The sequence below is a fragment of the Xyrauchen texanus genome, chromosome 15 (genome assembly GCF_025860055.1).
Source record: "Xyrauchen texanus isolate HMW12.3.18 chromosome 15, RBS_HiC_50CHRs, whole genome shotgun sequence".
NCBI lineage: Eukaryota > Metazoa > Chordata > Actinopteri > Cypriniformes > Catostomidae > Xyrauchen > Xyrauchen texanus.
The window spans coordinates 21839083-21900804 of NC_068290.1; the positions used below are offsets into that span (position 1 = coordinate 21839083).

Here is a 61722-nt window from a genome sequence, read left to right on the forward strand (position 1 = left end):
ACCATGGTGATTCAGGATACTGACTCCAGTACTCACCGATATGGTTTCGGAATCGGAACAACTCTAGGTAAAAGGAAAGAAGTGTGAGACACAGCTTTGGAGCAACTTAGTTGATTCACAACACTACTGTGGCAGCGGGGGCGTGGTCAAGCGCCCGTCCGGGAGAGGAAAGCGGTAAGGGCGCTTACACCTGAGCTAGATTATGTCTAACACCTGTCTCTAATTTCAGTGAGCACGGGGAGAGCGGCATAAAAGGCAGCCAGAGGGCCTCCATGGGAGAGAGAGTGGCATACTAATTACTGTGTTTGTGTGTGGTCAAAACTGACTGTTTAAAAGTGCTGTGTGCACGTTGTAATTAAAAGAGAATAAAGAACCTCACCTCTGAGCCGCTGTGTCAAGTGTCGTCCCTTGGAGGAAGTCCTTACACTGGTGCCGAAACCCGGGAAAATTACGTTCCAAGCATGGAGCAAAGTCGCCCCATAGAGTCCTCCCAGCTGGCAGAAGTCCTCCAGTCCCTCGCGACGCTGCATCAAGGCCACCAGCAATCCCTGCTTGAGCTCCGGCAGGACCAAGATCGGCGGTTTTTCGAGATCATGCGGGCTCAGGCAGAGGACCGGCTCGCCATCCGGAGCCTCCTCAGCCAGGAGACGGAGTCGGCCACAGCCGCGACCCCGGACACCCGCGCTACGCTTCCCCCGCCCACGTTACAGAAGATGGGGGCAGCAGATGATCCTGAGGCCTTCCTCGACTTGTTTGAGCAGACGGCAGAAATCTGGGGCTGGCCGCCCGAACAGTGGGCAGCCCGCCTAATTCCTCTCCTGTCCGGGGAAGCTCAACTCGCGGCACAACAACTACCGGCGACAAATCTCCTGGTTTACTCTGACCTGAAGAGGGCCATTCTGCAACGGGTCGGTCGGAGCCGGAAGAGAATCGCCAGCTCTTCCGAGGCATGAAGTTAGAGAAGTCCGATCGCCCGTTCGCGTTTGCTCAACGGCTCGGGACGCCTGTCGGCGTGGCTGCTCATGGGGGACCGCGACGTCGAGGAGTCATCGATCAGGTGGTGCTGGAACAATTCGCGCAGTGGCTGCCCAGGAGAACGGCGGAGTGGGTCCAGTGCCACCGCCCGGCGTCGCTGGAGGAAGCTGTTCAGCTGGCGGAGGACCATTTGGCGGCGATCCGGAGGGCAGACGAGCCTTCTTCTTCTCTCTCTCTCTCCCCAGGGCCCGTTCCTGCCCCGCGCAGGCGTGGAGGGTTCCAGAGACCAGCTTCCCGGCCTTGGGAGAATGTACCCTCCCATTCCCCGTCTTTCAGCCGCTCTCCTCCTCAGGTGGGGGCGCCCGCCAGCACAAGTGCAGCCACAACGCCTGGGCCGGCCTGTTGGAGGTGCGGGGACCCGGACCACTTCCGGGGTCAGTCTCCGCTGATGGAGGTGGGGACGGTGGTGCGGGTCTCCGACGTCCCGTAGGCTGCCCCCTATCGGGCTGGAGCATACCGGATTCCGGTAAGGATCAGGGGGGGGGTATTTACCAAGCTTTGCTGGATACCGGCTGCAATCAGACCACCATCCACCAATGCTTGGTTCAACCCGGGGCTTTGAGTTTAGCTAAACTGGTGAGGGTGAGGTGTGTGCATGGGGATGTTCACAAGTATCCCATGGTGACTTTGGTGATTAAATTCAGGGAAAAAAACCATAGTGTGGAGGCAGTGGTTAGTTCCTGCCTCACCCATCCGCTAATCTTGGGTACCGATTGGCCGAATTTTAAAGATGTTTTAGAGGGTATTTGTGCGGATGGGTCCTGCATAAAGAGGTGTGCGGTGTGCGATGCTTTGGCAGGGGAGGCGGAGCCGGGCCGCCCTCGGCTGCTCGGAATGACGAGGGAAGGGGCGAGGTGGCCGCCCCTCCTCTCAGGGAATTCTCTGATGGGGACTTCCCTCTAGAGCAGTCGCGGGACGAAACCCTTAAACATGCTCTTGACCAAGTGAGAGTAATTGATGGTCAACAGCTCCGGCAGGGCATCGCCAATGCATACCCATATTTTGCCATGATTAGAGATCGGTTATATAGAGTGACGCAGGACGCTCAAACAAAGGAGGAAGTAACACAATTATTGATTCCACGGAGCTGCCGGGAAATGGTTTTCCAGGCGGCTCACTATAATCCTATGGCCGGTCACCTAGGGGAACGGAAAACACTTCTCCGTCTAATAGCCCGTTTCTATTGGCCGGGCATTGGCGGTGACGTCCGCAGGTGGTGTGCGGCGTGCCGTGAATGTCAGTTGGTAAACCCACCAGCCACCCCAAAAGCGCCATTGCGCCCTCTACCATTAATCGAGGTCCCCTTCGAAAGAATTGGGATGGACCTCGTCGGGCCATTAGAACGGTCAGCACGCGGACATCGCTTCGTGTTAGTCCTAATGGATTACGCGACGCGATATCCGGAAGCAGTGCCTCTGAGCAACATCTCCGCGCGTAGTGTTGCAGGGCACTCTTCAAGATAATCTCCCGGTGGGGATTCGAAAGAAATCCTCACCGATCAAGGCATCGACTTTTATGTCACGAACACTTCGCGAACTTTACGAGCTCTTGGGCATTAAATCAATTCGCACTAGCATTTACCATCCGCAGACTGATGACCTAGTGGAACGATTTAATAAAACGCTCAAGAACATGATTCAGTAAGTTCGCATACCGATGACGCTAGAAATTGGGATAAGTGGCTAGACCCCTGTTGTTTGCAGTACGAGAGGTCCCACAAGCCTCCACAGGGTTCTCCCGTTTGAGCTGCTGTACGGGCGACGCCCAGCGGTGTCCTGGATGTCATCCGCGAAGCGTGGGAGGAGGGACCTTCTAATAGCAAAAATGAAATTCAGTTTGTTCTCGATCTTAGAGTAAAACTCCACACACTGGGGCGACTAACACAGGAGAATGTGTTCCAAGCTCAAGAACGCCAACGCCGGCTGTATGACAGGGGTGCTCGGCTATGGGAATTTGCACCGGGAGATAAGGTACTCGTATTACTCCCAACATCGAGCTCTAAATTACTCGCCAAGTGGCAAGGACCCTTTGAGGTCACACGACGAGTAGGGGATCTCGATTATGAAGTTAAACGTACCGATAGAGGGGGCACATGTCAAATTTATCACCTCAACCTCCTGAAATTATGGAGGAAGGAGGCGGCCTCTGTGACGTTGGCCACGGTAGTTCCGGAGAGGGCGGAGCTCGGACCGGAGGTAAACAAAAACTACAATCTTAACACTCCGGTTACTTGTGGAGACCAACTCTCACCGCGGCAACTCACAGAGGTTTCCGAATTACAAAAGGAATTTGCGGATGTGTTTTCCCCTCTGCCGGGCCATACAGACATCATACAGCACCACATCGAGACCGAGCCGGGCGCGGTGGTGCGTTGCCGGCCCTATCGCTTACCCGAACATAAAAAGAAAATAGTTCGGGAGGAATTAGATGCGATGCTTGATATGGGCATAATAGAGGAATCCCACAGTGATTAGTCCAGCCCGGTTGTTCTTGTTCCCAAGGGTGATGGGTCTGTTCGATTCTGTGTGGATTACAGAAAAGTTAACGCGGTGTCTAAATTTGACGCGTACCCAATGCCCCGTGTTGATGAACTGCTCGATCGATTAGGTACTGCTCGATTTTATTCGACATTGGATTTAACAAAGGGTTATTGGCAGATCCCCTTGACACCAATGTCCCGTGAGAAAACAGCCTTCACTACGCCGTTTGGATTACACCAATTTGTGATGCTTCCTTTCGGTTTGTTTGGAGCACCAGCCACGTTTCAGCGACTCATGGATCGGATCCTCAGTCCGCACGCCGCATACGCCGCTGCCTATTTGGATGATATTATCATTTACAGCAATGATTGGCAGCGGCACATGCAACATCTGAGGGCCGTCCTGAGATCGCTGGCGGCGGCGGGCTCACGGCAAACCCTAAAAGTGCGCGATTGAGCGTGTGGAGGTACGGTATCTGGGGTTCCACTTGGGTCATGGCCAGGTGCGTCCCCAAATTGACAAAACCGCGGCGATTGCGACTTGCCCTAGACCCAAGACCAAAAAGGGGGTGAGGCAGTTCCTGGGGCTGGCTGGCTATTATAGGAGATTTGTGCCTAATTATTCGGACGTCACCAGCCCGCTGACTGACCTCACTAAAAAGGGGGCTCCAGATCCGGTCCAATGGTCGGAGCAGTGCCAACATGCGTTTATGCAGATTAAAGCCGCACTTTGTGGGAGGCCGCTTCTTCATGCACCTGACTTCTCTCTCCCTTTTATTTTGCAGATGGACGCTTCAGACAGAGGGCTGGGGGCCGTACTCTCGCAGGTGGTGGAGGGGGAGGAGCGCCAGGTGCTGTACATTAGCCGTAAGCTCTCCTTAAGGGAGACTAAGTACAGCACCGTGGAAAAGGAGTGTTTGGCCATCAAGTGGGCGGTCCTCACCCTCCGTTACTACCTGCTGGGGCGGGCCTTCACCCTCTGCTCGGATCACGCCCCACTGCAGTGGCTCCATCGCATGAAAGATACTAACGCCCGGATCACCCGTTGGTATCTGGCCCTCCAGCCCTTTAAATTCAAGGTGGTCCACAGACCGGGGGTGCAGATGGCTGTCGCTGACTTCCTCTCCAGAAATGGGGGGGGAGTGGTAGACAGGCCGGATGGTGCCCCAGCCTGAGTCGGGCGGTGGGGGTATGTGGCAGCGGGGGCGTGGTCAAGCGCCCGTACGGGAGAGGAAAGCGGTAAGGGCGCTTACACCTGAGCTATATTATGTCTAACACCTGTCTCTAATTTCAGTGAGCACGGGGAGAGCGGCATAAAAGGCAGCCAGAGGGCCTCCATGGGAGAGAGAGTGGCATACCAATTACTGTGTTTGTGTGTGGTCAAAACTGACTGTTTAAAAGTGCTGTGTGCACGTTGTAATTAAAAGAGAATAAAGAACCTCACCTCTGAGCCGCTGTGTCAAGTGTCGTCCCTTGGAGGAAGTCCTTACAACTACATAACGGGTTCTCCCTCTGCGTGTGTTTCTCGCTGGATGACGGTTGTGCTGAGCGCTGCAGGTACAGAGGAGAAGTAGAAGAGAAGAGGATGACACCATTTGCTAAGCGGGGGTGTTTTCATTTTCATCCTTAACACATACATTTTAAACCACAAACTACGGAGTATGTTTTGGACATTATTTAACCTTGTCAAAGACGAACAAAAATTTTAGAATAACAACATTTCTTACTCCATGCTGAAGCACCCCTAAAAAGGGGCTAGACTCGCCTTTAGAGACAGGTGTTAGACATAATTTAGCTCAGGTGTAAGCACCCTTACCGCTTTTCTCTCCCGGACGGGCACTTGACCACGCCCCCGCTGCCACACACGCATTACACACTGCACCATTACAGCTACACTTGGGGGTGTGGTTTGTCTTCAGTTTCTGTTTCCAGCACACTATTTTGTAGCAAATAACCACACTGTATGGCAGGTGCCATTTTCACTTAGTGCAAATAGTCAATCCATTTCAGTAAACAGATCCAAAATATTTTGTGCAATTGTTTGTCAAACTTAATGCTAAATTTGACTGCTTTTATGATTTGTTTGAAACTGACTGAACTAACAAGTAATATGGTGACCTTAACCATACATCACCATAATCTAGTTTGTCAATCCAGCTTCACAAGAAACATTCTTACCTTCATTAGCATTGACCATGACTTACAACACATGAAAATAAGAAAAGAAAGAAAGGTAGGGGAAGTATAAAAGTTTATAAATAGTCATGTAAAAATGTAGGGTGCATTTTTTTTAAATCAGCTGTCATCACAATAGTACTTTAAAGGTTGGAATGCTCATCAATATTATGCATTAATATAAAAACAACAGAGACCATCTGCATTCTCAAAACAGAGTTTAGTGCACAATTGCATATTCACTCATGTAAACCAGAAAGATGAGGAAAACATCTCGGTTACGTATGTAACCTTGATTCCTTGAGATGAAGGGAACGAGACATTGCGTGATAATGCATATGGGGAGTGTCCTTCCACACGACCTAGTTGAAACCTCTCTACAATAACGCCAATATTCTAATATTGGCTATGATATTTGAGCCTGCCTTTTTAGGTGTGAAGCTGTCTGCTATAAAATCAGGTGCGCAAACACCATTACTCAGAACTTTCTGACTGAGGGATAAGGAGTGCATCGCTCGCACCTCAGAAGAAATCTGAATCTTGTAGTGCGGCCAGAGTTTGTAATGTCTCATTCCCTTCATCTCAGGGAACCAAGGTTACATATGTAACCTATGGCGTTCCCTTACGACTCAGTACACTTGACATGTGTGCTATCGCATATGGGGAACAGAATCCCATCACGCCACACTACACAACATATCCTTTCAGAGAGGAAACATGATGCCACAGTCCAACCAACATGAGTATGTCGCAAGTGAGTGACCCTCGTGTTGGGCCAGGAGGGGAGCACTCAGAATGAATATATGAACTATAGCCATATAATATGAATTAACCCCTTCACTAACCCAGTCGGGAAGGAAGTTTATTTATAATGAAAGTGCTTGTGACTAAACAGAGAGGAAGCGTGAAGGGAGACTTTACTTTAAGTGACACTCTAAACTGAGAGGACTTGTGAAGGGAGAGACTTTACGCAGACCTGCCAAACTTAGGAAAATATTTTGAGTAACACAATAGTGCAATGCTTAGTTCATATGCTTTTGCAGCACTTCTCTTTGCACACGGTCATTCCCCACTCACAGCCATATCAAGTTATTCAGAAGAACTCTTTTAAACTTTTACTCACTTGCAACTATAAAAACTATAAGCACCGTCCTCACGTGGAGTGCTGAACCAGTTTGGCCCACAGCTGAGTTTGTTGTACCAGCCAGTGCACACATTAGTCGACTTGGCTTAGAAAGATAAGTTCCACGTCCTGTTACTCCCTGGGCAAAGATGTGCCTCTACCGCCTCTATTCTCTAAGGAATGGTGTTTGCGCACCTGCTTTTATAGCAGACAGCTTCGTGCCTAAAAAGGCGGGCCTCAAACACCATAGCCAATATTAGAATATTGCCATTATTGTAGAGAGGTTTCAACTAGGTCATGTGGAAGGATACTCCCCATATGCGTTAGCACGCAAGGACAAGTGTACTGAGTCGTAAGGGAACAACACTTCTATTGAAAACCATTGTGTTCTTCTGCACCAACAAAAAAGTGCACACACCATTTAACAGGATATTGCTGTAAACTATGCAGATGCAAATTGGTCTCAAACAGCAGTGTGAGGTGAGAAACGGAAAAGGTGTAGAAAAAACTATTATCTTGCCTACCAAACAGTGAAAGGAAAAAAGCTGCAACAGGACCTTTGACTGCCATTTTCTGTTGTTAAACAGTGTTAACTTGAGGGCTGTTTTTTCTTTAATCTAACAAGACAAAAGAAATTACAGCTATTTTCATTTATCATATCCATGTATGAATAATATTCTTGGCAAAAAAAAAATCATAAAGGTACATATGAGTGTAAACTTCAAGCATGCTGATAATAGCAGGTTGTGACATACAAGCCTCTCGGTCGTCGGTAAAGGAAGACTTAGGAACCGGATTGACACTCAACAAGACTTTAATTACAACTTAAAACGTTATTACCATCGTAACCTCCGTTCCCTGATGGAGGGAACGAGACGTTGTGTTGGTGTAGTGACATTAGGGGTCTCTCTTGAGAGCCTCGGTTACCTCTTATCTTTGAGAAAAGGCCAATGAGAATTGGCGAACAGAATTTGCATGCCCTTCCCCCGGACATACAGGTATAAATGGAGGAAAGCGTGCGTCTGTTCAGACAGGTTTTGAGCTGAGGAGCCGAGAGTAAGGTCCTGGCCATTTCAGTGTTGTGGCATGAGGAACACAATGTCTCATACAGTAACTGAGACGTTCCCTTTATATCACTCACTCTACTTTGTGTTGATGTAGTGACACTAGGGGTCCCTATCTAAAAATGCCACAATACTGAACCGTGTTACGTGGACTGCTGATGCAGGTGCAAGCAAGCTGCAGTGTGCAAAAATAGCAGGTGCATCAGACTGCACGTAACCTTCCCCAACGCCCCAAAAGACGTCATGAAGTTACCTACATCCCTGAGGGGGGGAAGTGACATAACTTGCATGGGATGTTTTCTCTCCATAGTGTGTTAGACACGGCTGGGGCTGTCTAACGCTATAACACGCATCGGGAAGGCTTTTTTTCCTATACTATAATTTCAGGGGGAAAAGACCCAGCAGAGACCACATCCTGCCCAGCAGGGGAGGTTAACCTCTGGGAAAATACGTCACATGAGCTTACCAGCCACATATGGAGGTGGCGCGGTGGTAGGTCCTGCCTAGACAGGGAGACCGGCGACTGTGCGACCAAGGGCAACGCGGGTCTGCCGACAGGTAAAATACATCACAGGAAATTATCTGAATAATCAGAACCTGTGGAGCACCTGTTCCAAAACAAGCAAGATGGAGCCTGCAGTGGGTCTGGCTACAAACTCCTCCGCTGGATTCAGAGCCAGAGGGCTAGGGAGGAAGGACATCCAGTGTCCGTGACTTGTGGACTTGACTGGGGAGTACAGCGCACGTCTTCGCCTCAGGAGAGGGGAAAGTTGCTTTGCGCAAGCAACACACCCTCGGCCAGCTGTTCCAAATTACCAAATTCTACGTGTTCAGACCTGTCAAAACACGGAATGAGACCGGCTCGACCCGGAGATTGTAAAATCTCATGAAGGTATTGGGTGTTGCCCAGCCCGCCGCTCTGCAGATGTCTACTAGAGAGGTGCTATTGACCAGTGCCCACGAGGATGCCTCTATGACTCCTCATAGAGAGTGCTCGAAACCGGATGGGGGCGGGTTTATTAGGCCAACACAATGGTGTCCACAATCCAGTGAGCAAGCCTCTGTTTAGAGACAGCGTTCCCTTTCCCCTGCCCACCAAAGCCGACAAAGAGCTGCTCAGTGTCTATAGCTCTGCGTGCAATCCAAATAGGTGTGCAAAGCATGATCCGGACACAGCAACGCTAAGGCTGGGTCTGCCTCCTCCCGGGGCAGTGCTTGCAGGGTCACTACCTGATCCCTGGAAGGGGTCATAGGAACCTTGGTACATAGCCCGGTCAGGGTCACAGGATGATGCGAGAATATGCCGGACCGAACTCTCGGACTAAAAACTCTCTCTCCGGCTGATTGGGGCACTCATTCCCAGGCGTGCACACTCACAGCCTGGCCATGCCCTCCTCCTTCTAACATACCTCCACTGCCCAATTCAGGGCAGGCTGGGAAAAGCTCTGGACTGACATAATAACATGACGACACTCTGTGTGTGTCATTCCCTCCAGCACTCCCGACTCCTCATCTTACCTCTCTCCTGCTGATTGGGCTGCTCAGCATCAGGCCTGCACACTCACAGCCCGGACACACCCTCCTCCTCATCATACAGGTCTATGAAATAAAACTTACATTCAATTTAAAATGTATATATTAGCTTAAAAACAAACAGTAAAAAAAATAAATAAATAACTGTACAAAATACTTCTAAATTCATATTAACAACTTTATGATTCAGTTCTCATTTATTATTAAACAAAATTACAGTCTCTAAATAGAAATGTATTTGGCAAGTGGAGGAAGTGTGAGTGTATCACGGCCGATTAACATTTGGCATTATTTAACTATATTTTTGGACATCACAAGCATCATAACCTAGAATCATTAGTTGCGCAGACCCTTAAAAACAAATTCTTACTTGTTTTAGGATTATCTTCGTTGCGAAGTTACAGTAAATATGATAAACTCGAGAGAACCCTGAAAACAAAATTGCATTTCTTAGTCTTTTTTGGTTGACTCTTTTTATGTTTTTTTTTTTATATATCAAGTCAGGCTATTTTCAGTTTAAAGCAACTTTTATAATTAGTTAATTATAGGTGTGCTGTGCAATGATTTATTTAAACTTGAATGCTGACTTGCTGTTTATCGTCTAACACACTTCTGCCCACTCACAGGCTTCTGCTCACTTTCAGGCTTCTTTTTGAATCATTAGAGTTGGTGTAACCTTTTACCAGTGTTCCCACGAGACCTCCCAATTTTGAGGCAAGTCATTTAAGTCATTTAATTAGGAATTTAGAGGTTGATTTTGTTCAACCCAACACAGTTTTGAATTTAGAGGTTCAAGAACAAAATGTTGAAACCCTATTGTTTTTGTTAGGATTTGTATTATAATTATTATTAGGGGCACAAATTTGAAAATATTAATAATTGTCCAAAAAAAATTAATTTAACTTTCGATTTCCTCCCAATGGCACGGTCACTTTTACTTAAATGGCTATAACTGCATAAATGAAAGGAACAAGACATTTTGACCAAATTTGGAAGTTAGAACTGCTTTCAGTGATCAATCTGGATACATGCATCGTCCACTTGGTGGTGCTATAACAATGACAAACCCAAAAATTGCTCTAAAGGCTAGGTCACGTTTTAATTTTTTTTAAATAAATTCTATGGAAAGCCAAGAGGGTCAGAATTCACGTTAAAAACCATTATGTCTATGGAAAGTCCCCAAAAAACATGGAAACCCAACGCGTGTGTGTGTATTACTAATATTACAAGAGTATTAATTTGCTGTTGGCCAGTTTGTCACCTTTTCTTGTTATTATGCAAATGTTTTATTGCATGAGATTGTCAGATTCACAGTGAAATTTTAGGAAGATTGTTTATTTAAAAGTTGAATCTGCTGCTCTACAGACAGTCCTGGACATCGACCATTGCTGATTTGTAATGGATACATAGGTTGATGTCTGCTTGTGGTTGTTCTGTAACACAGATGGCAGATATTCTAAAATATCTATATTTTTCTATATATATAGTCAAAATATGTTTTAAGGTAAGTTGTGGTTATATTATATAGTGATATTTTATTGACCTCACACTTTAATACATAATTTCTGCATCATGTAAAACTTGTGATCTGCAGAGGCTGCAGTCATTTAATGTGCAGTCAAAGTTCCTCGTTGCCATCATTGCCATTACTGATTCGAATCGAATACGCCTTCCAAAGTTCACCAAACCGAGAGGCAATATCACATTTGACATGTGTATATAGTTGTACATTCTGCAGTGTTTCACAAAGACACACATCTAATTTATACATATGACAGATCTCATTCTGAATAACTTTGCCTCTAAGAATGGTTGGAGTAAATAAAATGGGAAGTTAAATTGATTGAAAAAACAACTTCAAATAAAAAAAACTACTTTTGCAAAAGAGTCCTAGGTTTTTTGTAACAAAACTTGTACAGGAAGTATCTGTGGACAGCCTAGATTAATACTTTATTTTTATTTTTTTATTTGATATGACTATAACGGTAACTTTAAAAAAACAACATGACTGTAGCCTAATTTACCCAAAAGTCTAAAACTCCTAAAAGATAAATCCGAATTTCATCAAACTTAATACACATATGCAATGTGATTTTGAAGAACCATGCAATTCTTTTGAGATCAGACAGATATTCTTAGTGGCAGAGGATGAATCTTAGTTGCCTCCACATCGGAGACAGTCAATCCACGCATTTTATCAGGTGGCTTGTTGAGCGTTACCGCAGAGACATGTCATAGCGCGTGTGGAGGCTCACACTATTCTCCGCGGCATCCATGCACAACTCACCACACGCCCCACCATGTGCCAGAACCACATTATAGTGACAAGAAGAGGTTATCCCAATGTGATTCTACCCACCCAAGCAACTGGGCCAATTGGTTGCTTTAGAAGCCTTACTGGAGTCACTCAGCACGCCCTAGATGGATTTGAACTTGCGACTCCAGGTGTGGTAGTCAGCGTCTTTACATGCTGTGCTACCCAGACCCCGGAAATTATTTTTAGTAACCTGCCACAATCCTTAAAACTGCTTTAATATTTATTTTGACAGCTGTCACAGTTACTCATTACAATTTTCATCTTTTAATTATAGCCACGTTTAACAATACAGGATAAGTTCAAAAGACCTACTAAAAAAACTAGAAATTGACAAGAGATTACAAAGTGATGTTAGCATGTTAATTAATTAGTATACACATTTAAAAAATCTTGGAGACCAATGTACAATGCAATACATCTGTGAGCAAATTATTCTACATTTAAGTAGAAGTAAAACCACATTGTACCTCATAATTCCCAACATCTCTGAAATACATAGGTATACTATACCTTCTATATATTTACTAATATTGCAGTGGATTTACTTGATTTTCTGCCGCTGTGTGGCCTACAGAATTAGCTTAATATGAACCTTTTTTGACAGAGGAATAAAACATTGTCTTTCCCTTCTGAGCAACAGAAAAGCCTGAATCTGCACCACCGTCTGGGCACAATTAAATCAAATCACTATAATGGATTTTTTTAAATATGCATCAGTTCCATGGATGACAAGTGTCAACTATTACAGCATACTCTGCAACTAAGAAAGTGAGGGTAGAGGATATGGTACAGAGTCACAGTCAGTAAAGGCAGGGCAGAATTTCATTGCTGATCCAACACTGCCTAAACACAACACAAGAACATTTACCATGAAATTCCTGTCTTAAAACAGTGATAATTCACTTAACCCATCCTTAACCTCTGCTGCTACTGGCTTGATATTTTAGCCACAGCAGGTGCACCTCAACTAATTTGGTTTGCTGTGTACAAGGAAAACCATGTCACCATGTTTTCATACAATTAAATTGGTCAATTTTCTACACAAGTGATTTTTTTTTTAAGTACTATTTTAAAATGAGAAACAAAAGAAAGCCTTTTCCCAATGTCCCAATTTACATTTATTGTAATGTACAATAAATGTACATGCTGACATACAAAGAAGAATTGTAATAGGATACTGTGAAAACATTCAATAGAAGAACAAGTGCAAACACACTTGGCTCTCGCATACACCAATCTGTTCCACAATTCCATTTACTATTTTCGAAGAACACATTTCTAAATAAAAGGAATAGGTAGGCAAAAAGTGGTGCAAATGTTACTCAAATCAATAACAATAACAAAATGTATAAAGAAAAGATAAATGCAATGTCAGCCTGTTGAATCTGTTTGACTTTCTTTAGCGGTTAATTTAAGATTAATCGAGTTTGCATTACCACACTTGAATTAAGCATCACAGATCTGTGCCAGATTTTTGTCTTTTCCTTGATGGGCTACATGGAGGGGTTGTGGACAGACAATAGTCTGTAGAGTCAGAGGCACATTTAATAGGAGAGCGCCTGGGACTGTCAGTGACCGCTGCATGTGTCATGTAGTGTAGGACCATATCCTTTTCAGGAAGGACTTTTCCACAAGTCACACACTCCTGAAGCTCACCTTCCAACATATCCACTCCACTGTCTTCATCAGCAATCTCCACCTCCATGTTGCTTGAGTACATTTGGTCATTCATTTCAGCATCTACAATAAAAGCACATGCGTTTCCCCCATGCGGGAAATTTTCTGATTTGGCCTCCGTAGAGCTACTTTCCATTTCTGACTTCACACCTTTCCTGTCAGATGATGCAACGTCTTCTGCCTTTTTGATCTGATCTTTTTCTATAGTAATTTCTGAAGAAACAGGGACAGAAATAGAAGAGCCAGTTACCGAAGACTCTTTTACCATTAAAAGGACAGTACTTTCTAGCCCTGCCTCGGGATAGAAAGATGCAGCATCAGATAAACCCACTTTTTCATCATTTAGTGCATTAGGTTTTGCTTTTGATTGACTTTTTTGCTCATTCTCTGCCTCTAAATGTCTGGTAACGTTCAGTCCCTGATTCAGCTCCACCTCACCTGAAGCCTGTTCACCTACTTTTGATACATTTTCCGTACCAAAGACAACGGAGCCCTTATCCTCGAAGATGGTCCACCTCTTCTTAGAGGAACTGTCATCATGTCCCATTGGTATCAGTATATTTGAGGGAATGTTGATTCTGGATTGTTCCACAATGTTGTTACAGGTGTCTGTACTATTAACAGGGCTGGGTGGGATAACTGGCATGGAAATTATTTGTGAGGCAGACAAGGGTGTTTCTAAGACTAGAGAGGAAGGTAAAAGGTTTTGGGAGCTCTTTGCAGGATCTGAGGTGGGTGAGCTGGTAGTGGGAACTGGCAAAAGCATGACTAAAGGCATACCTGGAGGAGGCTCTTTATTTAAAGTAAGCTTCCACACACCATCAGTAGGCTTATTTTGGTCCGTCATGCTATGTGAGAATGTTGCAGGGTTTGAGCCCTGAGCAACAGTTTGTAAGAATATGTTAGGAGCAATTGGTATCATTCTTTGTGAAGAGGGGGCTTCTTTCAGTCGAGGTTTCTTTGAAGCAGCCTGTAAACAGAATTGTTGTGTGATGATTACACAAGACAAACATTTATTATACAGACTTCAAAATTTGGTTCCTTAAACCAAACTATCATTCAAATTCATAAGACACAAATCGTATGGACTAATTTGATGCTACTTTCATGGTGCTTTTGAGTAAATTTTAAAGCATAAAAGATTCAGTTCTCTGTAATTAAATGGAAAAAATTACCAGTGCATTGTTGATTAATTTTTTTTTTAGCGTTTCATCGAAAAGAGAAAGTCATACTGCTTTGGAATAACAAAAGGGTGAGTATATGATGACAAATGTGTGAACTAATCCTTAACAGCCGAAAAAACTTGGCTCAACTTCACTTACCACTGGTGGAGTCACCAGTCCACATGTTTTAAGGTGGCTGTCATACCCCTGTTGATGTGGGAAGCCAAGGCCACAGTCTTTGCAGAGACATGGCCGCTGTCCAGCATGCCCCCCCATGTGTGACATAAGCATGAGTGCTGAGCGGAAACCCATACCACATTCAGCACATTTCAGGACCCTCTGATGAGTGCTCCCATGCTTCTTCAATTCCTCAATGCTCGCAAAGATTTGGCCACACTCCAAGCAACGGATCTCATCAGTCTTCGTAGGCAAGGCCCCTTGATGGCCCCAGCATCCTGTGTCCTTCTTATGCCTTTCAAAGTCCTCTTGACTCTGAAAGAACACCAAACAAGCCATGCACTGGATGTGATCAGGCTTACATTCGTGATTGCGGTAGAGTGAGGGTAAGCGGAAATGGCGTTTGCACTTTAGACACGTATAAGGCAAGACACCTGCGTGAGAGAAACTGTGGCGTAATAGGGCAGCCTTGCTGAAGAACACCTGGTCACAGTCAGTACAGGAAAAGCCACCTCTGCTGTGCCATTCCAGGTGACGGAGCAGGGATTTGCGATGGCAGAAACTGGAGCCACATTTGAGGCACAAATGTCGTTTTGCCTGTTGCCTGTGCGTTTCTACATGATCCTTGCACACCTCTAGGTTAGTGAAAATCTGCTTGCAGAAATCACATTGATAGAACTCGTTCTCAAAATGATTAGTGTCCAAGTGCTTCTGGAGCTGTTCCTCTGTCTCAAAGTTGGTTGAGCAAACACGACAGTGAATGGAAGCCTTTTGCGAGTGGGAACGAAGGTGTGTACGGTAGTTGACTAATTGGCAGAACTGCTTGCCACATTCATCACAGCGGTAGGGACGAACACCTGTGTGCATATTTAAGTGTTCTCGAAGTAAGAATAGAGAGGTCAAGGTAAGATCACACACATGGCAGTTATGTTCTTCATTCTCGCCAGATCCATTCTCCTCTGAAAATGAAAGGGAAAAAGTTCATTATGTGTTGAAACTTGAAAGCACAGAAAGCGTTCTGTGTGAATGGCCCCCCCCCCAAGTCTATGTAAACATGTTCTAGTCGGATGTCTTTCATCAAAGTAACGTGTCTCCCTTTTTCGAAACATCAGTGCCACCTTTTACTATGCTGTCATGTTAAAAGAACATCAATATTATAGAAAACTGCATTTTTGATACCTGTAGTAATTGCGTTTAGAACGCAAGCACATGTCCTGTGTGAAAACCTTCTTACTCATTTATTATTCCATATTCAAAATTCTGTCATTTACTCCCCTTCATGTCATTTATCATTTTCTTTTTTATGTAGAACAGAAAAGATGCTTTAATTATGTGAGGCAATATCCACTGCCACTGTATTGAAAAGACAGAGAACAATCTTCATTTGAACATCTGTGGTTGAGTTTAGATAAGAAAGCATAAGAAAGTAAATATTAAATGTTTGGAACGAGTTAATTATGACAGAATTAAACATTTTTGGGTGAACTATTCCTTTAAGCCAAAACATATTTTCAAAAGAGTTTTTCCAAGTAAACATCAAGCAAAGAACATCACAAATTGTTTACTTTGAAAGCAAAAACAGTTATTCAAAGTTTACAAAATGTTGTATTTATACCAACCATTACATCCTATATAGGATAGGATGGTACTTTATCCCCAGAGGGAAACTGAGGAACATATATACAAGTATACATAAAAATATATAATACCTGAACAGGAACCATCATCATCATCATCATCTTCTTCCACCATCAACACCTCCTCCTCCTCATCATCATCAGTCAGATCAAATTCTGCATCTTCATCTGTTATTTCTTCACCAGACATATCGTCATCCATAACAAGACTGGCAGCTTCCTCACTCATCTCTGAATCTCTCTGTTTCTTCTCATTTGTCTTTTCCTCTTCTCTGCTTTGCTCTTCGTCATTGTTTTTCAGTTCTGCCCTACAACTTTTGTTTTTGGTCCACTGATTGCAAATGTTTTTATCCCGGTTTTCTTTGGTGATTATTTTTGAATTACCTTGAGTGTTAATTGAAGAGTTATGTTTGATGGGAGAGGAATATTGATGGTCCTGCAGAAAGCTTTCATCATGAGATGCACTTGGTACAACGCAGACATCCTCATGACAGTTTGCAAGTGTTTCAGTCTCAGGTGATGACTTTTCAGTGACATTCTGCGTTGGCAAAAATGTTTCCTTAACACTCTGTTGCTCACCGAGAGGGAAATTCCAACATGGAAAACCCAACTCTGTCAGCTGGATATCGAGGGTGAACTCCGAAGACATAGCAACTTTGAACGAAATAAGAAATACGGTCAATGCGGGCAATGTTGTAACAAGTGTCAGAAAATAAATGTCACAGGGCGAAAATTTACCCTCTGGAATTAATTTTTTAAAAGTGCTTTTTTACGTTTAAGAGGGCATTTCTTTCTAACAGATAACATAGTGTGTTGTCTTTAAGCCAAATACTTTGAAGAAAAAAAATTAAATACAAATACTGGTAATTCAACTGTTCATTACAGTGTCTAAACAAGCTACAGGGACGTTATTTCCCCCCACATTTTAAATATCTGGGAATTTTCTGACCCTGGTTATATAAACTTACATCACTTAAATATTTTTTATTTATATGACAATTCTACTCACTGATCTCAACAGTAAAATAAAGCCTTTTTCTTTATAATTGTACTATCAACCTAAAATGTAGATGATTTTATTCAGTTTATTTACCTAGAAGTCTTCGACGAGCATTTCGCAACACCTTCGCTCCAGGGTCTACTGTTCAATTATTGAAATATGAAGCTGTGACATTCGCGATTTTCCATGACTGCTCAACTAACATCTAAATTAATAATGAGCTGGAATGAAGCTTGTGGTTTAATTACCGCAAATGTGAAAACTGTGTTTTTACGAAGGGCTAATGTAAGGCTCAAATCAAATCAATACTGTGTGAAATGTGCCACTTTCCCGGCTGTAGAACACTTCCTGTTAAAAATGGTTAACAAAAAATGTAGATGTTTCCATCTGTGGGTCGGGAGCAGTAGTACAGTTGAGCACAAACAATGGGAATTCTCTAAAAGATTAAACAGTTAGATAAAGCTGGTTAACTTAACTTTCGGTTTGGTAACTCAGGGGATAAATAATATGACGTGTTTGTCAATTTGGCATTTCTGTTAAATAAAACACGGAAAGTTCTAAAATAGGATTAATTGTTAATGTGTTAATACCAGGGAACAAATTACAATACCTGGTAATACGTTGTCGATGTTACCATGTCGTCACAGTTTCGCTGATACTGTTCGTTTGTCTGCTCTTTGAGGGAAGAGTGAGGGGACGTAGTAGTTGGGTGGTTATCATAATTCTTTTTGATCCTTCACGAAAGATTAAAAAAAAAGATCTACGTATTTAGCTGACTGTCAGGACGCGACCCATCATAATGCAAGAAATTCAACCTCTGTAGCTAAGAAAATCACGTGGTGTTTAGCCGCACCTCATGAGGTCAATGTTGGCCACAAATGTATACCTAGCTTAGGGGTATCATTATGTCGTTTTTTTTTTTTGCTTGTACATTTATTTTACCTGTAATAAAATGCTGCAGACATACACGTGTACTGATGTGGGATTCCAGAGGCGTCCCTCATCTTGCCGCTTAATTGCTCGCAGCCAAAGCAGTCTTTTCGGTTGGCAGACGGGAAAAAAAACAGCTCTGGATTTTTCGCTTCAATAGTCGTGCAAAAATACACACAATATTTAGGCATTGTATCGTTCTAAAATTGCTAATTAATAGGCCTATTTCACAAAATGGCGACAGCAACCGGAGGTACGGTAACGATTCTTCCGGTCGCGTCGCCGCTCTCTACGATCACCATTCATTCTTGGACATTCTTCGCAAAATGGACTGTGAACAGCGTGTTTTTTCTCAGTCATTCATGTACTTGCCAAAAGTACATATATCCGATGTTGTCCGTTTTGTTGACATTTTTCAGGGAGATGTGAAACGATCAAAATTGGACAAAGGTTACAAATTCTTTTTTGAGCAATTTATTTTTGATTACCAAGGTATGTATTATTTACGATACGCGATTTACCTTTTGTTGGTTTTATGGATGAATTTCAACGTGGTGTAATAAAAAAAACCGAGTTTTAACCATGTTTGTGTGTATTTGGACACTTCAGTCTCAAATATTATTGCAGGGACAGTGGTAATTAGGGCCAGATGTTATAGGTCGTTAAGAAAGCGTGAGGAACCACATCAACTTGAGGTAAATACATACTGGATTTAGCTAATGATGAATGGTATATTTTTTGATAACCAAGATAAATTCTACTTGTCTCAGTATCAATAGTAACGTCAGCAGCTATAGTTAGAAAAAACAAAACAATGTTACATTCATTAAAATGGCATTGCACTTGATGACACTTACTCTACCAATCTTCACCCACAAAATCAATAAATAAATAGAAATGATGTCTGATTGTATGTGTGATATCTAGTGGCTTATTTAGTTATCATGTTATTTAGTTGTCCAGGAGAGTGCAGCAATCTTACACTAGATTATGGCTCATTTTCATGTCATCACCATGAATGAAACTAAGAATTGTACATCTTTACAGTAAATTTAATTTAACTTTGCTATTTTATCTAAACATGAAAATAATGAAATTAAGGCAAATAAATAATAAAAAACTAATTTTACACTAATGATATTACATTTTACACTCACCCGGGGGAGCGCGGCTGTCGTAATCGTGCTCCTGCACCAGCAGCGCGGCATCAGCGCTTTCCGCTTCTGCTTCCTCGAGTACACAACAGACACCTCTTTTTGCCGTCAGTGTCTGGCGTAATTTAACTTCTCCCCAGTTGTTCCAGGAAAACCGAGAAGGTACGGCCTGCGGTGTAAGATACTTACGACCGGACTCTCTAACACAGACTTCGTCCTCCGTGAAGTGCTTAGCACACAAAAAAGTACTGCCTTTCCTCACTGTGAACGTCGGCCCCTCCTCTCTTCGTATAGCCCATATCCAACGCCTTTTCAACATTTCATCGCAAGGAAAGCTGTGAAATGATAAATAGGGTTGTTTCTTTTTCGAGTTGAAACATAAAGGTGCGCAACATGTCTGACTGCTTTTAGATTCCGCCATTGTTCTCCGACTGCTGCTTCTAGCGCGTTCACCGGAAAATAGTTTACCCTACTTCCGGTCTCGGCGGCCATTTTTGTGAAATAGGCTAATTGTAGGTAAATGAGCAACTATAGGAACACCTTCGTTTTCTCAACAGATGGCGCAGAGGCGTCATGCCTATTTAGACTGAGGGGAGCACGTGCCCCCTTAGGGTTTGAGCTTGGAATGTTTTTGAAATTCCAAAAATACATTCTGGGACATTTTCATGATGAACATTTACACATTTACAATGGACCCTTTTCACATGTCTGTGAAGCGGAAGTAGTCATAACTGGCTAAACTTGAATGTGAATGGGAGACCACAGCAAATTACATTTTTGTTTACCCGTTTGCTCCAACAGCAAAAGAAAAAAAATCAACGATTATGTTTTCACAGATTTGCAAAAGATACAAATATATAGCGCTGATAACTGCAGTAAGAAAAGAGAAATAGGCTACATTTTCTGTCACTCCCTCAGCAGCTGTGGTGACTTATTTTTTTAAACTTATTCCAGGGAAATATAATACAACATACAATGTTATGAATTTATATTAAATATTTGTAAAATTGGAAATATAAAAAAGTTAGCTAAAAGGGTCATTCACCTGCAGAGGTAATTGCATGAATTATGTAATTTCAGTTCAAGTAAAAATGTGTCTGCTAATACGTCCTGAAGTGATACCTTCTTGTCTATTGGTATGGACTTATAATTGGCCTTTTTTTTTCTGAACATAGATAAACGGCTTGTTTTTACGTCTGTGTTTTTACAAAATTTACTTTGTACAGAGATAGCAAACAGTGGACTGAGGAAAGTCACCCCATATTGATAAAAGATATTGTGCAAAGTGTGAATAAAGTATCTGATCTTTGCATTCAAGACTTAAAGGCAAATAATGCAATGTGCAAAATGGTCTAATAAATATCGTCCTCAATACAAATGATTGGTAATTTAATATTTTCCAAGCTGAATTGATCAGTGCCTGGTAGATACTACAGTAGGAAGTTAATTGGAGTAGACTTGCCCTCTCAGCAAGGATTTTAAAACTTAGTACATGACCCCTTCTCCATTTTCAAGGCAAATTTCAGAGCCATTTGTTGTAATGAAAATGCTTTATAGCTGCACCATAAATTGCAATAATATCAACAAAGGAAAAAAATAAGAAGACATTTAAAATATTTTCAATCAGTTGTTCATACATTTAAAACATTTTACTCAACTTGGCAAACTGTTTTGTGGGTAACATTTAAGTCAATTGTCATGTCAAATCTTATACTATTATTTAAAATGGGAACGCAAATCAAATTTAGTCAGAACTCATTAAAAATTATCATCACACCTTTCAACCCACCATTGAATGCAAATCTAAAAATAATGTAAAACCATAACACACATTATATTAATAGAAAAGTCTTTAAAATTTCAACAACAAAAAAGAAAAAGTAAAACTATATAAAGCCTCCAGTGATCTAAGAAGGCTTTTTCTTGGATTTATAATGATCGTATTATTATATTAGTTACAACATGGTTATCCAACTGATGTGAATTCAGTTGTTGTGGCATGAATCCCTTTTGCTTACCATGCCAAACTATGTACAGATGTCATGATAAAATGAGGCAGCCAAATATGATTACCACTACCCTTTGGGTTTCTAGATTTCATATAACATGGTCACATAGTGTTGAACTGTAGCCTCACTGAGCTGAACGATCCCCTGCTGTGTTACAAATCTTCAAACCTAAAGTAAACCCTAACCCGGCTTACTTGTCTATACATGAAACGTTTTAAAATATTGAATCCTTCTTTAGTTAGCAAACACATAAAACAGTCTCCCATACTGAATTATCTCTTTTCCTGACCAGCTGGCTTCTCTTCTTTTCCATGGGTCTGTTGATGAGCCTTCAGGTTACTCTCTCTGCTAAAGCTTTTTCCACATGTGGGACAAGTGTACCGACCAGCACTGTGGGCCCGAGCCATGTGGGCCTTCAGCTGCTCTGGTCGGTTAAAACTCTCCTCGCATTCTCCACAAGGGTGAGGCTTCCGCTGTGTGTGCTTCTCTTTCTTATGTGCCCGGAGTAGTGCCAGGGCGGGGAAAGTGAGGTCACATTCAGTGCACGGGATCTGCCGAGATGGCTGTGGAACAGCATCTTGGGCAGATTTGGGTTGTCGCCCTCGTCTTCCTCCCGTCTTCACCTTTGCTTCACCTTCTGAATGGTTGGTCTCCCCAGTCTCTTCCTCCTCTCTCTTTAGTTTCTTTTCACCAGCAGCTGCACTCTCAGCTCTTGGGGCTCTCCCTCTGCGCTTGACCGGGGCGCTACCGTTGCAGTGCTGTTCACCTGCATGATTTTCTTGGTGTTGCAGGAGCTCTGTCTCTTCTTCAAAACCCTTACCACATTTACCACATCGGTAAGTCTTGGTGGGATCATCTGCATCCTCTCCCTCAAGACGAACAGGGTGCTGGGCCAAACGATGGCTACGCAAGAGTCCAGGGCTTCGAAACATCTCATTGCATTCTTTGCACAAAAATTGACGTTCAGGACATACCTGCCGTCGATGTGTTGTCAACTTGTGGAGAGAGAAAAAAGTGTGTCAAACACTGACATGTTAAACAGAGTACAACAGCTTAAAGACATTTACAGAAGTAATGGAAAATCCAAGCACAAGCATGGCATGTGTAAGACAAGATAGCATCAACTTGTTTGCTTTTTGTTGTTTGCCAAGCTGTCAAACACTGAACACACATTTCAATAGAATAACACATAGCAAACACTTTTTATCAACGGTCTATTTGCAATTGGTAATCAAGTAGAAACAATTCTACATAAATCAAAAACAATATTTTATGGGATTTTTAAGATACTTTATACAGAGTTTCCACTAAAAAATGTTTGGTACCAGACAACGTGTCCGGACAAATTAGAAAACATCCAGGCATCTCATTTCAGCATTTATTTTGAGCTGTAACACGATGGACTATGCATAATATGTAATATAATGTCACAATCAAGTCAAATGAACAACAATCGTTTATTAATTATAGCTGCTTTTCCATGAAAACAAAACAAAAAAACAGCAGTCATGGAATTAGCTTCAAATTAAAAAGAAACATAAAAAAAAAAGAGGGCAAATCAAAAAGCTAAACTGCAATTGTCCACATATCTTTTCAATCACAAAGAAAAAATGGTTAGGTTGTGAGATATAATTTCTCACCTTGGCTAATTTTGTATTTTTTGTCTCATAGCACGGCAGCATTTTGCTGCCAACATGGATTGATATGCACATAAGCCTAGTGTCCTCCTCCAGAAGACGGCAATGCAAGGCTGTTTTAATGTGTTTCTGAAGTGAGTAGCTTCTTACGAAGGCATGCGAGACTGGAATTACCTACGCTGCTTTTGCCAGTGTGCGGAATACAACCCGCTGTAGTCCCGGATTAAGACTTTGCAAGCTGTCAGTAAAGTTTCAACCTCTGTGGTAGCAAAGCGCTGTTATCATTAGAATGGCATCAAGTTGTACACTCCAGCCATCAACTAAAGGAGTTGCTGATGCTTCGCGTTAATATTCTCACCGGACATTGTGTCCGACAATATTTGAATTTGTCAGACATTGGGACATTTTAACAGTAAAAAAAAAAAAAAAAAAAGGTATTTACCTGCGTTTACGGAAACCCTGCTTAATACAGTACATATACAAAATGGTCAGCAAAATTATCAAATCGGTATTTATTTTCTCTCTAGTGCAATCAGGCATTTTCATAATTCAAATTTTAAACTACATTTTAATCTTAACTCTTCCAATTCATGTAAAAAGCCTCATTCTCACCTCTGAGAATGTGCGGAAGCATTCTTGACAGTGTGCACATTTGAAGGGTTTGTCCTCCTTGTTGTGGGTCGACTGATGCTGTGTCAGCTCTTCGGAGGAGGGGAAGTCACGGTCACACACATAGCAAGTGAACAGCGTATCGCACTGTTAATAAAGGACAACAGGTAAGTGAATTTACATTTGCCTCCAAACAGTAAAAATCTATAAGAATGAATATTAGTCAGACTGTGCAATACTTCAGAATGTTGTCAATTACAGAATTCATAGTTTGCAAAAATTGTATGGCTCACTTCAATGAACTAGTTCATAAAACTAAAGTATCATCGCTCAAAATTTTTAGGCATTCTTTTGTAAAGAATGGAACCGGTTCCATACAGTGCTTCTGGAACAGTCCGATTCCTGAAAGGATGACTCATATGAACAGATTCTTTTGAATCTAAAGCGTGAAACATACAGCACTTCCGGTCTAACCGGTAAAGTATTAATCTTACACTGATGTGCAAGCTATGAATGTCCAACTCGAAATTAAATAAGTTGTAATAATAACTGTTGTAGTCTTATAAACTTGAAGAACAACAGAACACAATCTAAACTGTCTCTGTAACTGTTATGTCATGTGACTTTAGACCTGTGAGACTTTAATCAAGCAGTGCAGTTACTGAATGGTTGTTCACATGAAAATGTTTAAAGATATATGAGTATTGTAACACAAGGATTAAAAAAAAATGTTCTTGATTGTTTAGATACAGTTTCTTGTTTGTTCCGACTAGTCAGCATCAATTATTGGATTGGATAAATGTGTCTAAAAACACACCTTTTACAAGAATTGTATTAAATGTAATTCTGATTTGTTATATCTGCTCTGTAGAAATCTTAAAAGATCTCATCATTTGGCAACAGACTGCAGAGGACAGTAAATCCAATAAGAATTGCATTTTGAATTTTCAAATAATTCTTCCTCAAAAGTACTAAAAGAACTACTGAAATCATAACTGGAACGTTAATAAACCAGATTCGTTAAGAGGAATCAGAACTGGAATCGTTAAATTCCTAACGATTCCCATCCCTACAGAAAAGTGTTCCCAGAAGTCCCTGCTAGATATTTTCCATGTTAATTTTTGCAATTAAATAATTAGTTAAAACCTCCTGTATATCATTATCAAAGTAATGGTAAAAACACTGATAACTAACAAGCATAGCAAGTAAAAGCTGCATTTATATCAACAGCATTCCGATAAAATCTGCTTTTTACTGAAACACAAAATGTTTGCTTATAGACAGTGCAGTGCAAAAGCTGAATGCTAACCTGCTGCAGTTGCTGTTTGTACTCTTCCCGATGACTCTTCTTCATGTGCCTTTCCTTGGCTTTTGAATTGCAGAAAGTGATAAAACATTGGAAACACTGCAGACTTTCATGCTGGTCTAAGTACACAGAGAGAAGACAACACTTTTAAAACATTAATTATTGTAATTATGAAGTAAGACAGGTGTGACAAATCACAAGGTAAAACAGAAGACAAAACACCTGAAAGACTTTCAATAACAGTGTTATGAAGATGTTACTAATATTAGGATTTAGGGCTGGGTAAAAATATTGATTTTCCAGTGCATCGTGATCTTGTTTGAACTAGAGATGTAACGGAATGAAAATTTCATATCACGATTATCATGACCGAAACTGTCACGGTTATCAGTTTTATCACTGTATAGTTAAAATGTGCAAATAGTACTGATACATATTTGAAAATCAAAAAACAACAAATATAAATAGTAAACAAGGGAATAGCAATAGCATTTTAAAAGGTACTTTTACTTTGAAATACAACTCTAATTTTGAAATGTTTGTGCTTCACTGCTTCCAGCTACTTATTCAAACAAATAAGGGATATAAAATGTGCACTCCTACAATAATCTATAACATATTACAATATAAACAATTAAAAGTAAACACTCATATTTCATCAACACTATATCATCATCAACAGTTGATCTTAAGTGATAGCTTGTCATAAATTTCTGATATTGCTTAATGATTGTGAACTACTCTGCAGCTGAAAACACTCACAAGCCCTGTATGCTTGGAGAAAAAACAGCAGTGCCACGTTTTCACTTAGGACACAGCACCTGCATTTATTTACTTAAAGGTGCAGTATTTAACATTCAGAAACCCCCGTTATTAATGAAACCTGTGGCCATTAAGTGAACTGCATTCAGCTACTTGTTGCTCATGCACACACACACTCCATAGGGCAAGCATTGGTCAAAACAATGACGCAACTTACAAAGAGACAGAACGTGATCCACCAGCATCATGCTGGCAAATGAGTTTGAATAATTAAAATTAAACAGCTATGATTGTTTTACAACAAACTTTAAGACTAAACTAAAACTGCTTATCGGCTAACATAGCATACGGATACACACATACAGCTACATACTACCGAACTATACCTGACAGTTTACTGTTGCACTGCAGTTATGTTGCACTATTGTATGTCATATGTTGTACTATGGTCAAGAAACCAGCGTATTTGCTTAAATTTATCCTGTATACCTGATTTTAGTATAAAGATCGTTATGAAGCAAGGTAGCTTGCAATTTGTCAGCATTAGCAAGCAAGATCAAGTAAACTAAAATTACACATCAATCCTCATGGCACTATATTTCACATGCTTTGCAGTTATGAAAACTTACCCGTTCAATAAGAAGAAAGCCAATTCAGGGTCGGTTTTGATCTCCAAAACCGAACGAGGGTCCCTCCAGGAATCAAATGCCCTACCGATGTTCACTCTAGTTTTCACTCAACCACAATCATGTTCCTGTTTAGCCAGACTGAATTCAGTAAATAAATGTTTTTTGGCTTACTCTGAGTTTGTGTAGGAGACAGTGTTGTGCTGGGAGCCGGCTGTTTGCTGGATTCCACCTCTAAGATAACGTTACCTGGTGTTGCAGTTTGTTGTCACTATTGAATAGCGGAAGAGAATCTATCACTGAGGCAAGGCTGTCGGGAACACGCATAAACCTCACATCCTTTGGATTTTCCAGGAAAAACCGACCCGCTCCCTTCGCATGAAAATCAGTCTACAGGCTTTAATAGACAACCTAGGAAGTCCGGGAAGGGCTAATTTTTTAAGTCGCGTTACAAGCTGTTCACACATTGGCAAAAAATAGGCGAATATTACAAGAAAATTGTTACATACTGCACCTTTAAATCATATTATTACATTAGGTGATGTCACAATTCCTGTCTTTCCACCCCCTTAAATTTGGGAAAACTGAATTTAAGACATTGACATTTTAAGGAACCTTGCTAAGGCATTAATGAAATGGACTGAATTTGAAGAAAAAAAAATGTAAAGCTAAAATTTGACCAATTTGATGAAAAACTAAGGATAATTAAAATTTGGATTTGTACCTAGAAGGCTCCTTTATATTTAAGAGCATTACCTTAAAGATAATTTCTTTCATATGTAATTCATATGAATTGATAGCAAATCGAGATCAGAACCAAAAACTTGTGAATTGAAATCCATTCAGGAAATCTGTATCAATACCCAGCCCTGTTACAATTGTAATCCATGAACAATGCTAGGCAACCTATTATATAATCATTGTTTCTAGGTTGCAGTTTTGAATTTGAACTGTTTAGGAAGTAAAATGTTAACATGCACAGAAAAGTAAATGCACAGGTTCCAGTAGCTGAATGTCCATAATGGATTCAGGTATCCAGTAAATTATTTGCTGTAAGACTCACATGATTGAATGATAGGAGCTGGTTGAGGATTCTGAATAATGATGGTGGTGTATGTATTCTCCACCTTCTCAGGGGCCAATTCATCAGGGGCAGCAGCTTCTCCACCTCCCATTACCATTTCCTCAATATTCAGTATGTCAGAGTCCATTATTAAGAATTCACAATAGACCTGCTGGGCCTACTATCAACCCAACTGTAACGAAGGGATGATAAAGGCAATAATTAGATAAGAATAATTATGATACAACATTTACTGAAGTATGTATGCACTATAAAGTCCTGTCACACATTTACAAAGTGCCACTCAGCTAAATAAATAAAATGACGATGCAGATGAACTGTCCCTAAAGTCAAGAACGTACATTTGAATTTTCCATTAAGTTTACACAATGCTGACCACCTTAAGCAAGCTTTATTTATTTACTGTTGTTACAATGCGATGAACTTAATATCCCAAAATATTTGTTCATAATATAAAACAAATCGCAAAGCATCAGTAAAGTGCGTAAGGCAAAGATATTGCGTTTTAGAGCCGCCTACCGCCTGTGTTTGCACTAACTGTGCTAAGCTACATGCTACAGGCTAACGAGGCCTGATAGGGCCTTGAGCTGTCACAAGCTAAAAAACTAAAAGCTCAAAGAAATTAGTTCCACAATGAAGTCGCATAAAATTTCTAGATTCATTCATCAAGCTGTTTCAACGGCGCCCTCTCTTTCTTTTCTTTGAGCAGCTTTTACATTTGCCAGAGATCGAGGTTTAACTTGGTGCAGACTAGTAACCAAGTTCACTGACCAAAGCTTCTTCAAACAAAGATCTAGAAATGAGGCAAATGTTTCGTTTTTTTAGGACAATTAAACCAAAGGTTGAATCCGATTTTACTCCGAAGAATTCGTACCTGAGGGAGAATAATCCTTTTTTCTAGTAGAAAGCAGCATATGCCAGACATAAACGTGTAGTCAGTAACCCGTTTTCAGCCAATACAACTGGGGGAATGCATGCATCACGTGTCACTGTACTTTCTATTCAGTGCACAAAGAACAAGTACCGAGATGCCTTGTTTAGCATGCACATAAAATGTTTTAACCCCCAACAGAATTATATTACATGGTAATTTGTGTAGCCCGCATATACAATAATTGTATGTACGATTATAGTTGTATATAGACTACATGTGAAAAGTAAAATGTTTTTTCATCAAAAGAAGATTGGCACCATAATATAAAATGGAAAAGAGTACTTTTATTTTATACAAATAAATTGAAGGTACTTGTTATTCACAATGAGCAGGAGTTGATGTAGTCATGAATAGATTGAAGGAAGGAACAAAAAAAAAACATCACATTCTGAATATAGGCTATACTTTTGGAAAATTAATAAAAAGCTAACAATGCACAAGACATCTTGTGTTTTCCACCAAGCATACTGTAGAACAGTAAAATACATAACATTCTCGTTGGCAATATGAAAATACATAAATCACATTATAACATTCACTGCACATCCAAATAGGGTTAATTGTTGCCATTTTTTGCACAACTACACATTGTAGACAAAAACAGATATAGAGGGCTGCGTGGCATTAGAATAAATAAATAAAATATATATATAAAAAAACTGATTCAAGAATTGGCATGATACAAGAAATAACTTAAATATCTTATTTAAGCAAAGTATAATCATACAGTGCTGTGAAAAAGTATTTGCCCCTCTCTGATTTCTTCTATTCTGTGTATTTTTCCACTCCAAATTGTTTTAGATTTTTAAACAAGATATAACAAAAAAACCAAAGGCAATCTAAGAAAATACAAAATACAGTTTTCTAAAATAAATAAAAAATATTGAAGCAAAAAAATTATCCAACACCTATGTGAAAAAACCTCCTTTAACTGCAATAACTGCAACCAAACGCTTCCGATAATTGGAGATAAGTCGTTCACAACGCTGTGGTGGAATTTTGGCCCACTCTTCTTTGCAGAACTGCATTAGTTCAGCCACACTGGAGGCTTTTCGAGCATGAACTGCCCATTTAAGTTACTGCCACAGTATCTCAATCGGGTTCAAGTCATGACTTTGACTAGGCCACTCCAAAACTTTAATTTAGCTTCTTTTGAGCCATTTAAAGTTGGACTTACTCCTACGCTTTGGATAATTTTCTTGCTGTATAACCCAGTTTTGCTTGAGCTTCAACTCACAGACTGCTGACCGGATGTTCTCCTTTAGGATTTATTGGTAAAGAGTTTCATGTTAGCAATGGTTTTCACCTCACCACTCTTCCACAGATGGCATTTTTGCCCAGTGTCTTTCTGAGAGTGGAGTCATGAACAGTGACCTTTATTGACAGTGTTGGATAACATCAATTTCAAAAGTAACTTGTTAGAATATTGTATTACTCCTTAAAAAATAATTGTTTTATGGAAAGTAAAGCTTTGCGTTCTCAAAGCCAGTTTCTCTTCTGCTATGTATTCCATACAAATAAGCCATGCATTGCATACAAGAGACATTACAGGTCATGCTAGCTACTGTACAACACTCATGTCAAAACAACAAAGAAAACAAAGATATTTAGAAAGTAGTTCTTCACGTCAAATATATAATAAAGAATCAATAACATGAATATGCATGATTTGTTTTTCCATCAACTTGGCAGCCATTATGAATAATGAAGTATAACCACTGTCTTACCTAAAGCAGCAAAGTCCAACACTTGAACCTGCATCATACCTTTCATTATGTGCTGTGCCCATAGACAATGTCAGAGTCAACTTAAGATGTTTTTCAAAAGTCAGGATAAAATTCAGTGGGACATGCCAGCCTAAAATGTTCAAGGAATAAGTCTAATGAATATTTTTCACTTAAGTCATCTCAGTGCATGCTTGTTTTGAGTTGATACATGGTGTGTACAGACACCACTGGTTGATTGCATATAACTTCATAGGTGCATGTTGATACAACTTGATTGGAATAGTTTTTAATGCTACCAAAATGTCATAAAAATGGTTTGTTTCATTAATCAAACTACTTGTATATTATAAAACAAAAATGTAGAATTTTTTAGAAACCAAGACATTTTCTCTGCGTACACACACAATGTACAAGGTTACTTGGAGCCACTGATCCAAAGTCTTTTCTCATCCCATTCTACCAGTTACAGGGAGCTCTTAACACGGAGCAGTTTGGCTGCATAAGTCTGTGAACTGAGTGAGTATTTCACCCTGTGTATCATGTTGTGGCCAGTGTAAGACTATTCTTATAATCCCACTGCCTAAACGTGTTTACTAATTTGTTTTAATGCATTGTATTAACACATGAATCAACTGTGTTTCACACAACCGAATGTTGCTGACCTTATATCACGCTAAAAACATGAAATGCGCATGCACGTTAGCGAGTTGATTGACAGGTGATGTCTATCTAAAAGGAGATTGGCGCTTTTATCTGCAAGGTGGGACTTCCTTTCTACAGCCATTGACTGTTGGGTGCTAGAGCTTCTTGGTTGTATGTTCCAATTTCTCCATTCGTTTAAATAGAAGTGACTCGTCTCTTCTGCTAAATAGTCTCTAGCCTCACACTCTATAGAAATACAATAGCAATCATGCACTACGTCTCTTCCGCACACAGTTCGCACACATTTAGTCCCGATTTCTCGAAATACAGGGACAGTAGAAGTGTACAAAGGCAACGAGTTACTTTTTTAAAAAGTAAATCCGATATTATGGCCTAGAAATAACAAATATTGCATAACCCCCAACACCGTTTATTGATGCAAGAGAGGCCTGCAGTTCCTCAGATGTTGTCCTTGGCTTTTTTGTGACTTCCTGGATGAGTCGTTGCAGTGCTCTTGGAAGAATTTTGGAAGGTTGGCCACTTCTGGGAAGGTTCACTACTGTACCAAGTTTTCTCCATTTGGAGATAATGGCTCTCACTGTGGTTTTTTGGAACCCCAGAGCCTGTGAAATAGCTTTGTAACCCTTCCCAGACTGATGTATTTCCAATCAACCTTTTCCTCATAATTTCTGGAATTTATTTCGACCTTTGCATAGTGTGCTACTGGGTGAGAGCTTTTAGCCAACTTCATTCTGCTGAAAAAGTTCTATTTAGGTGTTCATTTGATTGAACAGGGCTGACAGTAATCAGGCCTGGTGTGTCTAATTTCCACAGCATTGTATACAAGCATAACTATCTAATTTAAAAAAGCTAAATATTTCATTCACCACCATTCATTTCCAGTCAGTACGCCTTAAGAAGGACCCTGACTATGAAACTTAAGGAAGCAGTTCTGGTTTCGGGAAATGCAAAGGAACACGCAGCATTTGAGACACTGCACGCGTGATGTGCGTTCACAGCCTCCAAATCTACACTTGCCCTCCTCACCCTCTGCCAGCTGCTCTGGCCAGTGCCCAGAGCCATCATACCTTGTAACTGCATCAGGCAAAGGGGTCTCAAGAAACTGAGAAGGTCTGAAGTTTGTATCTGGGCCATGTGGTTTTGAAGCAGGAGGACAGGGGGGTGATGAATCTTGTGCATCATTACCACTGGAGAGGATCAACGCTTTTGCCACCTCTAAACGAAATGCCATAAGTGATAATTGATCTGTAATATGACTATAATCTTGCTTATACTGTAGCCATGCATTTACTAATACCAGATCCATCAAGTCCCAGAGAACAGATTGTGGCCAAGCACTGGCTGCTGAGTTTGTGCATGGAGAACGATAAAGACTTCTCAAATCACGGTTCATATTTGCAGCTTTAATGGCTCGCTCAAAGCCACTGACAAGAGATGTTGAACGCGGCCTTTCCTTTACCACTGCAGAAAGAATAAAGCCATGATGACATCTGAAGAGTTTGAGTTTTCCATCCGAGCTTGCAAACTCGTCACCTATCTGCCCTCTTGCCCCACCAACCTTGCCAGCACTTTGCACACCTGCATCTAATAGATGCTCTAACATAGAGGGTGTGGAAAGCTCTGGTTTGCAAAGAAAAACCATCCCTTCATTTCTATCATTACTTCTAGATACCATCTTTTCAACTACATTTTCTCTATTGGAGTCATCTACACTCAAGTTAAAGTCCACAACCAACCCTCCACCACTTATTACAACTGTGTGAAGTAATGAATGGTTTGGATGTCTTTGAAACGGAAGGGGGTACTGATCAACTCCAAAGCATCCATTTTGCTTCAGGGCTCGACAACCCTCTTGAACTCTTTGAATCAATGGCAATACCTTCCACAAAGGATCTATCTTTGACCCTTCAATGTTTGTGCAATTACGTTTCTCCTCAATATTGTGTGACTGAGAAGGCACACACACTCTGGATGTGTCTCTTGACATCGAGGCATGACTTTGGGATTTATTACTTGGCTGTGGTTTGTCTTTATTCCTTTCTTCAGACTGCTGATCGCTACTTGTCTCTATGGAAGCTCCACCAGAGCTGGCCAGCCTCAGTTGTCGAGTGACCTCACAGAATCTTGAAGCTGACATGGCATCAGCGATTAGTGGTACTCTGGTACAGTCATCCCAGTAGAGCTTTGTGCTGGGAAACTGTGGTAAGAAAGACAGGAAAGAGAGATACAGCAAAGCCTTCTCAGTTTAGTTTGCCCAAAAATGAACATTCTGTCACAATCTACACACACTGTCATGTCCTTCTAAACCAATATGACTTAGTTTCTTATGCAGAACACAAAAGGGTAATTTAAAAAATATTCTGGTCCATCTTTTTAATACAATGGCAGCTGAAAGAGACAGACACACCTTTGTTTGGCACCGTTTTATTTGTATGAAATATACAAATATTTGCCATGCCAATAAAGAACCTTAAAACTGAAACTGACTCACTTTGAAGCTCAAAGTCTATATATATATATATTTAAAAAAAAAGTAATCCATGCAGCTTGTGTGTTTTTAGTACCAATTCTCCTGTGTGACGCATATGAACGCGCTACGGATGTTTGTTCTGCAAAAGGGCTTAAATATGATGCACATGCTGTATAGACTACTTTTATGATATTTTTGGGTCCCTTTTAAGCTTTAAAGTGAGTCTCTATCAACTGCCATTCTATTAAAAAGTTAGACCAGGATATTAATGATTATATTTTTATTAATTATTCATTATATTCAATATTTATTAATTATCCTTTTTTGCTCTTTGCTCTGAGTTTGAAAAAACATATGGGTAAGTGAATTATGACAGAATTATACATTTTTGGGTGAACTATTCCTTTACAATTCGATTTATGGCTTACTTGTATTTTTCAATTGCTGTCATACATTATTGTTATGACTAACCTTTAGAGTTCCCATTGCAATGTGGATTCCTACATACTGTGCAACCTCTTTTTCTGTAACAGGGTTTGGCCATTTTGAAATTTCCCCTGTGCAGACAGCCATATCTTTCCACGTGTCCCAACTAAAATACTGACAGAAGTAGTCAATGGGCTTCCAACTAAGCTGTCTCTCTATTTCTGTGTGTACGGTTTTAGAAGGGCCCACATTTCTAAAGAAGAGAGGACAATTTTTTTAAAGATTGCTGTGTAACAATAATGTGGTATTTATAATTTTATGCCAACAATACTCACTTTCTGTCATTAGGACCACATCTTTCCATTCCATTTTGGTGTGCTGCACCATTACTCTGTATACCATGGTAACAGGACATTACCATGGTTTCAGCTTCTGTTTCAGTATGAACATTATCAGAGTCATCAGTGTCTGTATTTTGGGAGAGGAATTCTAAAAATCCTTGAGTGCTTTGCTGTTCAGAACTAACATCACCTGTACAAACAAAAAAGCATATTTTCAAAGTGAGGCCAATAGACAGACTACACATTAAAACATTAACCTGGTTATAATTTTTTTACCCTCTTCAGTGTTTCTATACAGATCTTGCACGTCCATTTGTACCAACCCCACCCTGATTTCCTCACATTCATCTATTCCAGATGAAGTACCTATGTGTTATAAATTGCACAGATTAATTATAAAATACAACAAACACACAAATGTATTACATACTGAAAATAACTACACACTAAATCAAAATTTTATCTTAAAAACATCCACAATTATTTGTTCCACCTGCAAGCCCCTCTGAATCCAAGCGTTTCTGATCTGTATCAGGGAGCTCCACAAAATGTTCTCTTTCTTCCTCTTTAACAGGATAAAAAATACACTGTTTGCTGTTGGACTGCAGCGGTACTACATGGGAGTCAGAAACGATGCCATCTCTGTTCTTATCAATGGCATTATCTGCAAGAGAAATAAAACATATTGACTGCTACTCCAAAATTAAATGTGCACTCAGTAACTTTTGTCTTTGTGTCATCTTGGACTTACAGTGACACCTAATGGCATGGATGCAGCATTATTAAAAATCAATAGTTGTCAGTTACAAATGCCATTGTAAAAATTCAAAACTCACAGTCAGCCATAATTAAATTAATTCAAGAGTAAAAGTGTCCAAGTGGTTACTGAGATTAAGAGAGTATTTGTTGTATAATAATGTAATTCTAACATGGCAGCCACCATGATGGGACCAAGTAGATTTACGTTTTTTTTATAAGGTAACTGATATGATGGAAGTCCAACTTTTTTTTATTTTTTTTTTTACATACGTTTCAAAATAATAATAATTTTTTTTGGGAGTAAAATGTATTTAACTACAAACTAAAATTACTGCAGAAAGGGTCAAAGAAAGGGTGGGCCAGAAGACACATTTGGTAAAATTATAATTTTTTGATACTGCTGCATTAGCACAAAGACTCCAGTCTAATTAATCATTTGGTAGAAATAAATAAATAACCTTGACATTCAACACGGGGAGCATCCATCGGTGTGTGGAACATCACAAGCTCATTCAGAGTCAAGTGGTCTTCTGCTTTCACCAAGAACATTTGTACTCCACGCAGCGAACCAGTCTCAGAGGAAATCAGACTGAGGGGAGCCTGATTTGAAGAACGTTCTTCCATTTTCACATCAGCTGATGTGTATGTCATAGTAACTTTACTGACATCCAACTCCGAGTTAGCCTTTAATGATAACGTAATGTTTAAGTTTCTTCTCAGGTAATTCTGCTTATAAAATATATAAGGCCATTTATAAATGATCAAAATAGGTTTCAAATTGGATGCAAATACACAATACTCAAAGTATGCAGGACAACAACAACAGTAAACACTTACCTGTCGCATCTGATTTGGGGTGTTTGGATTTTCCACATTTCTCTCACAAGCGGTCAAGAATTTTTCCAATATGACACCAGGAGAACTACCATCTCTAACCAGCTCTCTAGATTTCTCAATAAATGACCCATCTTCAGAGTTCACCATCTCTATTACACTTGTGGTAACGGAGTCTAGCTCAAAAACTACCTGATCCTCAGGGGTTTCCTCAGAAAATGATGGTACAGTTTCAGGGGCATTAGCTCCATTTTTGTCTGTGTCTTTGTCCTCTCCCTCTGGAGTATCATTGAGAACACACAGTTGATAGACAACTTGGCATTCCTGTGAATCCCTTTTTGCTTCCATGTCTTTTTTACTTCTGTTTTCTGTGCTAGTTCTTCTTCCAACCATTCTCTTGCCCCGGCCCCTGCCAACTCCTTTCTTACCCTTTGTCACAGTATTTCTTCCCATCACTCTTTTTTGATCACCAATTCTATGTAAAAGTATCTCCTCTTCTTCTTGCTTTATCTCAGGTTCAGCAACATTATGAACAACATTTTGAGTCAATACTACTACATCAGCATCTTTTACAGATTGTTGAGGCTGAGAGCATTGATGACAATTGCTCACTTCATTTTCATGTTCTTGAGAGACACTGGCAAGATTGTTTATCTGAGGGCTATGATTCTCCTCCTCATTTTTGTCTCCAACCATGACTAAATTTACATCCAAGGGCAATTCTTCTTTAATTTCCCCCTCCACTGCATCTTTAAGTTCAGAGCAAGATATTTCTGTGATGGGTTCTTTTACTAGCACACGGTCACCAGCTTTAATATCTTCTGTGACCTCTTGGGGCAGAATACTTTTGACTAAGGCTGGGGTTGACACCTGTGAAGGGGTCTGGCAAACCTCTATATGATTTTTATCAGGAGGCTGCTCAAGTCCAGGAACAGTTCTTTCAACATTGTCTCCTTGTTCCTTTCCTTCAACACAACCAGAAGCAAGTGTCAAAGAAGGAGAAGGACTTAGTGCTGGGAATGAGAGTCTGTGCTCTTCCCTGTCTCCTAAAATCTCTCCCATCTCCATATCCCAGTCTGTTGCTACCTGAATTTCAAAGACATTAGGTTGACCAGGTCTTGTGACTCGCTTTTTAGGTACATGATCTGTCTCATCTTGGACGGCCACCTTTTTAGCGGAGTGCCAAGATGCCATGTGTTCCTGTAGAGCAGACACTTCTGAGAATGTCTTCCCGCAGTCCTGGCACCCAAGAGTAAGTCGGGAGTATGGAGGGCTCAATGCAATTTCCTGGTCTATCTTCGTAGGAGCTTTGCGTTTTCGTACAATATTGGGATTTGTCACTGAAGTCACAGAAGTAAAGCCGCGGTCAACAGAGGACATTTTCAAACATAAGGACTCTCTCTGAGACTCAAAAAATTTATTTTCCTTTGATTTTGTTTTTTTCCTGTGTGCTACCTTTGAGGATTTGCTCTGTGTCATTGCTTTCTGATGAAGCACATTCTCTTGGTTTTGCATTAACTGTTCATCATTCTTGCTTTGGGGGGATTTTTCTAGTTTAGCAGCATCCAATTTATGTACCTTCAGCTGAGGTTGCTTGTGGCCTTTTAATAAGAGCAAAGCCTGTTGCTCTATTTGTGCCTGGTCAGGAGAATTAGGCCTACATTTACTCTTCGTTACCTTGCGCTTTGGTTTTTTGTGGGTATTATTTTGAAAATCATAATTTTGTGCCTTTCTAACCTTGGATTTTTTAAGATTTTTTTCAGATGGCTTGCCTTGCTTCTTTTTCTTCTGCACAGGTACTAATGTTTTATCTTGTTGCACCTCCTGGACAGTGTTTGCCTTCTTTATCATTAAATGGTTCGGATTCTTCATTTTTCTTTTCTGGGCTTTACCTTGCTGTGTCATTTCTGGTGCAACCACAACATTGTCTTTTGCTTTATTTATTTGACATGTGGACTTATCTGCCACACCTGTTGACTTAATAGCTATATCTAAAGTACATTCATCCCCCTTTCCTTTATCTTTTAGCAATTTCTGTTTAAAATACAGTTTACTATCATGTTGTGACACAATAACCACTTGTTCTCGATCAATGTTTGGCTGATTCTGTGTTTGTTTGGTTTTTGATGTTAATACTTTTTGTTTGGAGGATTTTTTATTTTCTCTTGCTTCAAATCGGACAACCAGTTTTTTGTTATTTGCTTTATCTCTCGTCTTCGCAATCACTTTTGACGAAGTATTCATTTTCTTGGTTGATGCTTCCTTTCCACCACATGCTTTATTTGCTTCCTTAGTCTCTATGTTGTCAACAGATTGTGCGTTCAATGTTTTTTTCTTTGTTGGAAGGTTCTTCTGAACAAACGGGCCATCCTGTAAACTGGCTTGAGTCTGGTCTGGTGGAAGCACAGACCCTTGTTGTACGCCCTTTGCTGTGTTGTTCTGCAAATGGATAAGGGAATGATGATCACTCTGAGATTGAAGTTCCACCATTGATGGTTGTACGTCTTTTGTGTGATTTTGCAAATTGTTGAGGGAATTCTGATCACTCTGAGACTGTGGTTCCACCATAGATGGTTGTACGTCCTTTATGTCATTCTGCAAACTGTTGACGTAATGGTGATCAGAGTGAGATTGTTGTTCCACAATGGACTCGGACTCAACTTTTTTTTTTTTAGATTGGTTCATAAGTTTGTGAGGCTCACTTAATATGACTTGGTTACCCTGCCCAGTCAGCACCTGTGTATCTGATTCCATGGACAAGTCTGCTGAATCTTGCATTTGTCCAGAAAACAGACTCTCTGTCATGTTAACCATCTCCTCTGATACTATTCGGTCAACTGCCAGGGACACATTTTCCTCCTTTTGAGACTTTGTCGTTTCAGTAAGTGGCATTAAAGGTGATCTATTTTTTGTCTCCAAAGCTTCAATTTCTTGGGTGACCGGAATATGCTGGAACTGTGCCTGCTCATAAACAGAATCATTCTCTGACACTTCAAACTGTAAGGGTGCTTGGTCCAGCAAAACTGCAGTTTCAGTCTGAACAGGAATGAGTTCAAGATGAACTTCATGAATTTGTGTTTGTGCCTTAGTCAGTTCAACAGGTGCCTCTTGAGTTACCGATTTTCCTGATGAAATAATTTCCTCCTGTGTCAGAACCTCAGTTTCCTTTTGCTGCATATTTCCCACCTCTGATGGTTTCTGGTGCTGGCCTTGCTCAACATTTGATTGGTATTTGCCAGTTTTCTCACATTCTGGTGGCTGAACTGTTGACTGAGTAAAATTTAAATGTAATGGTTGCATTAATGCTTGCAGATGGGGTTGCCCAGAGCTTTGTGTCTGCAAAGAGTATATAACCAGCTGATTGACTCTTTGAACATTTCCAAGTTTCTCAATCAGTCTTTTAATTTTCTCAGGATCCAGCATATCTGTTTGCTGTGGTACTGGGCCGACAGCATTCATACTCAGAGTCTGTGGTTGTCCGTTTGCCGTCTGGTTTATAATAGGTCCTGGTTGTTTTGGTTGTGACGCAGTGCTACTTTGGGCCTCCATAGTTTTGTCTTGAGAGTGTTTATTTTTTAAGTGAAGTTGTTTTGTTTTAGCAGTTGTAAAGACTTTATTACACTGTGGGCATGGGAATCTTCGTTCATTTGCACCTGCAGAAAAACATACAAAAAAGTTATTATCTAGTAAGCCCAGCAGTATTAAAATGTCCTGAGCTACAACAAAACTGAACTGTAACAAAAAGAATGGCCCATCCTCATTCTTCTAATCAAGTTTGATCTAATGATGCAAGTGATGAAAATACAGTACAACAAGAAGGACTGGGTGAAAATGCTAATTTTCTGATGCATCGCAATCTAAGTTTGAACGATATTGATTTTTAAATCGCAAACTCAATCTTTATTCAATCCGGCAACCCTTTACATTGCAAGCACTCGTTCTGAGTGTCCAAAGATGAGATCCACACAATCCATATGCCATTGAATAATGTCTCTTTTAATACCCTTTCTGTTCTTTGCAATCAGGTGTTTACAACAATAACAAAACAAAAAAACATTTAATACTAATCACACATAGCACAGATGCACTAAAGAAACTGTGCCTCTCGTTAATATGTGCTCACTGGCTGATGATGGTAGTCTAAGAGATAGTGTGATTTAACACGTGTTCTATTTTTATTACTATATTAATATAAATATATGTAAATATAACAAATTATGCATGTTAGTGATAAACAAGTAAAAAAATATATCCGATATAAAATATGGAATTTGAAGAAATGATTTAGATTGAATACACTGAATTTGAACATTTTTAACAGGCTAAAATGTGACATGACAAACTAATGATAAACTATAATTTGTAGTGCTGTCAGTAGATAACAATTTAACATTTTAAATCACATAATGTTTTATAGTTAATGGGATTAATCGCAGACTTTGAAAGTGCTAGAATATTACTTACATATATACAGTATCTCACAAAAATGAGTACACCCCTCACATCTTTGTAAATATTTGAGTATATCTTTTCATGTGACAACACTGAAGAAATTACACTTTGCTACAATGTAAAGTAGTGAGTGTACAGCTTGTATAACAGCGTAAAGTTTCTGTCCCCTTAAAATAACACAACACACAGCCATTAATGTCTAAACCGCTGGCAACAAAAGTGCATACACCCCTAAGTGAAAATGTCCAAATTGGGCCCAATTAGCCATTTTCCCCTCCCCGGTGTCATGTGACTCCTTAGTGTTACAAGGTCTCAGATGTGAATGGGGAGCAGGTGAGTTAAATTTGGTGTCATCGCTCTCACACTCCCTCATACTGGTCACTGGAAGTTCAACATGGCACCTCATGGCAAAGAATTCTCTGAGGATCTGAAAAATAATTGTTGCTCTACATAAAGATGGCTTAGGCTATAAGAAGTAGAGATGAACCGATCGACTGGCCAGGGACCGGAATTAGCCGATTTTCCGCATGCTCAGCCAGACCGGTGACCGGCCGGTCAGCCTACGTCTTTCCGATTACAAGCCGGTCCGTTTTGTTGCCAGCGGCGCAGGCAATAACGTCACAGCTGCACCTAAACATGTCATTGGCGTGGAAGATCATCACTGTGAAGAATACATTAGGTTTGAAATGTGTAATAATTGTAAGGCCAAAGTAAACCGTGGGGAACCACCACAATAACTTTCGGATCAACAAACCTAATTAGACATTTAAAACACCATCACCCAGCTGAAAATGCCCATTTTAAAAAAAGAAGCTAAAAAGTGAAAGCGGCTAAAGCTAGTCAGAGCTCTGAGCCAGCCACAAGTCAGCAGCCTCTCCTATCATTCCTTGATATGAGCAGCGAAAAGACCAAAGCAATTACGAGGAAAATTATGGAATTCATGGCCCTGGATGGCCAGCTGTTCCCATAGTTGAGGACAGAGGGTTCAGAAATCGGATACATTTCCTCGATATAGAGTAGGAGGTACTTTCCGACATCGCGTTGCCGGAGTTGTTTAATCTCGTGTCATGTTACACATGCAGCCTGTTACCTGTCAATATTTGGGTACACAAATGGGGAAGTGGGGTTCTGGATGGCAGAGGCAGGCTAAATACTATACAAATTGTGCCGTTGTATTTAATGTGCTGAGTAACGTAATTTTTCCCACCGTGTCCGATATTAAAATCAGTGCGACACACATTGCAAAAGACGTGGGCATTGTCGATATGGCTTCGGGATATGAAATTAAATTCTTCCATCCAGCTGTTGTTAAATTTACATGTATATTTAGTTTTTTTCACCGGAGCACCAGCTTATTCTTCTCCTCCCATCTATCAGTGATGCTTGATTTAACATCCCGCTTCTACTGCCTGCGCAGATATCAACAGCGCAAATGGGTTGTAGGTTGCCAGGTTGAGGTTACAAATGATTTGTAATTTGTATGATGTGTTGATTGTGTGAGTAGGATGCGTTTCATTCAAGATCTGGCAACTGGACCACCTTGGAATAATATATTGATGTGATTATTCATATACGTTATTTTGGGAGAAATAACAAAACGGGAGACTCCCGGGAAAAACGGGAGTGTTGACAGGTATGGTTACAAGCCGTTCCCAAAGCAGCAATCAGTTTTACAACTGATATTTGGACATCTAACGTAATTTGAGCGTATTGGACACTTCAGTTTTTCAGATCTTTGGAATTGTTTTGTTAGACGAGTAATAAAGAGAAAAAGGTCCATTTATAAAAATAGTGGAAAATGACATCTGTTATATAAAGCAACTCATTTGCAGTTAATTTTTATTTCTACCTCTTTCCAGTCAAAGAGCACTTTATTTTGAGAGTTGTTTAAGTGAGAGAAGATCCTGTAACTTAGTGCAGTTTGGGGGAAATTGTAATGTTTAATAATTTATTTTATTATGAAACTAAAATGTTGCATTGAAGAAAGGTAGATTTTGTTTGTATATGCGGTCAATAATAATTCTTAGAAAGAAAATCGAGCAGATCACACTTGCAAAAAAATCGGAATCGGCCAAGAAAATTACAATAGGTGCATCTCTAATAAGAAGATTGCCAAGACCCTGACACTGAGATGCAGCACGGTGGCCAAGACCATATAGCAGTTTAACAGGACAGGTTCCACACAGAACAGGCCTCGCCATGGTCAACCAAAGAAGCTGAGTGCACGTGCTCAACATCATATCCAGAGGTTTTCTTTGGGAAATAGATGTATGAGTGCTGCCAGCATTGCTGCAGAGGTTGAAGCGGTGGGGGGTTAGCCTGTCAATGCTCAGACCATACGCTGCACACTGCATCAAATTGGTCTGCATGGCTGTCGTCCCAGAAGGAAACCTCTTCTAAAGATGATGCACAAGTAAGCCCGCAAACAGTTTGCTGAAGACAAGCAGACTAGTGGTCTGATGAGACCAAGATAAAGTTATTTGGTTCAGATGGTGTCAAGCTTGTGTGGCGGAAACCAGGTGAGGAGTACAAAGGCAAGTGTGTCTAGCCTACAGTCGAGCATGGTGGTGGGAGTGTCATGGTCTGGTGCTGCATGCGTGCTGCCGGCACTGGGGAGCTACAGTTCATCGAGGGAACCATGAATGCCAACATGTATTGTGACATACTGAAGCAGAGCATGATCCCCTCCCTTCGGAGACTGGGCCGCAGGGCAGTATTTCAGCATGATAACGACCCCAAACACACCTCCAAGACAACCGCTGCCTTGCTAAAGAAGCTGAGGGTGAAGGTGATGGACTGGCCAAGCATGTCTCCAGACCTAAACCCTATTGAGCATCTGTGGGGCATCCTCAAATGGAAGGTGGAGGAGCACAAGGTCTCTAAAATCCACCAGCTCCGTGATGTCGTCATGGAGGAGTGGAAGAGGACTCCAGTGGCAACCTGTGGAGCTCTGGTGACCTCCATGCCCAAGAGGGTTAAAGCAGTGCTGGAAAATAATGGGGTGTACTCACTTTTGTTGCCAGCGGTTTAGACTTTAATTGCTGTGTGTTGAGTTATTTTGAGGTGACAGCAAATTTACACTGTTGTACAAGCTGTACACTCACACATTGTAGCAAAGTGTAATTTCTTCAGTGTTGTCACATGAAAAGATATAATTAAATATTTACAAAAATGTGAGGGGTATACTCACTTTTGTGAGATACTGACACACACACACACACACACACACACACACACACACACACACACACACACACACACACACTTCATGTCGAAATGCATTTATTTCCTTCTTAAGAAAGAAAACAATATGTTTTATTAACCTTTTTCAATCAAAGCCTTTCACGACATAAATACAGAAATGTACTAAAATAGCACCAATTCAAGTACGATTAAACATTTCCCAAAGTCTAATTGGGAGGCTGACTAATTGAAAGAACTAATCTCCTCTTGGTTATACATTAGAAAGACTTTCTTTCATATGTAACCAAAATGGACCGATTTGAAACTATATTGAATCAAAATTGGAATCTAAATCTTGTGAATCTAAATTGGGAAATCTGTACCAATACCTAGCCCTAATAACAAGCCAGTGTAACACTATTATCCAAAGACTTTATAATAAAACTGGTTGTTTTTAAAGACCCCATGAAATCAAAGACAAAGTTTTGTGACTTTTAGTTGATGTCTGTTAGCTTTAAAGCCAGTGTTAGTCTACTAATAAACATTGACAAAAGTCATTTTTGCATATAAACACATTCAATATTTGTCAGCCTCTTCTGGGAATACAGACGATAAAGATTGACTGTTCACATTTCACACACTCATTTCGTTCAATAAATGCTCCCTAGAACAAGAAAGTCCCTCCCCCAAAAGGGACATTCACACTGCCAGCAAATTGCAGCAAAAAAGCAACACAATCTCATTAATTTTCAATTAGAGCTGGCGATTTCAGGTTGGGATGGACGGATCGATCCTAAAATGTTGATACCGCCGATACTGATGTTGTTTCAAAAATATGAACAACGTGAACAAGAACAATAACCATATGCTTCAAAGAGAAATAAAATGGATTAGGCTATAGAAGTAAATGTGCAGGATGGGAACTATTTCTATAGGAAAGAATCACAGACTTGAGCAAAGTTTAAGATGACATTTATTTGATGAATATGAAACAGGAATGTAATGTCTCTCTTTGGTGCGCCAAAGAGAGACATTACATTCCTGTTTCATATTGTAGTTGTACTCGGAACTGTCAGATCCTGCCGGAGATAAGAGGCTGGGGTGAGGAGCCTACCCCAAAAGAGAGAAATAACACTCATGTTTGGTGTTCAATCAGGAGAACAGAAAAGGAGATATGAAAACCTAGAATTGATGTTGGCATAAAATACACATTATCCTTGGCACGGTTGTGCAATACCTTTGGATAAGCTGTGCTTGTGTTTACTGATGGCTCTTATGACAGAGCCATTGTGTGAGTGATATACTTGCTGGAGGGATAGCCCTTGTTGAGAGACAATGAGTTTGATTTTGAACACTCCGACGAGGCTCGTAGTTGTGCAGAATCTTTGTCAAAAGACAAACGACGTAATATGAGTCCCTACGATAAGGGCGACGTGGTTGTGCAGTACATTTTGTTGAAAGATAAACAACATTTGATTATGAACGCTCTGGTAAGGGCGGACGTTGTTTGAAATATTTTTTCCAGAAGATGAACACCGTAGCATAAAGCCCTACGATAAGGGTGACCATGATATGCAATATCTTCTGTTGAAAGAAAAACAACATTTAATTTATGAACCCTCCAACAGGGCAGACGTTGTTTGAAACGTCTTTGCCAAAAGAGGAACACTGTAGCTTAAAGCCCTATGACAAGGGTGACGATGTTGTGCAATACCTTTTGTTGAAAGATAAACCATGTTGATTTTGAGCCCTCTAATGAGGGCAGGTATTGTTTGATTGTTATCTTTGCCAAAAGATGAACAACATAGTATAAAGCCATACGATAATGGCAATGTTGTCATGCAATACCCTTTGTTGAAAGATATACCATATTGATTGTGAGCCCTCCGATGAGGGTGGACTTTGTTTGTAGAATATCTTTGCCAAAAGGTGAACAACGTAGCACAAAGCCATACGATAATGACGATGTTGTTGTGAAATACCCTTTGTTGAAAGAAAAACAATGTTATGCATAAGCCCTTCGATAAGGGCAAGCTAGGCTTGTGCAGTACCTATGCAAAGGAAAACCATGCTTGGGATTGTGGAAGCCCTTGTGAGGAGGGTGGATATGGTTATATGGTGTCATTGCAGGACAATATACATGCTTGAATTTGATTGTGTGAGATGAGATGTGGATGAGCAGTAAGTGAGCCCTTCTGCATGAGTTTTAGTGGAATCTTAAAGAGGGAAGTGTGAGGGGCTTAATCCGGAAAGGTGTGGGCAGGGGACGAGAAGTATGCTGGCGGAGGGACGTCGATTAAACTCCTGAAATGGGATAGAGAGTCAGCCGTAGAATTGAAAACCCGGGAATGTGCTCGCTGAGAGAATGGAGTGTAGTTGATGCTCTGCAATGAAAAAGTCAGAGTAAGGGTTAAGGAGCTTGGAGGAAGACCTGCACTACAGATGTTCGCGATGGTGGTGGTGTTGCAAAACAAAAATCTATACCTTTGCGTGCCCTGAGAGAACCCCATAAAACGGGTCAATTTCGAAGATGATCCAGATGAAGGGGAGCTGGGGACGGGTGAAAATTAGTCTGGCCATTTCCCTGCGAACCAAGTTTTGATACAGTAGCCTCAAGACCTTCCGAGGGCGCATGTCTATGAAAAAGTATATGCCGTCTGAGGTCGCAGGGTTTTCATTATGGAAAAGGGAATTCAGTTCAAGAGATTTAGTAATGGGGACCAAAATTAGAGGTCCAATCGCAGTAGTTGCCAATAGATTCTTTGTCAGAGTGTTGATCAACGTTATGGGCTAGTGTGAGGTGAGAGAATGAGTGGCCTTGACGAATGATGCCCTGGCAAAATAGGTGACCCAAAGGGACAGGAGAATCATGTCAGAAATTGTCAGCAGTCTGTGTGTGAGTTTGATCCATACCATCGATAGATTGTTCATCTTGATGATGCACTGAGCACGGTTGCAGGTTTAAAAAAATAAAAACACTTTCTCCTCTAGAATGTTAATTTTTAGTGACAAGAAAAATTATGCTTTATCTAATTAGAATTATCCATGCATCTTCAACCGCTTATCCGAAGTCGGGTCGAGGGGGCAGCAGCTCCAACAGGGGGCCCCAAACTTCCCTATCCCCGAGGCCTCCTCCCAGCTGGACGTGCCTGAAACACCTCCCTAGGGATGCCCCAAATGCCCAAACCACCTCAACTGACTTCTTTCGACGCAAAGGAGCAGCGGCTCTACTCCGAGCTCCTCACGGATGACTGCGCTCCTCACCTTATCTCTAAGGAAGAAGCCCGCCACCCTTCTGAGGAAGCCCATTTCGGCCACTTGTACTCACGACCTAGTTCTTTCGGTCATGACCCAGCCTTCATGACCATAGATGAGGGTAGGAACAAAAATTGACCGACTGATTAATTAGAATGATGTTTCTGAAATTGTTGGCTGTCTGAGAGAGTTTGGTTCATACATTGATAGATTGTTCATCTTGTTAATGATTTAATTCACTGAGCACTGCTGCAGTTTACAAAAAACACTCTCCCCTTTTGAATGTTCATTTATAGCGACAAGAAAACAAATTCCTTTATTTCTTCCAATTAGAATATCTTAGTTTTACTCATATGAGCTCATATGTCTCATATCAGATTTTTAAAAGGTATGGCCAGACGGGCAGTAGGAATGCCCAATAGTGACATATAGTACAGGGACTAGTGATATCAAGCAATAATGTAACTTGCAGTGTGTACAGGGCTTAATACCATTTGCCTCTGACTAGCAATAGCAAGTAGCAAATTACGTTTATGGCTGTGATGTAAACTAAATGCTATTGACTAATAAAAAAAAAAAATAAATAAAAAAAAAACTTACCTTTATTCCTAGTTTTCTCTGCGGTGGTACCATTAGTATCGTCCTTCTTGTGGCGCTTTAAGTGTTGCTGAAGACACCTATGCACAGCAAATCTCTTGTCACAGTGTTTGTGTGAGCAAACATAAGGCCTCTCTTTGTGTGTGCGCTGATGGTTTCCGAGTAATGTAAAGGTTTTAAAATGCTTGCCACACTCTGAGCAGGCGTATCCAAGTGTGTCACCATGGATTTCCTTGTGACTTGTTAGCTCATATTTTTTTCTGAAGACCTCATCACAGATTGGGCACTTAAACCGCCCTTTATTTATGTGTGTGCGCTGATGGGCCATGAGATCTGTGGAGCATGTGAAATGTCTATCACAGACATAGCAGGTAAAGAGAGCATCTCTCAACATGAACTGCTCATACTCTTCCGGGTGGCTCATTTTGAGGTGACGTTCCCAGCTTTTGGTATCACTGAAAATGATGTGACATTGTAGGCACTGTACTGACAAATGAGATGCTAGAAGTTGGAATTAAAAACATAATGCATATTAGAACAGAACATTAAAGAAAACCTTGGAATTTACTTTCATCAACACAAAATTACACTTGAGTAATATGTTTTAAATGTATGAGGACTGTAATAGCACTGGTTCTATTAAGCTTTGAGAATGCAGATATACTCCACATTTTTAGAACTTAAAGGGTAGACCAACTTACATGTGGGAGGCATTTCTTTGTTTGTGCACATTTTCAGTGTGGCATACTTGTCCTTCTTTGGAGGGATGTTCTTATTGATAGCATTGTGTTTAGTGCATCCTTTTAATGCTTTAGTGTTGGAGTCTTTGGTAGAGTCTGTTTCACAGCATGCTTCTTTAGACAGTGTAAGATTAGATGCTATCCCTTGGATGCCTTGAACTGATTCTGCCACAGTAACACAATCTTTTGGTGTATCATTGGAGTCTGTGGTAACTAAAGACGCACAAGCTTGTAATGCAGCCATACAGTCTGATGAACCTGTATTGCCAGATGCTGGATCGCATGGAGCTTCTGTATGAGTATTTGAGCTCGGCTTGACCTGACTTGACTGAGCTTCAAAATTAAAAACAGTTGCATCTATTCCCTCTTTAATGTCTTCAGGTTGTGGGCTGGTCTCTTGTGTAGTCATGGGAAGAGCACATTGCTCCACCATTACCTCCGCAGGGGATATAGGTTCAAAGAGGTTCAGGTTCAACTCAAGATCATTTTTTTGTGCTGAATTCTCTGTAACCTCTGTTCCATGCACAGTATTATCAAGTGATGTTTCCGAAGGAGTCAGATGGTCTGAAAGCGATCCATTGCCCAGATTTGCTTCAGCAGGTGATCGTTCAGTGACCGAGTGATCAGCAAGTTCCATGATGCTCAACTTCTGAGATTTTCCTCAATGTTTCAGTGAATATGCACATAAGATTTCTGAAGTACCTTCGTAAATAGAAAAAAAAAATGACAAGTTAACCATCAATGATAAAATTTAGCAGCATAAAACATTACAAAAATGTGGCTTAGAAATATTACATACAATTATGTTGGAAATGCCACAGCCATCAGTGCAAATCTACATAAGATCAGTGCTCATTACAGAGACTTGTATGGATGGCGTTAACAGGTTTAACACTGGTCAAACACTATAGTAAATGACCACAGCCCTCTCGCTCAAAACGTGTTACATCAGGGAGCATTAACACAATCGTGGATGAGCTACTGACCTGCCTCCCTAAACAGCATTTCTGGGCATCATGAACCTTTATTAAGAGTAGTGCCATTTTTTAAAAGGAATTTATAAGGAGGCGGTAAGTGGTAGACTTACGGTATCTTCAATGGGTTGTTATAATGTTGTTTAAATTGGTGTTAATCGTTTAGCTGAAAAAACATCCCAAAAATATTTTAAAACTTATCAGCAGACAAAAATGTTTTTTTAGGAAAATAAGATGTGATCTAAGGATAAAGGATTTTTACCAGTGGAATCGAATACAGAAACTACCTTTTTTTAACTGCAATACATTTTAGTAGTCGATAAGTATTAAATAATAAAACAAAAATAAAATATATATTTCTATACGTCTGTTAAAAGGTTGTGAGATCAAAAATACTTAAACATTTATATAACAATGTGTGTATATATTAGTGCTGCACGATTAACCATATCGCAATCACAATCACAATCGCGATGTCAGCCTGTGCGATTATATGACGGCAAATGCTTTGATTTTATTAAATAAACAAGTGCATTATTATAGTGTGGACGTGACAGCCCATTCTCTCTGAGAGCTGTTTGCCCACTTTCTACATCACTATTAAAGATGACCAGTCTAAAAACGGCGCTCCTCATATTAAAGGTTCATGCAACAACCATGCCACTGTGATTGCATTTTTCCCCATTCTAATGGTTGATGTGAACCTTAACTGAAGCTCCTGACCCGTATCTGCATTATTTTATGCACAGCACTGCTGCCACACGATTGGCTGATTAGATAATCACATGGATGATTGTTGGTGCCAGATGGGCTGGTTTGAGTATTTCTGTAACTGCTGATCTCCTGGGATTTTCATGCACAACAGTCTGTAAAGTTTACTCAGAATGGTGCCAAAAACAAAAAAACATCCAGTGAGTGGCAGTTCTGTGGATGGATGCCAGCAGAGAATGGCCAGACTGGTTCGAACAGACAAAGTCTGTTTTGGTGGCACGAGGGGGACCTACCCAATATTAGGCAGGTGGTTTTAATGTTGTGGCTGATCAGTGTATATAATAATTGTATACACCTTCAGAGAACAACAGAATGTTTAATCATTACATCCAAGGAAATATGAATAGGGTAGATAGCTACCTCTTGTTGTTACTGTAAATAAGTGAAATAATACTGACCTATGGCTAACTGAAAAAACAGCCACCTTTACCCATTTTGTAAGTGTGTGTTGCATGTCTTGGCAGTTTGATAAAATTATATTTCACTTTCTCTTGCAAATGTGTACTAGTGCTGAATACAAACATAGTTAACTTTGAATGTACAATGCACATTCTGTTGCTAATTGTTCACATTACCATTCTGGATTGCTTGGGTTAGCATGCCATCTCGCTTTTGATATTTTTATCAATAGTCTATGTATGTGGCTAGACTATGAGGATAGTCTAACCTCATATGTATTACATTTGTAGTCTAATGATTTGTCAGTGTCCAATTTATTATATTTATTTTCAAGCAGACCACGTTATCTTCATGAAAATACAAACCTGGGCTTTATCTATATACTTTACAGAAGTGTTCTGTAATATGTGTACTTGCATTATACCACTTAACGCCATAAACCACCGCATTCGCACACCGAATATAAAAGCACACATTGCGGCCAAACGCCAAACATTTCGGATCATAATAAAAATAAATAATCTGATTAACGTCTGTTCTGACGGCACATCCACTGTTCGTTTAAGAAGTCATTCATGTTTACTTGTATGTCCGTTGTTTATTTAAACCACATCAGCAGCAAGTTTAAATTTAATGTCTAACTGAGATTTAAATAAGAGTTTAAATATTTGGAGCAACATGATTACAGTTTATTCAGATTAAATGTAAATCAGTATTAAATCGATGGTTAAAATGTAATCCTGGTTATTTTTAAAGGTTTAAAGTTTGATGCCACAGAATTACCTGATAAACCTCGATGTAATCTTAATTTAAATTGAATCCTTGTTGGTGCAACCCACTTTTTTAACGTGCCCTTGGTGCCTATGATGCCCCAAAATTTGTCCATGTAGGTAGCTCACTAGGTTTGGAGACATTGACCATATTTGTGCGAGACTATTAAAAACAGCTGGACAAAGAATGAATGGGAAGTCGAAATAAACGTGCAAGAAACGGTCTGTTTACGTTCATTCCTGCATTGGTTAGACCACGTGTAATGTTTCTTTTCTGTTTTGTGCAGTCAACAGAGCATTTATTTCTAGGCCATTGTGTGCAAAATTGCCTTTTATATGGCGCGTTTCAGCAAAAAATGTGTAGCCTACACAACCGTAAAGGTGTGTCTGTATAGCGCTACATTAATTAATACAATCCCAAACTCACCGAATATTTTCTCTCCTCCTGGAATCTTCTCTATCATAATCTCCTAAATAATGCATTTATTTTGCCTTCATCTCGTGCCCTTTTTGCATGACCACCATAACACCGGGATGTGACCAGATTAAGGAGGACCATGTGACGTCACGCTCAGATCAAGATGCTATGTGGGAGTTGTAGTCCACAGAAACAAAACGTTGTAATTACAGAAATCAGGGATGGGTCTAAATCTCAATAATTGGTGGGTTACAATTTAGCTAAGGAATGCTGATAGATCTTTTGTCATTAGTAATATTTAGGTGAAATTCAATATATTTAATGGGTAGGCTATCAATGCCTTTTTTGTGGGATTTAATCATGGCAGTGAGACAATTATTTTATTAAATGTGCCGAACACAATTGACCAAGTTACCCTAAACATATAACTATTTAATTGATACAGTATGTTTATGATGTATAAACGGACCGATTTTCCAAAATTCACAAGGATAAAGCAACATTTTAAATAAACATCCAAAATTACAATGAATTTATGAATTTGTGCAGCCAATATGTCTAAAGTGTAAACCTTATGAATGAAAATGCGTTGTGATTTCAGATCGGATGGTTGCGGTCTTGACTCCGTTTGCGGTCTCTGTTAATTGTGCGTGTCTGTAGCTTATGAAGTGTAACATTAACTAAGATACACATCATGTAAACTTTCCACTTCTTGAAATGTCTATGTTAATGTATCACGCGATTCACACATGATTCGCATGTATTTATTTATAGTCAATCCTGAGCCCATTGTTAAAGGCACCAATAACGCCTCTTTTCACAATATGTGATTTAAACCTTTGGTGTCCCCAGAATGTGTCTGCAAAGTTTCTGCTCAAGATAATTTATTATACCATGTTAAAAATTTAAATTTTTGGTTGGGAATAAAAACGAAGTGTGTGTGTGTGTCTTTAAATGCAAATTAGCTGGTGCTCCCCGCTCCGCGTCCAGAATAGGGCGGAGTTTTAACATGCTCTGCTTTGCTTTGGATAACTACACATCATAAGCTATATGACTGACAGCGAAAATAGTGGTGTCCTATATGTTTGAACAGGAGTCAGACACTGATGATGGAGAGACTCCGTCAGAAGTAACAACTTTGAGAATGAACCAGGAAGTTTCAGAATGGTTATTTGATGAATGTATTTATTTGTTGTAGAGTTTTTTCAGCAGTTTTGATCGATGGATGAGCAACACACACACACCCACACACAAACACATATGTTACAACGTTCGCTATGCGCTATAACGAAACAACACACACACACAAACAAACAAGTTGAACATTGTTCACTTATTAATTGGTGTACAGGTGCTCATGTGCCAAATGTGACAGGATGCCTACCGATCAAGAAAATATATGCTGCATGGAGATAGAACATGTATTACTTCAATTATAGTTGTATATAGTTGTTAATTTCTGCAACCAGATTTCATTTATGAAATACCATTGCCTAACGCAGTTTACTGCAGTGATTCTGAAGGTTAGAAGACGGATGCAACAGCTTGAAGTGACTCCATAATGTATGGTGGACCATCCTGTAATGGAGCCAGTTTGTTTAAACGTGACTACATGGAATAGAAATGTAAGTGTTACTGAATAAATATGAAATTTTGAATGTCAGGCAATTTTATAAAAAATTTAGCCTCATAGTTCCCTAGTTACACATATAACATGTATACATATTGATTGGACACATAATTTTTTTTGGTTAAATCTACAAATAAATTCCAGAGACAACTTGCATAATATAATTATTTGTATTTATTTACAAAGTTAACAAAAGGTTCCTGATCAATCCTTCAGGAACAACTTTTTAGCAAAACCTGCTTTGTACCAACCCTTGTTCACAAACAGTCTGGTGTAAAATGATTCACGCAAACATAAACACATTTAGATAGATTGGAGGGTGCATTCCCTTCAAAAGAAAACTCATCCACTGTGTCTTCAGCAGCTCAGATGTCGGGTGTAAATGAAGACTGCTATGTTCATTCTTACATCCAACAACAAAACACCTCAATCTCTTAGGAGACATTCTTGTCTACAGCTGCTCCGGTGTGGAAACAATGGCGGACTGTGTACAACTCACTCAGGGTGGGTCTATGCTAAAACGGCAGTGTCTGTCAACAGTCGTGGGCAGGGCCTGTACAAAGTGATGTCACTTTGTACAGAATCTGCGAATGGCTTGTTCTAAGACCGTGCTTATGATTAATGGAGATTAAAGAAAAAGGACTGAGTGGATTTTTATCATTATGGGGTGGTTGTGTACACACACTGCCAACATACAATTTTGTTCAAACACTGTGTAAAAGTGAATTTTGCATAATTGGTCCCCTTTAAATTCCTGACCTGAAGTGATGATTTAACCTAGTCTCATGAAAATTTTTACATATTTTACGAGTTGACTATTTTATTTTATTTCGTACAAATTCGCTCATATGAATTGATACGATTTCATCACGTGCAAATGCCCGCATGTCTAATGCAGAAATGCGAGTTTCGCAGATGAGGCTTTAAGGACATGCTTATTAATATTATGCCTTTACACAAACCCCTTATCTAAACCTAACCAATCAGTAGAGTGTGCAAACATGATAGGAAGCTGTTGTGTGAGATAGAAGTAAGTAATTGACATGTATTAGATGGAAACGATGTCCAGAGACATCACTGGCTGTAGTGAAAGTCGGACGAATTCCTACAAATTAGCCAAATTTAGAAAAGTCATATGAATCCTTACGATTTTGCCATGAGAGTGTGTAGGATGATTTCTCGTTGGAGCCCGTCTATTCATCTCTTAAAGTTGACCACATTTATATTCACATCAGCGATTAAGGTTGTTAACTGGTTATGACTTTATTATGAAAAAAAGTTAAAATGCTTTTTAAAGGTTTAAATGCTCCATAGCATTTTCATCTATTAGGAATATTCCTCCTTATGTAAAACAAAAAAACTAAAAATGGCTTTTCTTCTTCTTTAAACTGTGCTAAATTTGAAAAAGTTAAGTGTTCTTGAACTCTGGTAAGGCGCTATATAAATTTAACATTATTATTATTTAACAAAATAATGGTGTCCTATTGTAAAATTCCTGATAGACTTATGGGACTCTCACATGTTTGTAGGCTATATTGACTAAAAAAAATTTATTTGAATTTATTATTTACTGCAAAATGTGTGCTTGACATTTTGCTTGACACCTCTTGCCTCCAGAATAATGTTGTTGTACATGCACAGATAAACGAAAATTCAGTTTCATGCAGATATTAATATCTGAAGTACCTGGAGAAACCACAGTTAACAACATATTCCACAGTTAATGTAGCTGTCTCCCCCGGACTATGTTACCCAGTATGCACTGCAATCTGTTCCTGATTGTTCTCACCTGTTTTCCATTCCCTCATTAGCATTTGTTTGTATAAATACCTGTAAAGTAGATCAATGGAAAGGAGGAGGCGAGAGCCGGCTTTTCAATATAAATAATAGTTTAATTTCAAACTAAAACAGAAGACACAAACACACACATGACGGACATGTCCGTAAACTATCTCTCTCTCCCGCACGATCCTCTGCAGTCTTGATTAGCCTAATATGGGACCGGGTGTGTAGGATCACGACCCGACCCGGCCCCACCCTCCGCCCTGCCACATTCCTCCCTCGTTCTCTCAGGCTGGGGAGCCCCCAGCATGACGTACACCCCCCACCCCCTCTTTCCCTGGGGGAGGGTGTGCCCTAAGCCTCATCTGCCAGCAGGTCATCCCCGTCTACCTGGACGAGGGAGGGGACAAGGGGAGGGAAACAGAAATAATTAAACTGGGGGGGTACATCCTGTAACAGTGTAGTACCCCCAAAAAAGAGAGGGAAAAGGCCAACGCAGAGCAGCAGTGAGAGAGAGAGAGGAGAGGGAGATGAAGAAAAAAAAACCTACTCGCCGGTTCTCCGATATACCATCGCATGGTCCTCGATCACTACTCCACTCTCTCAGGCGGAAAACAGCCGCTTCTCCCCAGGCAGACCGGAGTCAGACTCACGACCCCCGGCGGAAAGAACGTCCCTCTGCATTCTCAGCGACTCGTGGGGACTCTCCTCCGCCCCTGGCAGCGGCCCTACCGCTCCCCTGGGTGGACGGCAGTGTCAAGGACTCCGCGACGGGGATCCCTCCTCCTTCCCGGGCTTCAGCACCAGTGTAAAGTAGATCAATGGAAAGGAGGAGGCAAGAACCGGCTTTTCAATGTAAATAATAGTTTAATTTCAAACTAAAACAGAAGACACAAACAAACACATGAAATGTCCGTAAACTATCTCTTTCTCCCGCATGATCCTCTGCAGTCGACCTTTATCCCTCACGGAGGCTTGATTAGCCTAATACGGGACCGGGTGTGTAGGATCACGACCCGGCCCCGCCCTCCACCCTGCCACAATACCCTTTAGTTTTAGTTTTTTGCATACCTTTGTCAGTTCTTGTTTGTTGTTGTTTTGAGTTCCAGTTTGTTGTTTCACTGTCATCATTTTTATTAAAGCCTGCAAATAGATCCTATGTCTCACCTCAGCAACCATTCATTACAGAAGAACTGTACTAGAGCCAACTAGAACTAGACCCAACATGGATCTAGTGGCTGTCTGAATTCTGCTTCTCAAGCAAGGGGACCATCCAGTTGACGATCACGTCCATGAGTTTTTAGAACTAGCAAATTTAGTGCACTGTCCAGACCGCTCTCTGGTGGTTTTCTTCCGGACCGGTCTGAATAGTGCACTGAAGGAACTGATGCCTCCGGCTGATCCTCACTGGACGCCTGGTGAATACGTTGAGAAGGCTCTGGAACTTTGCGGTTCCCCTTTCACAGTGGATTATGGCGGGAACCCTGAGCCAAAACCTGCATCTTCAGCTCCTTGCTTTGCGCCTGCCACGGCTCCTTGCCCCATGGCCTACGAGCCAGCGCCCAAGCCTGCCATGGCCTCCGAGCCAGCGGCCACACCTGTAGCCTCAACCGTCCCAGAGTTAATGCCTGTGGCCACGCCCTCTCCCGTAACTATGCTCCCAGCTCTCCGGAAATGAAGGAAAAGGACACCTTGTCCCCAGTGTCTGCCCGTGCTCACGACCACGGACCATGACCCAGTCCCAGCCCTGTGGCCACCCCCCAGGCCTCCTAAACCTGTCTCTATTCTGGGGTCTCCTCCCTAGCCACCTGATCATCTTCCTGCCCTCCTCAACCATCTATGGGGCACCAGGAGTCGCCCTATAAAGGGGGAGATATGTCACAGTCTGTCTCCCTCGTGTTTCCAAGGACTCTTATTTTTAAAGTGTTTCCCCCGGACTACGTTACCCAATATGCACTGCCCTCATCACTGCCATCTGTTCTTGATTGTTCTTACCTGTGTTCCATTCCCTCATTAGCTTTTGTTTTGTATAAATACCCTTTAGTTTTTGCATTCCTTTGTCAGTTCTTGTTTGAGTTTCAGTTTCAGTTAGAGTCTCAGCAACATTCGTTACAGTAGCCTACAAATTCAGCTTCATCTGATAAGAAAAAAGTATAGTATATTTTTTTATAATAGTTTATGAAAAGGCATATTTTATTAATAGAAACTAAACTTAAAGAGTAATACTTAAAAATGGACATTTCGTTTAGGTTTTTACGCACTTCCGGTTTAAGCCCCTCCCACACCCAGTTCTATCAAATACAGATAATTCTGTCATATGAACCGATACAAAAACTGATAATGGCTTTGCTGCACACTTCCAGTGGGTAAGTTACTTAAAAAATAGTATAATAACTAATTATCTAAATTGTAATCAGATTACTTTAAATTAGATAAATTAGGGTATATAGGGTATAATGTCTCATTATAGGTACTTAATTCATGTATTCTACATAATATATTAGAAATGAGCATAACCCTATAATGTACTTAAAAAGTAATTAAATTAATTGGAAGTCAGTAACTGTAACCTGATTACAAGAATTTTAAATGTAATTATTTACACTACTTATTTTGTTTACAGAATTACACCAAACTCTGATTACAATCAATCTTAAGGCTTTGTAATAATTTTACAGTTCAGTACATTAAAAAATTTAAATTTAGGGGAGATCGGGATTAGTTGTTACACAGGGAAGTTGTGAAATCATGAGTTCAATTTCAATTGCACTAATGCTTGTTTTCTCTAGCAGATGTTTTGTATGTTTTGCAAACACCTACAGTTTTGGCCAAAAATATTGGCACCCTTGGTAATTATTAGCATAGAAGTCTGCACCATTTATCCTTTTGATCTTTCATTAAAAAAAATAAAAAAATAACAAAAATCTAACCTTTAATTGAAGTAAAACATTTGAAACAGGGAAAATATCTCATTAAATAAATATTTTTCTCTAAAATGCATTGGCCACAATTATTGGCACCCTTTTATTCAATACATTTTGCAACCTCCCTTTGCTAAGATAATAGCTCTGAGTCTTCCTTATAATGCCTAATGAGGTTGGAGAACACCTGGCAACGGATCTGAGACCATTCCTTCATACAGAATCTCTACAGAGCCTTCAAATTCAGAGGTCCATGTTGGTGAACTCTCCTCTTCAGTTCACCCCACACATTTTCAATGGGGTTCAGGTCAGCGGACTGGTATTGCTATGACAGAAACTTGATTTTGTTGTCAGTGAACCATTTTTGTGTTGATTTTTGTTTTGGATCATTGTCCTGCTGGAAGTTCCAATCAGGGCCCATTGTAAGCTTTTCTGGCAGAGGCAGCCAGGTTTAGTTTTTTTTATTTGTTGGAATTTTATCCGTATACGGAGTCCGTAATGCCATGTATCCGAACAAGATGTCCAGGACCTCTGGCAGAAAAACAGACCCACAACATTAAAGATGAAGCACCACATTTAACCATTGACATTTGTTACTTCCTCTCTGTGTGCGCCAAACCAATCTCTGGTGTTTGCTGCCAAAAAGCTCTTTTTTTTCTGACAATAGAACCCTGTTGCATTTGAATTTCCAGTAGTGTCTGGCAAACTGAAGATGCTTGAGTTTGTTGTTGGATGAGAGCAGAGGCTTTTTTCTGGAAACCCCCACAAAAAACTTGTTTGTGATGTAGGTGTCTGATATATTTTTTTGAGACTTTCTGACCCCAAGATCCATCTAATTTCTGCAATTCTCCAGCTGTGATCCTTGGAGAGTCTTTGGCCAATTGAACCATCCTCCTCACTGTGCGTGGAGACAATATAGACACACATCCTTTTCCAGGCCGATTCATAAGGTCTCCAGTTGATTGGAACTTGTTCATTATTGCCCCGATGGTGGAAATGGGCATTTTCAAAGCTTTGGCTATTTTCTTATAGCCACTTCCAATTTTGTGAAGCTCAACAACCTTTTGCCGCACATCAAAACTGCATTCTTTAGTTTAACCCACTGTGATTGATGATTTAGGGAATTTGGCCAGTGTTTGACCTCATATTTATACCCCTGTGAAACAGGAAGTCATGCCTGAACAATTTAATATTCCTTATCATGCAGGTGTACTCATTTTTTAAAAATATTAATAGAAATATAGTTCAGATATATTTTACTCATAGGAATTTCTAATTGTGGCAAGCATGTTTTGGAGAAAAATATTTATTTAATATTGAGATATTTCCCCTCTTTCAATTGTTTTCCTTCAATTAAAGGTTAGATTTATGTGATGTTTTTTAATGAAAGATCAAAATAATAAACAATGCAGATTTTTTTTTCACAGCCGTCTTTGCTCATATTTACCATGGGTGCCAATATTTTTGGCCACAATTATTGCAATCATAAATTGGAATAATGTTTGTGAAGTCTGTCCTTCACCCTAAAATTATGAATTCGTTATATTTTGTGGTAGCTCTTAGGTCAACAAATGAACAGAATACAACCACACTGGAATATATTAAGGCAAGGGGCAACTATATTATGAAAGTAGTTTTTTAACTGGTTCTAATCGGCTGTTTAATGGCAGTTTAATTCCCAATGTGACCACTTACCCCATGTTGTGTGGAAAGGTCAATATTTGTTGAACGAACTGTATCTTTTTTTAGGCTAATGATGGTGAAAATGTTCAGTAGGCTTTTTGTTATGTAGCCAAGTAAACCTAGCCCCGGTCTCCTCTAGAAGAAAATATTTTAATCAAAGTTAATATTTAAAACTATTTTAACTCATATTAACTGATCTGTTCAAAATAATGGGTTAATGTTTTAAATACAATTATTATAGTGTTACTGATGTTTCTAACAATAAAAAGAACATTGTGAAAATCATACCTTTTTTTTTTTTATATATATATATATATAAATGTGTTTTTGTATAATGGCCTACTATAATATGCTTTGGTCTTGTGCTTGTGTTTCTTGTGCTTTGTTTTTGTCAGAAATAGTTTTCATAAAGAACCTTCATAACACCTGAAATAATGAAACTTAATTTTCAAATAATTTATCATGATACATTTAGCAGAATGTCCGATTACAGCTGATATTAGAACTGTGATTTGTTGTGAAAGGTCCTACCCCTGGATAATATATTTTGATTGGATATACACTCACTGAGCATTTTATCAGGAACAGTATGGTCCTAGTAAAGTGCTCGATTATGTCTTCTGCTGTTGTAGCCTATCTGCCTCAAGGTTTGACATATTGTGCGGGTTATCCGAGATACCGTAGCCTTTCTGTCAGCTCAAACCAATCTGACCAATCTTCGTTGACCTCTCTCATCAACAAGGTGATTCTGTCCGAAGAACTGCAGCTGACTGGATGTTTTTGGCACTATTCTGAGTAAACTCTAGAGACTGCTGTATGTGAAAGTCTCAGGAGATCAGCAGTTACAGAAATACTCAAACCAGTCTGGCTCCAACAATAATGCCATGGTCGAAATCACTGAGATACATTTTTTTACATTTCATTTATATGCATTATTTTATGCAGTGCACTGCTTCCACAAGATTGGCTGATAAGATAATTGCATGAATAAAGTAGTTGTATAGGTGTTCCTAATAAAGTGCTCAGTCAGTGTATTAAGTAGTTATTACTATAATTAATCATAAGAACATGTTTTACGTTTAACATTAGTATCTAAATAAAAAGTTTTGCCGTTTGTTTTTATATAGTCCCATTAAAAAGGTTGCTGTGTCAGCATTTATATGAGTGAGCACATTGTAACATTATGGGTTGGGAGATACTATAATTAAAAAACATTTAATAACATAGTGTCCATTTAAATTAAAAGAGAAACAGTTATACCTGTTTGAAGCTGAATGTTTTTAGATATATTTCAGAAAAAATTTACTTCGAATCAAAAGGTTAAACAAACATTTAGTTGTTAGCTATGATGCTGAAGACCCAGTGAAGGTAGCGGCACACCTCAGCATAAACCCCAGGAAAGCCTGCTTCAGCACAGCTGCAGCCCCAAGAAACAACTCCTCGCAGTTCCCCATTGCACACTACAGGGCCACCAGAATCACCCTGGGAACAAATGTTTTTGTGTGAAAAAAGATAGAGGTGAAAAACAGTGGTTATCATTAGTCTGTATGAAAACACACATAAAAAATGAAAAGTTTAGTGCACTAGACTGCTTCCTAAGACTGTACCTGACATGAGTCTTTACCTCCCTCTAAGAATCCAGCACAGAACCTGGTATCACTTATTTTCCATCCATATGCACCCTCACACTGTGACCTTGAAAGTACAGGCAAATTCAAACACTGCAGCTCAGCAGCATAGTCGACTGGGAAAAGAATAATCAATGTTAAAATTTTCTTTTGCAACTTTTACAAATCTATTTATTGACTGTACAGATCTTATTTCAAATGTCCAAAAGTAACTGTCATTACTCAGCCATCTCACCTCCAGTATTGATCTGATTTCCCCATCCAGAAACCAAGCATTGCCCCCCGGCAAAAGAGCAGCCGGTCGGCAGAGAAATTGGTTGCACATGTTGAAGATGGCAGGTTCACTTGACGAGCATGAAATCATTGTTATTTGTCATATCATTATAGTCTGGGTGAGGTAGCACCTTCTCTGCCCAGATCCGCTGCTCTGTGCCTTTTTCAACATACACATTGTGCTCTCCCAGCTGAACAGCCAGACAAGGAATCCTATTTAATAAACAACTGTTATATCACTGTTTTCCAGCATTTAAATCCTGCTGCTGTCCGATACATTTTAACACATACATTCAGAATAAGGATAAACTAACCTATTATTATTGTGCAACTGCATAATATCAGTCATTTTACAAGCTGTCTAAAGTGAACATGTGTTACCTATGATGAGTTTGATGATGATTTAGGTTTATGGTGTCTAAACTGTCTAAAAAAAATAAAAAATAGATACTCACGAGATATAGCAGTGAGCAGCCGAAACAACCCAGCTTTCATCAATCAAAGATGCTCCAAACCAGAGTTCCCCATCATCATAAGTGAGATAAACTTGACAGGGTTGGGAGTATGGTGGGCATTTATAACCACCAATGATTTT

At 40.1% G+C, this 61722-nt stretch overlaps 3 protein-coding genes and 1 pseudogene across 5 annotated transcripts; all 4 read right to left on the reverse strand.

Moving 5' to 3' along the window:
- Positions 1 to 11940: 11940 nt before the first annotated feature.
- On the reverse strand, positions 11941 to 18417 carry LOC127656069 (zinc finger and BTB domain-containing protein 41-like). Of its 3 annotated transcripts, none has more exons than XM_052144231.1 (4): positions 18323 to 18417; positions 16453 to 17034; positions 14726 to 15702; positions 11941 to 14373 (listed from the first exon to the last, which is right to left on the reverse strand). In XM_052144231.1, exons 2-4 carry the CDS (start codon positions 17027 to 17029, stop codon positions 13180 to 13182), a joined length of 2748 nt encoding a protein of 915 aa, XP_052000191.1. In that variant the 5' UTR covers positions 17030 to 17034; positions 18323 to 18417; the 3' UTR covers positions 11941 to 13179. The 3 variants fall into 3 exon arrangements, with proteins under 3 accessions (XP_052000191.1, XP_052000190.1, XP_052000189.1); XM_052144230.1 differs by lacking the exon at positions 18323 to 18417 and adding an exon at positions 17991 to 18234; XM_052144229.1 differs by lacking the exon at positions 18323 to 18417 and adding an exon at positions 17474 to 17904.
- A 2594-nt stretch (positions 18418 to 21011) lies between these two features.
- Positions 21012 to 28492, reverse strand: LOC127656098 (zinc finger protein 420-like). The gene is made up of 5 exons (XM_052144274.1): positions 28372 to 28492; positions 27477 to 27669; positions 25029 to 25144; positions 23723 to 23866; positions 21012 to 22468 (listed from the first exon to the last, which is right to left on the reverse strand). The coding sequence occupies exons 2-5, from the start codon at positions 27622 to 27624 to the stop codon at positions 21746 to 21748; spliced, it is 1131 nt and encodes a 376-aa protein (XP_052000234.1). The 5' UTR covers positions 27625 to 27669; positions 28372 to 28492; the 3' UTR covers positions 21012 to 21745.
- A 250-nt stretch (positions 28493 to 28742) lies between these two features.
- Positions 28743 to 36211, reverse strand: LOC127655654 (uncharacterized). The gene is made up of 7 exons (XM_052143563.1): positions 35655 to 36211; positions 35276 to 35501; positions 34552 to 34722; positions 34335 to 34424; positions 34053 to 34248; positions 33763 to 33970; positions 28743 to 33018 (listed from the first exon to the last, which is right to left on the reverse strand). The coding sequence occupies exons 1-7, from the start codon at positions 36102 to 36104 to the stop codon at positions 31714 to 31716; spliced, it is 2646 nt and encodes an 881-aa protein (XP_051999523.1). The 5' UTR covers positions 36105 to 36211; the 3' UTR covers positions 28743 to 31713.
- Positions 36212 to 60558: 24347 nt separating this feature from the next.
- LOC127655655 (trypsin-1-like) overlaps positions 60559 to 61722 on the reverse strand; it is a 1461-nt pseudogene continuing 297 nt past the window's right edge.

What these genes read in the sequence shown, in the direction of transcription:
- LOC127656069 (XM_052144231.1), bottom strand. Translation starts at nt 17,029, where the DNA reads ATGTCTTCGGAGTTCACCCTCGATATCCAGCTGACAGAGTTGGGTTTT. An exon ending in TGATGATGGTTCCTGTTCAG is followed by an intron (nt 15,703 to 16,452) that starts GTATTATATATT and finishes TTTCATTTTCAG; the next exon opens with AGGAGAATGGATCTGGCGAG. An exon ending in GACTGGTGACTCCACCAGTG is followed by an intron (nt 14,374 to 14,725) that starts GTAAGTGAAGTT and finishes TTCTGTTTACAG; the next exon opens with GCTGCTTCAAAGAAACCTCG.
- LOC127656098 (XM_052144274.1), bottom strand. Translation starts at nt 27,624, where the DNA reads ATGGACTCTGACATACTGAATATTGAGGAAATGGTAATGGGAGGTGGA. An exon ending in AGCTCCTATCATTCAATCAT is followed by an intron (nt 25,145 to 27,476) that starts GTGAGTCTTACA and finishes CTGTGTACTTAG; the next exon opens with ACCAGCATGAAAGTCTGCAG. An exon ending in ACAAACAGCAACTGCAGCAG is followed by an intron (nt 23,867 to 25,028) that starts GTTAGCATTCAG and finishes CTTTATTAACAG; the next exon opens with TGCGATACGCTGTTCACTTG.
- LOC127655654 (XM_052143563.1), bottom strand. Translation starts at nt 36,104, where the DNA reads ATGGGAAGAAATACTGTGACAAAGGGTAAGAAAGGAGTTGGCAGGGGC. An exon ending in GGATTCAGAGGGGCTTGCAG is followed by an intron (nt 34,425 to 34,551) that starts GTGGAACAAATA and finishes TATAACACATAG; the next exon opens with GTACTTCATCTGGAATAGAT. An exon ending in GTATAGAAACACTGAAGAGG is followed by an intron (nt 34,249 to 34,334) that starts GTAAAAAAATTA and finishes TTGTTTGTACAG; the next exon opens with GTGATGTTAGTTCTGAACAG.